The sequence below is a fragment of the Harpia harpyja genome, chromosome 5, assembly GCF_026419915.1.
Source record: "Harpia harpyja isolate bHarHar1 chromosome 5, bHarHar1 primary haplotype, whole genome shotgun sequence".
Classification (NCBI taxonomy): domain Eukaryota; kingdom Metazoa; phylum Chordata; class Aves; order Accipitriformes; family Accipitridae; genus Harpia; species Harpia harpyja.
The window spans coordinates 16,003,993-16,076,081 of NC_068944.1; the positions used below are offsets into that span (position 1 = coordinate 16,003,993).

At 36.1% G+C, this 72,089-nt stretch overlaps 1 long non-coding RNA gene across 1 annotated transcript; it reads right to left on the bottom strand.

Annotated features, from left to right (window-relative positions):
* Positions 1–21,537: 21,537 nt before the first annotated feature.
* LOC128142495 (uncharacterized) lies at positions 21,538–47,097 on the bottom strand. The gene is made up of 5 exons (XR_008235420.1): positions 46,989–47,097; positions 36,314–36,440; positions 23,456–23,584; positions 23,116–23,154; positions 21,538–22,601 (listed from the first exon to the last, which is right to left on the bottom strand). It is a non-coding gene; the product is annotated as an uncharacterized LOC128142495 (long non-coding RNA).
* Positions 47,098–72,089: the final 24,992 nt, after the last annotated feature.

Here is a 72,089-nt window from a genome sequence, read left to right on the forward strand (position 1 = left end):
CTAGAGACAGAACAGGGAGAAAGGGCAATGTAGAAGGCTGTGGGATAGGCTGAATGTTGATCACTGCAGAAAATTCACCTGCAAAACCCAGAACTGAATGCAAGACTGCTTATATCTACACTTTGCTGCTGCTGGCACATATTTGTGAAATCTGATGATGAAATTTATGTCCCACTCCATTTTACGGGAGACTTCATGCAAAGGCAAAGGCTTTTAAAATTGCTTTTAAAAGATAGCCTGTGAATTTAATTTGATCTGCTCAAGCCTCTCTGTAAGATACTTTTCTTGATAAATGCGATCCAACTTTTTTTTGAACAAATATCTTTGTGTAGTTCAGTACTCAAAATGAAATATTTAGTCCCAGAATTCAGGCATGTTGGGAAGGAGGCTGTTTTATGACCTATGCTCGGTTGTGGTAGAAGTATACATTATGTAATATATTATGTATTATTAAGTGTATTTTATACAACTGAAGAAACAGAAAGTCTGGTCTCATGGTTAAACTTTGATATTGTTTCTTCTTTTGGTGCAGGTTTCCTGTAGGTGGCTGCTCAGTTCACGTGAAACAAACTTTTTGGGATTGGCCAGTGCCCATTTTCTGGGTTTTCAACAGGAGATGCCTATGCACATTTTGTGAAACTGTTACATTAATGCAGCTGCATAGCAAATAATGTACAAGTGCCAAGTTCTCTAAAATACCAAGTCCTGGGTGTTTCCAACTGAGTACCGTGAATTCTTGGATATTTTAAATTATTTTGTTCTTAATTTCTTTTTGACTCAGTTTCTTTATAAAGTCAGGTTTAATCTTACATATACTGTAAAGAGAAATATATTAATGCTTGTAAAATGGTTAGTTCCTATGGTGAGAATGCAGGAGAAATATGTGTGAAGAAATTAGTAGTTTAGTGTTCAGCTCAGGGTTTAAATACTACATTTAATTAGTCTGAAGCTACATATTAAACTAGGGCAAAAATAATACTGAGTGGTGGAACAAAAATAACAAGTGTGAAAAATAGCATCTCAGGCTACAGATGCAAATGATATCAAAACACATGAATGTAAGAACACTAGACATGTCAGTTCTGACAAGTCTTAACTAAGGTCTGAATTTTGGACCTTACAGTATTTTTTACCTTTTTTAGCTATTGGTCTTAGTATTACTGTAAAATACAGATTCCTATTTTGGCCATTCAGAATCATGGAGTGTGAGATTTCTGTTTCTTGCAGTTCCTATGACAACACATCCAGCTCACTGTTTCTGTCATTTTCTAATCTAGTCAGCAGGTCCTTTCTCTTCCTTTTCTGGTTTACCTATTTCACGGTAAAATCAGTCGACATGTACAGATAACCAGCAGAGATTGCTCACTTCTTAAACCTAGAACTCACAGCATCAACTAGAAATATCAAATGATGTAGCTGCAACTGCTCATTTCAGTGCCGTGGATGTACGAGGATATCAGTACCAAACCGTTGCTGTATAGCAAGTACGCCGCCTGGGTCACTTCTGACCAGTGGAGCAGTAGATGCATTGACTCAGTGGATATTAGGTTATTTTTTGCTGCTCTAAAAAAATGAAGTAGCGTTACTCAGTTGTGGACAGCTGATATTTCAGAGTTGAAATCTGGGCTGAATTTATTATTCTCAATTTGAGACCTTAGGAATGATAACACCTGTCATGAGAAAACAGTTATTAATTAAATAACATCAGAATGACATAGTCTCTTAGCAACAAAGAAATATATTATTAAAAAAATCTCACATATCAATAGAGCCTCTGTAATTGATTTTTCTGGGGAAGGGATAGAGATAGTTCACCTATAATCTTTTTACAGCAAAACAATGTTTTCTTTGCAATAAAAAATAGCTTTACTGCAAAAACTGACATTATAGCATCCTGGCATGCAGTTTTGAAATTTCTCTCTCTCTTACTCCCTGGGTTTGAGGACTATTTCTATGGTGGAATAAGCTGCATAACATAATTAACGGATGCTGGCATTTTATTTTGCAATAGAAAATATAATGAAAAATGTAAGTGGTGCTACTTTGACTGTGCTGAATTTTTGGGAATACAGGCCAGAAGAAAGGAATAGCTCTCTGATCACAACACTTCATATTTAGCCATGAGGATCTTTTCTGTACAAGATTTACATGAAGCAATCATATCTCACTCCGACCTTGTAGATAATTTACGTCTCCTAGACATGTCATTGATTTGCAGGTGAATACCATTTAGTGGATGCACAAAACTTTGCACAGTCAGGACCTCAGTTTTAAGAGCTTCACCTTCTCTTTTCTTTTTCAGGAACTATGCAGGTTTTCCTCAAAAGCTAGGGTGACCAAAGGCCCCTTTCTAGCTTGGTCTCTTAAAGTAAAAATTTTGCTACAATGCTGTATAAAGAACACTTTCTGATGAGCACTGAATGGATCTAATCCTGTAGGTCGTGATCCTGAATGCTCTATTCAGTGACAGATCATTTTTTGAATGCAGTAAGTTGCTTCAGGTCCATGAAGCTTCTCTTTGCTTCCTACCCCATCTGTATCAGTACCTTGCCACACTCAGACTTTTTCCCATCCTCTTGCTGCTGCCAATCCTTTAGTCTTTTTCCTCCTTTGCATTTTTGTCAATTTGTCTTCCACCAGAAACTAGATGAAATCTCTAAAAAAACCCCCAACATAAAAAACTCAGGACTTAGAGATATATTACCATTACCCTTTTCCTTCCTTTTCTTTTGTTTTCCTGTAGTGAACATATTACAAATTTGTCTTCTTACCTAGCTCACAACATAACTCTGGTGTCTCATAACTAGTTTTTACTTGATGCATCAAGCTTTTGTTTTCATTTTTGCTACTGAATTCTGAGTTACCTGGTTTGGGGAGAAAATTAAAACTGAGTAGGTATTTGCCATCTCCCAAATGGCATCACTGTAAGAAGTATTGCTCTCTGATTGACAAAAGATTAATTACCAGTGTGCAGAGAAATGGCAGTTGCCTTCTAATCTGAGCTATCTTTTCTGATGTTGTATTAATGATGTAGTACAGTGTACTACCTCCCACCTAAAACATATTATGGGAGTATCCCTATTTCTCAGTTTTAAAAATACTACAACAGTTATCATGTTATATCTTATCTAGGCTGGAGACTACCTGTATTACTTTTTCATTTGTAGGAATTTCCTTTCTCTCTTACAAATTACTTCTATGTCTCTGTTGGTTACCTGTAAGATGCTGCTACAGTATCTCTAAAAAATCTCTGAGTGCTGGTTTGACAAAATATCTTAATTCAGTCATAGAATCACAGAATAGTTTGGGTGGAAGGGACCTTAAACATCATCTCGTTCCAACCCCCTGCCATGGGCAGGGACACCTTCCACTAGACCAGGTTGCTCAAAGCCCCATCCAACCTGGCCTTGAACACTTCCAGGGATGGGGCATCCACAGCCTCTCTGGGCAACCTCTCCCAGCGCCTCACCACCCTCACAGTGAAGAACTTCTTCCTTACATCTAATCTAAACCTGCCTTCTTTCCGTTTAAAGCCATTACCCCTTGTCCTATCACTACATGCCCTTGTAAAAAGTCCCTCCCCAGCTTTCTTGTAGGCCCCCTTCAGGTACTGGAAGGCTGCTATAAGGTCTCCCTGGAGCCTTCTCTTCTCCAGGCTGAACAACCCCAACTCTCACAACCTGTCTTCACAGGAGAGGTGCTCCATCCTTGTAATTTACATATCACACATCCCCTTGTTATCTGTTACTGTTTCATCCTGGGTAATTGTTAGGTTCTACCACTCTTGCCTTAGTCGTAGAATAATAGGCTGCAAATGTATGTTGACATTATGTGAGCTTTTGAGAAAGAAAAACATCACTTGAAACTGTTTGGTTTTACTAAATGAAAAAGAGCCACAACTAAGTTTTGACTAACATTCTTTCCATATCTGTCTTAATTTCAAAGCTATTACTAACAGAATAATGACTGTAGTTGGATATATCAGGGTAATTTTCCCCTGCTTTGGCATATTCAGTTTTCCATTGTTTTAATTGAACAGTATATAGAGGTATTTAATGTGTGCTAGAGAATGCATCATAAAAGAGCCATCACATGTTCTAACATCTGTTGATATCTAAAAACCTCATTATTTTACAGCCTTCAGAGTGATTCCATTTCACTCTTTCTAATTCTAATATCGCCTAGAAATATTGTTTGGCTGAGCTCTTTAGCTTGTTGTTTTATTCTCTTAAATCTTCTTTAGGCACTTGAGGTTGTTACCTTTAGACATACTGCAAACAAAGCAAACTCAGCCTACTTTTAGGCACAGTTACAACCGATTTTATAGCCTGCGTTGGGTTCATCTCATGATATCTATGCTTTAGAGGTACCAGTCCTAGTCTTTGATACAGTCTTTGCATCCACGTTGCTCTAGGGAAGCACCAACCAACATGCGTTCCACAGGGAACACACCAAATGATACCTATTTCATTACTGTTTCAGGTTTAACACATAATATTGTAATGAAGTGGTTAATATATGAGCTATACGGAATGGAATTGCCATCTGCAATGTTTATGAACCAATTACAGGCCTTTCCAGCCTCCTCCTTGTGTGATTACAAAACAGCAGGCTCCATGTGAGACCACATCTGATATAACGCTGGCAACTCTAGTGCTCCTGACTTGTTTTGTCTGTTGTGCTCAGGAAGCCATAATACAATTTTAGTTGTGTCTCATTCTTTAAGACTGAATTAGATGAGCCACTGCTGCATGACCAGATCCCTCATTCTGATTGAAATAGGAACCTAGAACTTTCAGAATACGGAAATTAATTCCACAGATACAAACCAGTATGTCTGCAGGTCACAATGGATTGCATTTGCAACCATGTCTATAGGGAAAACATTTTGGATCTTGAAAAAGTAGTGATTTAAAATTTGATCACATTGGTTCATATACTTGCTATGGCCATCGGGAGATCTGGATATCTAGATGAAGGGAGAAACATTTAAGATCTTTCAGCATGCATTATTCAACACAGGTGTACCCTATCATTGAAGAGTCTTGCAGGTCATGTGTCCTAGTAGCTGGAGTGTAGCTTGGGACAAGCAAGTCCACTATAGGCGTGATTGTGGCTTCCCCATGTATAGTTTATGGCTCCTGGATTGAGGATATCAGATACAAGTAGCTGGGCCCCCAAAATGGGAATTTGTGATACTATTACAGTGGAAAAATAACTATTAAAAAAAAAGCGGGGGGGGGGGGCAAAAAAAAAGCTGCAAGACATGGCATCATCTCTGGCTTGTAGATATTTATGCCATTATACTTCCTTATGAGAACTTGCACTTTCTTCCTTCAACAGCACAACAGACAATTATGATATTTCTCAAAGTGAAAAGAGGGGATTCAGATCTCAGAGGACATTTACTCTATTTTAAAGTAAATCTGTCGTTTAATAGTTCCAGATGCTTTATTGTTCTGTACACTTGGTTTCCCAAATACATAGTTACCCATGATCTTTCTATCTTCTGTTCTCATGGCACCAGGTTTGGTCAACAAATACTTACTCTTTCCTTGGATTTTCTATTAAGTGCATCCAACAGTAAGATGATAAAGAATGACTGAGTATCATCACTGATGTGAGATTATATGAAATTTAGATGGAATCCAACATTAGTCTAGTAATTTGTATTTTCATTAAAATACTTGCTAACACAAATGTATATTCAATAGAATATATTAAAGAGAAAAAGATTCATACCTTCATAAATAATATTGCAAATAATATCGCCAGATGAAAAGTAAATATGCATACAAAAATTAAGTATGCAGAAACTAGATGGTTTCCAAGGCAAAAACTGAAAGATCCTCATATGATCAGAATGTGGATATTGAAACAAAGCACAAGGAAGAAAGGCTCATATTCTGTTTAAGTAGAAAACTCACAGCACAGCTGCAAACAATCATTGTAAGTGACAATAAAATTGCTGTATATCAGAAGGCTGAGAGGGATATATCAAGAAACTGTTGAACATACAGAATGCTTTTCATGATGTTTCCTTAACAGTAACCATTTCCTTTGCAGACGTGTCTTGAAAAATGAAGTTTCTAAAAACAAATGGATTCAGTTTTTATTTATGATCATATTTTTTAGTAATTTGTGATTTTCACATTTATATTTTTCTTGATTAACAAGCAGACCTAGTATGTAGAAATACAGGCTTTCAAAATACATACAATGTAGTTCAGAGGAAATTTTTCCAAGCTTTAGTCTGTTTATGAACTGCTTACTCCAGTATTGTGTAGTTGCTATTCATGCTGTATGTTTGGTCACCTCAGGCATTGTGCCTGTTCTTTGCCTGGATGAGTCAGTACCTTCAAATATGACCATAACAAATGGTGTTTATGTGATTCGTAATTTCTGAAACCTGAAGCTTTGCTGACTTGCTAACATTTTCTTAAATGCTAAGAAATCACCCTGAGAAGAATTGTCGCCACTATAGGGAAGAGAAATTTCCTTAATTATAAGAACGTTCTGAGGTGAGAGAAATGACAAAGTAATTGTACGAGAACCAGCAAATCCAGGAGACAAATGGTAGATCTAGAAAAAGCAAATTATAAGCTATTGCCATTTTATAACTTTTTTTTCCTAGACTGAAAAACTTTTTATACTTTTGGTTTGGGCACTAGATTAAAAAGAATAATTAATAACATTTTTTCAGGATAAGTGAACCTTAATTATGGTTCACAACTTGTACCTTGATGGACCAACTCTTCACAAAATGACAGCAATCTGAGACTTCTGAAAGAATATACGGTAAGAAGCCAGAAAATATGATCATCGTAATAACTTGCCGTGTTATTTGACTTTTGCTGTTGCACTGATTTGTTATTGTTCTCTGATTATACCAGTGCAGATATTTTTTCCTTCTTAAATATCAGTCTACTGCAGGGAATTCTGGAGAATCAATGTATGTGTTAACAGATGAAGTTAAACCCAATTGCAGCAGACAGTGTATTGTCAAATGTGTTCTTGTGATAAGACAAACTTTTAACAGCAGAGTTCCCTTTCCATAGATCTGAATTTAGCGCTATCAAAAAGAAAACATATGCTTAAATTTAGATGAAACTATAGAATAGAAAATAAGCTATATTATGACATATAATACACAGTAGTGAATAATTTGTATTTTATTTAACTAAAAAATATTAAGCATTCGGATTCTGCTGGTTTTCTCTCTTAAGTCAACTTAGTATCAGATGTAATCCAGCCTAACCACTTCTCGTGTATAGATACTACTGAGGGGAACCCTTCTTCTCCTTGGAAGTATATTTTCTTTTTTTTTGTTGTTTTTTGGTTTTTGTTTTTTGTCTGTATGCACTTGTCTATATTTGTCTGTGATGAATTCTATAGATTTTAAATTATGGGCATTAACTGTTGAATACTTAGTAAGAGAATTAAATCTAGACTACATACCAGAACCATCCTTTCCCTTTTCCCTGGTAAAAAAGCAATCTTTCACTTTAATGATGAGGAAAACAAATGTTTCTGACCATGGATAAGAACAGAACATGAATAGGGTATGGAAACACACGAGTCACATTATAATCTGACCACCAGTGTACACTACTGAACTATGACCACCAAGCCCTTGGACAGCCATTAACCATTAACACACAGCCACACTGTTTTACCTAAGGTAAAATACAGCACACTTTGTTGAAGATCATCTCTTTAATCACTATATTGTGTATCAAGACCACTTTGAATTCTGATGCTGTCCTAGTTTGGTCCACAGACACTTTATTCCATTGTTAATAAGTAATTCCATTTTATTCCATTATTCTTAAGTTGTTAATAAGGCACTAAATAGAACTGGTCTAAGGCAGATTGTATATGAAAGTTCTTAGTCTAAGGCATTAAAGGTCAGTTGAGGTTCTTCCTCCAAGTGAGTAAAATAATTAGTACTTCGAAATAAAAGCTCCAAGTATCTTTGGTTTGGTCTTGTTTGTAATGAAAAACCAGAGCCTTATATTGGAGTCAGTACTGGCCTTTTCTGCTTTATGATGAAATTAAAAATAAGACTGAAAATTTTCATCTCAGATGGACTTAATCTTAAAACATACCATCAGTGCAACCGTGAAGTATAAATTCAAAGGCATGATAGTTGTTCCAAAGTGATTCATTACAATGGACATTGGATTTACCTGTGAACAGTATTGGAACAAATATGGAAACAGAAGTTCTATTTTTGCTCAGTGTGTGCAGAAATCAGTATGTCAGGGGCTGAATATGGATGCACTGTTTGATTCCTCCACTGAAATGGTTGACTAAGAAGCATATTTCTATTGCACTGGACCCAGAACATAATTTTCCAACTGAACAGCTTGGGAAAGAGATTGTTTACATCAACATCATATTTATAGTAAAATGCCTGGTGCAGAATTTGTATCTGACATCATAGCCTTCTAGGACTTATTTTTCTTTCCACTTTGGTCTTAGTGGTCCACACTTTAAACAGATTACTTTGATTTTATTTTGCCTTTAATGAGATTTAATGTCATCCCCTAAAGATGAGCAGTGGTAATAAAACACCAAATCAATTTATTGTTTTCTTAGGCGTTTGGAACATAAAATGCCAAAGGTGTTGATGTGTTTCACCACTGACAAAGTGCAACAATTCCTGTTTCAGTTTTTTATTGCAAATACTCAATCTCTCCTATTAATGTGGTGGTCTTCTCCAATGTCAGACCTTTTTTTAACTCTTTCAAGTGCTCTGAAGATCCTGGCGTGTTGCAGTAGATATTTACCTATCCAACAGAAATTAAGTCTTTTTTAGTGTTTTAGCATTTGTACAAAACCTCTTAGTAACAGTGGAATAAGAAATAAAACCACCCAGGTTGCACAAAATCAGTTTATATACTCACGCAGAAAAATTCTGACAGTAAAATCTGACAACTATAGTGAGTAGTAGACTCATCTTGTTACTGAAATTAAGAAAATCTGTGCTTTTCTGATCTGTGTTACCTCTTACGAAGTCTTCTATAAAATTTAGACACGTACTTCCACGTTTCTCTGTGCAGTTTTCTTCCCATTCATATCTTGCATTACCAAAGGATTTTAAGTGTCGAAATGAGTGATAGATAGATACCAGGGTGCTTGTAAAGTCTGCCTTTAAACACTTTGCAGTAGCAAAGCCTCTATTATACAGCAACAAGTGCAGATCACCTTAGCCACTACTGTCTTTCAGAGTGTTAGCACTGTAAAGTCACAAATCAGAAATCTCGGATGAGAGTGATATAAATATAGTTCTTTTGTGTCAGTAACCAGGAGCTGAAGATGTAAGTCAAATTTTGGTGGGTACCCTGATCAGCAGCAGAGTAGGATTACAGCCGCCGCCTTAGCAAAAGAAAACAGATGGTTTTGTCAATGACACAAGCAGGTACTTCACACTGAAGTTATTGCTGTCAGGTGATGGTAATGAGGTGTCTGCTCTTCTGTCCGAGGAGGTAAATGCTTCTATGTGACAAACACAAGGGTATCAAGTATGGAGATGATGGGTCTAAGACTAGGCATGAATTTCCCACGAGAAATAGGGAGATACTGAATTATACTGGCATACTTCATGGACCGGTGACTTTATTTTCACAATTTCCAAGTATTTGGTTTTACATCACCATTTTTACAAATGACAAATAAAAAAGAGACCAAAATCAAAAGTATCCATTAACTTGGGCTAATTTAAATAATCTGAAATCTGTTTTTCAAAATTAAAAATTTAGAGCATTTTTCTTCTCAGTGCATGAACATTTCAGGGGCTCAGGTTCAGAAGCACGCAATTACCAAGCATCCAGGGAAATTTTAATTTAATGTGATTTTTTTTTCCAATAACACACTGTAGCTCAGTGGCAGATTTAGAGAAAACCATGCAATTTTCCAGGGCAGCACTTAACTTACTAATGTGTAAGTTGGCTGCTTTTCTTGTAATCCCTGCTTCATTTTATATGCTCTTGCCACCTTTGATGACAAATTATTCCACCCCAAAGCACAGTCCAATCTGTGTGTTGAATGAAACATTGATCATGGCTTCTGGAGAATTAGTATGTGAGCACATAAAAGCTGGAGGAGTATCAGACAGTACACTCGATTTTAATTGCATAGGAAATACACTGGGCATACATTTCAAATTCTCAATTCATTTAAATAGATGATTTTTAAAAATTTCCTCTGAAACATTGTGGCTGGAATGAAGAAACATGCCTGTTCTTTGTCTTTGGTTGTTATGTACAGGAGCTCTCAAATTCAAGTTCACACGTTTTCATACTCTCCTCAGCACACATGCAGCCAAACACAATTTCTTTGATGAAAGCATTTAAAAAGAAAGTTTCTTGCCATTTTCCCCCACCTGGTTTCCTTATAGGGTAATTCTGCTGCTAGGCAATACTTTAAATCAGCTTGATTTGCAAAGCAATAGATTTTTACACACCATTCCAAACTAATTGCATAGTCACAAAAGAATGAGTCACACCAAACCAAGGGTCTAAGAGGACTGTTGATGAACTCACCATAACCTTATGTTCCTTTCACTGATTTCCTGGAGCATGTCTAAAATGACAGTAGCAGCACACCAGGTGCTGTTGAGCACCATCAGTGATGCAATTAAACAGAACAAATCACATTAATTGATTAAAAATTAATTTTTAATTGCCTAGTATCTCAAGATAATGTTAGACTACCTCAATCTGAAACTGTTAACTATATATAAAAGTTATAAGCAATTTTTATTTTTCCTCCCATTTGTGGATGGGGCAGTGTTTTGGCATACAATAATCAAATCTGATTTCAAAGAATATTGATTAATCTGCAATTTCTTGGTAAAAACTAAGGAATTTGAATGACCAATTTAATATTTGTTTTTTAGTTCGCATGACTTGTTTGAAGAAAATTTTATCTAAACATTGTCTCTGTTTTGAAAATCAGAAGTTTAGAAATTTATTAAGAATGTATTTCAGTGTGGAGTGTATTTACACATGTACTGACTGTCTGATCTACAGAAGATTCCCTGTTAAGATTTTGCCTGAATATTTTAACCCAAATGAAAATTCAGTTTCCCTCCAGCTGATGAGTGTCACAATGTGGCATCAAAGTAACCGTATTGGGTTTATGTGGCAAGGCTTTGGTAGAGGGGGGCTGCAGGGGTGGCTTGTGTGAGAACACACCAGGAGCTGCCCCCATGTCGATCAGAGCCTGTTCTAGTCGGCTCTGGCTCCAAGTCGGACCCGCTGCTGGCCAAAGCGGAGCCCATCAGTGACAGTGGTAATACCTCTGGGAGAACAGATTTAAGAAGGGGTAAAAACTGCTGTGCAACAGCAGCTGGGAGCAAGGAGTGAGAACAAGTGAGAGAAACAGCCCTGCAGACCCCCAGGTGAGTGAAGAAGGAGGGGAGGAGATGCTCCAGGCACCTGAGCAGAGATTCCCCTGCAGCCCGTGGGGAAGACCGTGGTGAGGCAGGCTGTCCCCCTGCAGCCCAGGGAGGTCCATGGTGGAGCAGATATCCACCTGCAGCCCGGGGAGGACCCCATGCCAGAGCAGGGGGATGTGCTCTTAGCTGCAGCCTGTGGAGAGCCGACACTGGAGCAGGCTCCCTGCAGGAACTGCAGCCCATGGAGAGGAGCCTGGGCAGAAGCAGGTTTTCTGGCAGGACTTGTGACCCTGCAGGGAAGCCACGCTGGAGCAGTCTGTGCCTGAAGGACTGAAGCCCACAGAGAGGATCCACATTGGAGCAGTTTGTGAAGGACTGTCTCCCATGGGTGGGACCCTACGCTGGAGCAGGGGAAGAGTGTGAGGAGAAAGGAGTGGCAGAGAAAGTGTTATGAACTGACCACATCTCCCATTTCCCACCCCTCTGCACCGCTCAGGGGGAGGAGGTAGAGGAGTTGAGAGTGAAGTTGAGCCTGGGAAGAAGGGAATAGTGGGGAGAAGGGTTTTTAGGTTTATTCTTAGTTCTCATTATCATACTCTGTTTAATTGGCAATAAATTAAATTAATTTTTAGAATCATATAATAATTTGAGTTAGAAAGAACTTAAAGGTCATCTAGCACCCCACCCTGCAATGAGCAGGGACATCTTAAACTAGATCAGGTTGCTCAGAGCCCTATCCAGCCTGACCTGGAATGTTTCCAGGGATGGAGCATCTACCACCTCTCAGGGCAATCTGTGCCAGGGTTTCATCAAGTCTTCCCAAGTCCAGTCTGTTTTGCCATGACAGTCACTTGTAAGTGATCTCTCCCTGTCTTTATCTCGACCCACGAGCTTTTCACAGTATTTTCTCCCCCTGTCCTGTAAAGAAGGGGGAGTGATAGAGTGGCTTGGCGGGCATCTGGCAGCCAGCAAAGGTCAACGCACCACATAACAAATGTTTCATTAGAATTATTTTTATTTCTGCAATATAAAAAGTAAGAAGTAGAGAAAAGAAATGGGGATCTATGACCTAAAATGCAGAAGACTGGACATTTCTTCTGTCTGGTGAAATCTATCAAATGTGCTGATTATTCTGTATTTTCTTTTTTTGCCATTTATTAAATATCTTTTCATCACAATTATTATCATAAGGAAACAAATAATTGCTTTGTAAGTGCACCCATTGCAAAGAATCATTGAAAACATGTTGAAACTAACCGAGACAATTCCACTAAAACTTGCATTAGGAAGAGACAATCACATTCTTCCACTGGACTTCACATTGGATTGTGAACTGGACCATAAAGAGTAACTCCTGCAGCGTGTATCCCAGAATCTTTACTGAAAATTTCAGTATTACAGGTACCACTTGCAAGAGAATTTCCAAGCCCTTGATGTTATCCAATCCATTCAGGACAAGCTTTTCCACTTTCTTTTCATTCATATTTAATAGCCCTAAGCTTAAGAAAGAAAGTCTTCCTTGGTTTCAGCAAATGGATTTTGCCCACTAAGGTAACAGAAGGGGACATTAGCATACTCAGCACATAAAATGCTAATGGCTAACACTTATTGTTAGGCCTTTTGTCTTACATTTCTTTGCTAAGGCTATGTGGACTATCTGACAAAACTCACAAAAGCAATAGAACTTAGAGGAGATACTTTAATTCTATTTTAATTAAATCATTCTACAAAATGTTTTGTAGTCCATATGGTGACCCCCTGCTCTTTTCCATACGCTATGGGGAGAGACTTGTGTCTTCATCTCCCTATCGTGCAGGTTTAAATTAGCCCCACAGTGTTATATTTGTTTTCTCCATTTGCTGTGAGTTTCCTTAAGTATGCAAGAGAGGACCAACCTCCTGCTGTTGTAGATTCATCCAATCCAGCAAGAGCAGAAGGAAATCTGCCCACAGTGAACATTCACTTCATTCTGGTTTGCATCCTGATTTCAACTGGGAAAGATATTACATAAGAAAACAGCTGCTTTTTAAGTAGAAAATAAGTGCATAGCACATTCACTTTACATACTGATTGTGTCATTGGGTCCTTTTGTACAATATCATAGAACTTAGAGTCATATACACTGTTTATTTTCTCTTCTAGTCACTTTAACTCAAACCCAATCCCTCCTTATTTTCATTTTTTTAAAAATTAAAAACAGCAATAAAAGTCACCACATCCCTTCTACTGAGGTTTGTTGAAGTCTGTTTCATGTGTCGTTATATTTGTCAGTGTATTTTTGAAGACTGTGAAAAATCACTTGACAAAAGCCCTCAGAATCTGATGGGTAAGAATACTATGTCTCAGAATAAGTGTCCTGGAGTAACATATACTGATGGTGATGTACTTTAAATTTTGTGTCTCAACTCATAGCTCTACGTGGTGAGAATTCATGACAGGTATCATGATACCTAATTGTCTTTCAATAGTATTCTGCATTACAGACATTAGCTTAGCTTATGTCATTACTTCATAGGTGATAGAATAGCTGCTACATTTCTAATTAACTCCTGGACTCTGAACTGCAGTTATTACCTGAGCAGCAGAATGGAAACGACTGGTGACAGACAAGATTCATTCCCTGCCCAGGTTCTGGCGCTCTGTTGCACTTCTGTTGTCATGCTCTGCTGGAGCAAGGAGATGGGAGCAGTGTCAATAGTGATGGCCTGTTCAAGTTAATTGCAGCTGCTGCAGAACAGAGTAAGGATTGAAGAGTTCAGGAAGCACTTTGGGTTTCCACTGTCTTCTGTTTAGAACATTTTTGGAACATAGTTTTGGAATATTCTCTTAGAAAGAGACACAAATAGAAGTTGAAAATCTCAGTAAGTATGAAAGTTGGAAACGGAAACTGGCTGCCAACTCCTAAATTGTTATGTGGCTGGAATTTTATCCTACAAAATGTATGGATTTTTCTGTAAGGTTGGATGAGTACCTTCTGCTCCATGACTTTTTGAATAGAACAGATAAGACAAAGCATTTACAGCAGGGCTTAAAGGCTGTTCCCAACATTCTTAGGATTCTGCAAATGGGTAACTTACTAGGGAGAGCTGGGGAAAGGAAGATCCCTTTAAATTGCTAGTTGAATAAGGTATGTTTCACACACTTAATACCATGACAATATTTTCTAAAAGACAGTTAAACTTTAAAAAATAGCTTTATATTTGTGCTTACTTAATCTTTACATTGATCTCAGTGAGAGGTTTTGAATGCTCAGCAGGAATGTAGCTCTGAATCTAGTGGTCTGACTTTCAGTGTAAATGTGACATTTTTGTCCTTTATTTTTATCTCAGATTTTGCTCCACTTGACTCCAATTTTAACACTTTTGTCCTTTTCTTTCATCCATTTATGATCAGTAGCAGCTTTCAAGTCCCCAGCTTTAATGACGAACTTTTAAGACTTGGTATATGATATTCATAAACATTTCTTCATCTTGTTCCATTTTTCACTCACAATACGCAGCATGAGCATACAAAAATCTACAAGGTAGAAAGAGTCAATAATATCTAGCTGCAAAAGTGACTTTTGTTTGACAATTTTCCTGAAGACTGGAGGGATATATAAATATACAGCAGACAAATGGGATCCACAGGGACCCCTTTGAGATCTTTATGAATATTTGAAAGGGCATCTGGATCCATGGCTACACAGGGCAATCAATTGCTATGAATTTTTATTTCCCCAAGCACTCAAAGGGAACGGCATGACAGGTATGTATTATCAGCAAGCTTCATTTAAAGAAACATGGGGCTTATTTTGGTAGGACCAAGGGGGAGAAAAAAACTCATCCATAAGTAATCTCATTTAAATTGAGGCTGGCAAAGCTGGTTATTTAATTACTGCAATTATTGTAAAACTGAATGCTTCCTATTATTTTTAGATGCTGTATAGTCTTTTTTGAATTCCAGCACTGTTTCTCTGGAAGTTTGAAAAGCAGTCTCAGGAGCCTACAGAAATGAATAATGAAAAGAAACCTTTTTATGAGAATTGAAAATCAAATTAGAAATTGGGATTTTGAAGGTGTCCTTCCTTCCTTCCTTCTATAGAGACTACTTTTCAAAAAACAATGAGGGAGAAGAGTTCAGACCTTTAAGCTCATCTTGACAGTCACCAAGCATTTTAAAATCAGAGATTTTGTCAAAGGCAATTACAAATGTTATTGTGTCACTGAAAATCCCATTGTCACTGTCATTTATGTATATTTTTTGTGGTTTATATTTGTAATAAGCTAAAACACATAAACAGTAACTCATACTTGTAATAAACCTGTAAAAGGAGGCAATATTATGTCTATTTAAATTAAACAATAGCACAAGGTACCTTCTATTTGTTTTTACCTTTTTTTTAGAAGTCCGGTCAGGTCCAAAATGTTGTTCTTAACAAAGCCCAAGTTCAAATGGTGTAGAATTAACAACAGTCAGGAGATCAAAAAGGAGTACGTATACTGCAGAGATACAATATACTATATACGTAGTATAGAAATGAAGACTGGGGTTTGCCTGTGTGGGTACTCAACCACATTTATAACCATAAATATGGTGTGTATGCAGCTTGCTTTTCTGAGATCTTAAATTCACTCCCACAAATCCAGCTATTTAGTCAGCCATGACATTACTGGCTCCAGAAATTATCTGTAGAAGACACAAGTTGAAGGACTTGATGCAGAAGGTGTCACAGTTATTTTAAGCTACCCTATGACACGTGCTCCTTAGTTTTGCCATTTTTCAGTCAGCTCAAATTTTTAGGAAGACTATAATCCAAAACACATTGCCAGTGTGTAAGTAAGTTGCAAATAGTATAAAACAGTTGGTAAATTCTAAGCAGCTAGTAGGCAGGGATTAATATATGGAATAAAATGTTTTCTTAGTGACTATTCAGGGTCCTCAGGGCATAAACTTTGTTACCCCAAAATCCATTCCCTTGGACCTTAGTCTTAGAGAGAACTGTTTTTTCTTTACAGTATTTCTTATACAGAGGCCACTGGCCATAAAAGGTATTGAATCCATTATAATCTTGCAGAATTTCTCAAAATCATGTCACAGTTTAGTCTTGCCATTTCCACAGATCAATTCCAGAAGCACTATTTCTATAAAAATAATCTTGGTGGTTTTGTTTTTTTTTTTTTTAAATGCCTAAAGCTAAAATATGGAACATACAGATCATTGTAGCTGATAGCTACACTGATAGCTTGGTAGCTATTGTTTCTGAATATCATGTACTGAGGTTTCACCTCAAGCTATTTTTGATCTACAGATAGCCATTAAAAGACTGTTGACTTATGTACACATGAAAACCTAGTTCAATACTCAAATATATGACTGACTCAGAGGTCCTCCTGGTTACATAACAAATGAACTAAAAAAACCCAATACCAACTACAGACATCACCTTTTATTTTCCCAATTTATTTTAATTAATTCATGTATTGGATTTTTAGCTTCACCTTTATTGTTAAAAAAAAAAAGATTAAAATACAGAGTACAAGCTTCCTTGCATCGGCATAGCATAAATGTTGTTCAGTTAAATGCTAGGGGTTTGTTGTTTGTGGATACTGACTTTAGGATTTCAATATTGATACTGGCTCATGTGTGCACTGCATAAGAAACATCTTGCTGTTTATTTCTGTTTGCTGATGGACTGGATACTTTGCCTCAGTTTGTTTGTAGTGTCCCATTGATTTTAAGGTCTCTTGTTTTGAGTAGATGACTGCAAAAATGGATTGAATACTCAGAATAGCTTGTGTATGTTCATTATTCTCACATCTCACTTCACCTATCAAATTTCCCTTTGAGGAAATGACATAAGTAAGATTATGTATGTATGTGTGATATTTGTAGTGTTGAGTATTAAGCCATGCCAATCTACTGAAGTCACTGGGATTCTAGCCTGAGAAAACTGTACAGGATCAGACTTACTTCCAAGGTAAGAATAACAGAATTTCTTCCAGAATTTCTTGCATCAATTTTAGAAATCACTTTGCATTCTTCAAACAATTACTAGGTCAAATGAGGTATTTTTCTTTTCTAAACTATGTTGCAATACAATTCTGTCTGGATGGCTCTAATCTCGAACAACAATTATAGGTCAGATTCTACTTCGCTACCTCTGGAAAAAAAATTAAATTATCTGTCTCAGGACAGAGGACACAAGATAATCTTTCTGCTTGCCTGTTGTCTTAAAATAAGACAAAAATCTGCAAGAAAACTCCAAAAAGCAGGACACCTATAAGACTTTTATCAATGAAATTTGGGGGTGGAGGTTCAGATGAAAACCTCTGCTAACACCCTATCTAAGACAGTGATACATTTCCATTCATCACCACAGACTTGAGCTCCTCACACAGAACGCTTCCAGCATAACAAAGGAAGTGGCCAAATATCTCCTAAGTCCAGGCTAGCATCCCGTCTCTTAGTTCACTTTTTTTTTTTTTTCCAATTCTGGTGTGGGATATAGTTATTCAACTACCTCATTGTATGAGAATGTGCAGAGACAGAGATAGTCCTTTTGTGAGAAGATTTCCGACTACGTTCAAAAATCCATTTCAACGGTGGAAGTAGGAATCTGCTCACACACAGACATAAATGTAGGCTTGATTTTCAGAAGATCTGAGCAGTAAACAGTAGATTCCGAAACTAGGTGGTAACACTGAAAAAAAATCAACTCTATCAGCACCTGAATTCAGGTACATACATGTGAACATTTATAGCCTCTAAATATGTATTTTAAAATTGATAGTTGTCTGTCTTCTGCTTGTACTTGTCGAAAACCAGAAGATGTGTAAACCCATGGAAATATTTCTACTTGTTACTTACACTCTCTTCTGCCAGTTCATTAAATATTGGTTCAGTTCATATTTGTTATAACATGACTTTTTTTCACTGCAGTGACTTTTGTTGTCTATAAAAAATATTTTGGTACCAGTTCAGACAAAGCAAGGAAATTATACTGGATTTTTGTTCAGTTCCCCTGCCTCCCCCCCCAGTATTTCTTTAATTCTGAGAAGGGGTTTGGTTCACCATTAACCATCTTCTCTGCCTGAAAGCACTTTAAGAAGAGTGCTGTGAAAGCTCTGATCTACGTTCCCAAGGGAGTATGACACATTAAATTGGAGCTGGGACTGCTTTAATCACCTTTATTTTCATTGTAGGCCAGCATAGTCATTTAAACAGGAACTGGGCTACTAACCTTGTTATTTGAATCTCTCTTTACTCTTTACTGTAGTTGGCAACTCTGTGTCTCTTACACACTCTGTCATTTTCAGATCCTTGCTTTCTGCTTCCTATTCTGTATTTAGCCTGTTATTAGAAACATGTTTAACCCCTCATTTTCAATGATATTGAAAATCCTTGCCAATAATTTAAATTCCCATATTGCAAATACTCTGCATGGGCAGAATCGGCCTTCGTGGCTTCAATGAAATCTTATGCTATAGAGCTGAATAGTGAATTGTGTTCATTTCAGTGTATGTAGGGGAAAACTACAGCTACAATGATTTGTGCATCTTATTCTCTGGAGGCTACATGTGTCTAAGATTCAGGCCTTAGGACACTGTTATCAGTTAAGGTCACAGAAGAAGAGTGTTAAGATAATTGACACAAATAGAACTAGTAAAAACAGTGCTAAAGTGTCAAACTTTTAGAAAGTTTAAACATTGAAGAAAAAGATGGTCATGGTGGTCCCATCACTCAAGTATCCAGTCAGAGGTAAGCTATAGACCCATAGACCATGGGCAGGCATAAGAAGAGTTTTCTCCCACGTAGCCAAGATAGCAAGACTAGAGATGCCTTTCCAGTCTCCTGTCTCTCACTGATATTGCTGTAGGCCCTTTGCTCACCCTAGCTTCATGCGAGATGCGACTGATTTGTCCCGCTTTCAGTATTCTCAACATTTAGTCGCTTTATTGATCCCTTCATTGTGCAGTCTTTTCTCATAGAAATTTCCTTAATCCTCTCTTCCAAATGAGAACATTAACAATAAAATACTGCTCTAGTCTGGAGGATTGGGCTTGAAGGCACCCTGTGATAAAATATACTTGAATATAGGAGGGTTTTTTAATATAAAATGCCAATAGAATACAAAACAATACGGTAAAGGCATTCTGATTAGTGACTTCTTCATTACAGAGAAACAAATGCACTAACACTTTAGAGACCAGCAGTAGCTAAAGTAAACGTATCTGAAGTTTTCCTGGCTCATACTAAAAACTGCAATTTGCAGTTTTCAATAGTTTCTACACAAATCTGTAACAGACTGAGAAACTCAGATGAAAGAAGGGCCACAAGGATAAAAGAAACCATAGTGATAGCCAGCTCAGGTGAGTGATCAGTCCTCTTTATAAGTATGATGTTCTGGCTACAAGTAAACATGCAGAGAAGTTATGAATTGAATTCTCATACCTAGGTACACATATACTAATACAAAATTACTACATTGTCTGGTTCTTCTTTAAGAAAATCCTTTTGTAGAATTATGATACAACTTCATTTGGTGAAGGCAGTTATCTGAAAACCATGATAAAATCCTTGTTGTGGGACTATCATTGTACTGCTTCTCTATTTATGTAAGACAAAGGATCTGTGTTATCCCCTTGTGTAATTAAGGACATTAGTAAATAGGACCCACCTGTCTTAATAACAGGCATTCTAGAAGAAGCTAGTTGAGGAGCTACAAAACAGCCAAGGAGCTCAAAGGAAGGCTGATAAACTTAAATAGATTTGCAATCCAGAAAGGAGGAAGAAGAATAAATTCAGTCTTATTTTCAGGGAGAAGTTCCTCAAAAATGGGTAGGAACGCAGCATACTTACTAGGTGTACAAGTGGGTTGTTTCTTAAGCCCATGGGTGGATAATATTGCATGCCTGGCTGTGATACAGAGGGTTTTTTCATTAGTTTTTCCCTTGTTCATCAGGTGGACATGTCCTGTCTTTTCATTAGACTAAGCCCAGAGAAATGTTGTACCAATGTGGCTGTGACACTGAGTAGTCCTGGCTGGCAGGAAGACAAAGAGACTCACGTTTCTATGCTTGTTTTCAGTCTGGATTTCTTTGCCGCGTTTGAATGTCCCTTAAGAGTTAGGCTGGCCTTTCAAGGCCTTGAAAATCCCACTCCTGCAAATGACCTTTTTTTTTTTTTCATATCATGAAGTTTCATGCTCAGCTTCAAGACAGTTTTCATTGTCCTCTTTTTCTCTAAAATAGTTAATCAGAACCTATGCTGTAGGTGATCTGACTGTTAGTAATCTCCTTGGAATACACAGCGAAGAAAGAATTGGTTTGCTCTGCCTGGCACCCATCTTTTTCTCTGAGCCTGCTCTGGTAAAGTGGACAAGTGTCAAAGCTGAGCAATCCTCTTCTGTCAGCTCTGTGCTTTCCTTGTCATTCCCTCCTGATTTTTGTATTAAAAGAGGAGCACGATGCAGCAGAGAAGAAACATACAAAGTGCTGCTCTAGTCAGGTACAAACGGACAGGAAAAATCTGTGCCAAACCTTATGTGTAACCTCTACAGAGACAAATACTGCAGACCTGGGGTGTGTATGTTACTGTATATATATACACACACATGTCACTCATAGGTATATAAAAAGAGAAGATGGTGGAAATGAAGAGCAAGAGACAGGGAAAATCCCTTAGGATCTACACACAATAAAGACAATATATCATTAACTACTTTACTTTACATATCCCAGTAATAGCAGCCATGTTACTACAATGATACTATGATACTACCCAAGCTAGTGAAATTTTAGATAATCCTTTCCACCAGCTATGCTTTTATGTTTTTTGTGATCCACAAAAGAATGTTATACTTTGGTGTATTTATTATACTTGTAATTGTATCAGAGTTACTGTTTGTTTATAATTGGTCTATAATAAATGATGTAATCTAAAAGGAAATAACTAGCTCTGTTACAAACCATTAATTTCCACAGAACAAAGTTGACACCCTACAGACATAATTTGCAAGTCTAATGCAAGCTTTTTTTTTTCTTTCTCCATCCCCCTGCCCTGGTGCTGTCTTATTTACAAGCATCTTGGTTGAATTAATAAATAAACAATAGCTGAAATCTTTCATTTTAATTAGCATAAAGTGGCATTTGTATAGCAATGTTTAGCAAAGAGATCTGAGGTGCTGTCAGATGGAGGATTAACACTGAAACAAAGATCTGAATAAATACATGGTATTTCAAACCAAATTCACTAACCACACATGGGATCGCATTTTTAGATAAGGCTCTTGCATTTAATATGAGATAGTACAACCCTGCTGTTTGGACTGTGATAAATTGCTCAGTGCATGTCTGCTGGGACGTAAGACGACAACATATTATTCTTAACCCCAGAACTGTCAAGCCCGATTGTTTCCTAAGAAGCTTGACAGCTTTGGGAGTGATAAAAGGAAACCTCTGGAGGAAAGAGGGGAGCAAGGAGAGAACGTTCTGCAGGTGTTTTTCATATTCCTAATGGAAACAATGTGGAGCCTGTGTAATTAGAGTGGTTTGGTTTGTTTTTTTCCTCATGCAAAAGAAAGCTAGGAAAATGGCACTGGCCAGAGAAAGGTGTGGCTTTTACTGTTAACATCCTACATCTACAGAAGTGAGCCATCAAGAAAGGAGTAGTTAATTTAGCAGAGCTAATACAAGAAGCCCGTAGATATAGACCACCTGTGATCTCAATCAATTTGCCACTGCCTGGACTCCAGGTTGGTGAGGTCCCTGTGGCAGAGCTTGGCTTACAGTGGCTGTGGTTGTTCATGTGCAAGCAGGGTGGGCTGCTTTGCTCTCAGGCTTTGAAGGTCAGGCAGGCTTCTCAGGAGCTTTCTGCCTAAGCTGGCAAAGGGGTGCGTGTGGGGTGCTGGAGGAACAGAGAGGGCAGGTGCCAGGCTTCTGGGGGTGGATGGAGGAGGTGGCAGTCCCGGCTCAGATCCAGTGGCTACAGCAAGGTTAGACCTTGCAGGACTTCGACTTTGTTGCTGTGTCACGTGAGGCGAGAACGTACAAAATGTTATGGGAACAGCGTGCACAGGCCATGTCTTTGCTAGTAGGCTGGCTCAGCATGTTTTTACATAATTTTGGAGGGTGTGTGCTTGAAACCTTGATTATTTCTTTTTTTTTTTCTCCTGAAGCAAACATGAGATTGCTGGTTCCTCAAATATCCAGCCGCCCTGAAAAGAGAATGCCAACATTTTTCCTTGGGTTGTTCTGGTCTGAATTCTTATTTGTGTTTCCATTAAGAGAGCTAGCTTCTCCACTGCTCTTTGCTTCTTGTTGATTTTTTGTGGCCTGTTATAGTTTTCAGGAAAATGAAAGGTCACTGAGGACATTGTGCTGTGCGCGAAAGTATACCAGAAATTTAAGTTCGCAACTGAATAGAGAGTTTAACAGAGGAGCAAGTGGCAAAAGGACCTTCAGAAGTGCATAGAGCAGCAGGGAAAGGGATGTTAAGTAGGGTTTTATCAAGAAGGAAAGAAATAAGGGTATATGAGTATGAATATTGGCAACACTCTTTGAACCTAATTGCAGATCAGCAAAAGGGAAGTGAGGTACATGTAGGATGCCTGTCCCAGCTCTACTGTCACACTGGGAGAGGAAGTATCCAAGTCTACTTTTAATCCTGAGAAGCATTAGGAGTTGGTGAAAATTTTGGCCAAATTTCTTTGCTTTTCAGAAGCAACTCACCTGCACCAATTCATTTCTTGATTCTCTCATTGCAGTTACCTGTCATAACATAAAAATGTTCCAGTAAAGATTTTTGTTGTCAAAGAATTAAATTTCAGACTAATCAAACTTTCTAAAGAAATTTAATTGGATTATAGTTGCTAGACATTGGAGAAAAGACTTCTCATCTCTGATGTAGCTAAGCAAACATTTCTTCTTTTTTTTTTTAAATCTGCAAGAATTGCAATAAAATTAAGCTCTGTCATTCTCTTTTCTCTAGGGCTTCTGAGAAGAAAGAACAATCCAAATACTGTTGTAAAATAATATTAAGAACAAATGAAATAAAATTAATAAAACCAACATGATTTACAGGAAAACCTGTGGCAGAAAAGTAAAGATGCAGTGGAAATGTTATGACTCTCGGTTGGTGAAGGAGGTCCCAGGTAACATCTCTTGTACTGCATCACTGCTCTGGTCCAGGAAAGGATGTCTGTACAGGAAAAAAAGTAGAGTCTGAGCAGTGATAGATACCAATAAAGGAGAAAAGGAGCATGAAGAATACAGCCACATTAATACATCAGGAAACATTTTTTAATAGTAATATTTCATTTTATGACAAACATTCATTTAAACTTTGCGAGGGAAATACATATATTATTCTTATGCATTTGTATGTTAGTGTTTTCCATGAAGAGAGCAATATAACACCTGCTCCTCCCCTGTTCCTTTTGTACTGAGTTGGCCAGGCTAATCATGTGCCTTTAGCTTTGGATAGAGGTATTCAGCCTGAAGAGATCATCCGCCCTTGCCTCCTACAGCATTCATAACTTTACTAGCTAATTTTAAGCTTTGAATTTTTGCTGCAGCAATAGGATATTTATGAGCAAGATGCACTGTTCTGAATTTAAGAGTTCAAGCAACAAGGAATCCATTAGATACCTAAATAGGTTTCTTCATTGCAAAAACAAAAGCCAGCAAAAAGTCATGCTCTATTTCCTAGCTTTGATGGAATCAGGTTTAATGAATGTCTAGCTTTAGTTTTTCATCCACTTGTAAAACTATGCTTGTGTGGTGCTTGTACAAGGTGACTTAGGCCCCTTCAAGAGTAGATAATCACTAAATACAGTCCTATTCCTTTCACTTGGTGGGAAGTCTAGCAGTCTGATTACCCTCCCAAGAATATAAGTATTTTTTCAACATTGTTTTACACAGTTCTACAACTGAAAAGCTGGGAAGCAGAAAAATAAAATTTGACATTACACTGTCAGCTTTTTTCTGGAGGAAAGGCACCTTTTGAATTTTCTTATGAGAACTGATATATGAGATAAGGAATCTCAATGATTCCTTAACTAATATATATAGTGTATACACACAGTTATTTAAGGAATCTTTGAGAACCACGAATATTATAGTTAGCATGATGTTTAAAACACTCTTTAGCAATGTTCAGAACAAACATACGTAAATATATATGTGCCTGCAGGCTAATTTAGATGCAGAAAATATTTATGATGATTAAGATAGGAATCTCTGTGAATCTCATCTTTATTTGTGGTGTATTTTACAGTGAATGGAGCAAATGATTCTGTACATCCTTTTTTTGTTGTGCATTTTTTAACATCACAGTAATTGCTGAAGTATTTATCTTCCAGATTTCAGAGAGCAGAACTGATTGAGATGGCCCTAATGCTTTGCAAAATACTTCCACCTCATCATATTTTGTTATTTCCAAATGTCATACTTTAACACTACATTATAGCAACATAACCAGGAGGATATTTTGATACTTCTTGGGATTTACAGTCCACCAAGCCCATAGAACAAAATGCAGGGATAAAAGGACAACTGTCATTCCTGTGAAATTTTGCAGTAGTTTGGGTCAGCTGATGTGTGATTGAACAAAAATGAAAAGTATCACAAATACCGAGAAATTGAGTGCTTACCCTGAAATTCAATTAGTTTCACTTTTTCATTTAAAAATTGGAATATTATTTCATTAAAGCTAGCTATCCTGCTCTTAAAAAAAAAAAAAGACAGAAATCTCTCAAGCACCTTCATTTATGCCATAATGATACACTGGTTCAAGATGGCTGCTCTTATTGCAGCTTTCTATTTTATAGCTTAAATTCCTCATTGCTCTGGAATTGATTGCAATATAAATCCTAAGAAGGTTGGAAGCAAATAGAAATCTGGATTGCCAGATTTAGAGTTGCGTGTATGGATTACACACTTCAGATTCATTTTGACTTGAAGAATTAACAATAGTGAGAAAGATATTATAGTCCTTAAAAGTTCAGGACTGGGGAACGCAAGAGAACTGTTAACAAAGTTTCTGGGTTCTTTGGACTCTGAAAGCTGAGGGCTGTTTAGAACCAGATTTTTCTTCTAGATTTTTTGAGGGAAGCCAGAAGCTCAGGCCCAGATCTGAAGAAGCCTTTGACCATTGTCTGAAGCTAATCTCAGTTTCTCTATCTTTCTTTCACTCACTTGTTCTTTTGGTTGTTCACCCTTTTGCTCACTTGCTCTTTCCTGCTCAGGCTTACACCTTGTAAGCATTTCTGCGTTAAAATGGAAGAGTGTGACTAAAAACTGCTGGTAATGTGTGTACTATGTCAGAAATTCCTATATTGTACTGTCATTTACAGTGGATCTAAAAACATTTAAAACTAAACAAAATAAATTTTTATGTAGGTCGGAGAGGTGTTTGGTTTCTTGGGGGGGGGGGGGGGAGGGTGATTTTCATTCTTTGGTAGTTTTGTGGTTGGTTGTTTTGTTTTGTTTTGTTTTTTATTTTGCTTTAATTAAAGCTCTACCATATCTATTCCTTAGTGCACTGGGCATATAGAGCAGTGGCATTAGTTTCACTCTCATTGTGGACTATGTTGAAAGCACAGACATTCAGTATTATACTATTAAATTTGTTATTAACGGGAAAAATGGACATATCAAAATAATTGTCTTCAAAACCAATATAAGATGTGCTTCAGTAAAGGAATAAAACTGAAAAAGGAAAAGCAGGATTTTCAGTTTGCTTAAGAGAACAGTTATTTAAAGTCCATTGGCACCTACCTTGAATGTATATCTGACTGAACAGAAAATGGAGAAAGATATAGAAGACATCTGATTCATGCAGTGTAATAAATCTATGACAGTTATGAGTGGTGAAAAACATTAAATTATAATGGAAATGCCCAGCACAAAATCAAGATGCCAGGAACTATTAATCAAGACCATAAGGAATGCAAAGAGAAGAAATTAAATGCAACGGGCAGTTGAGTAATAAACAGGAAGGACTATCTACCAGGTAGGAAAATTCATACCATCTGCATGTTAAAATAATTGTTCATAATCTACTTAGATTGAGTGGGCAAAAAGTTTGCGGGGAGTCAACTGGAGTGAAAAATTACGTTGTGTGCTTCAGAACACTGAGAGCTCAGAAATAAATTATTTTATTTTATTATGGGTCTACATCTTAGAGAATGAAACACAAGACACTTCTCTAATCTGATAGACGCTACATCTACTGCAGATCATCATATCCTGCTAAAGAAGGTAAGTTATACCCCTAAGCACTGATTTATAAAATGTAGTGGTGAGGAAAAACTACATTATTATTGAGACTTCAGTCTGGGTTGCTTGCTTAACACCTCTTACTTACAAGGCCTGTATCACCTGCTGAACTTAGAGATGGCATTTTCCTAACTTTAGAAAGAGCCGCATACATCACAGTAAAATTTGTTTTAGTCTGTATTTTAGAAAAATAAAGGTGAGTTCATCACAGAACTATAAAACTTGCAGTTTCTGTCTCAGGTGACAATGACTTGATTACATATATTATGTGCATAGAGAGCAAAGTCTGAAATAGAAATGTAAATTTTTGGCACTTCAGCAGCTAAATTATTTTGATGCAAATCAACTAGGAGAAAAAGTCCCACAGAGTCACATACATGCTTAATGAACTGAAAACTGTTAAAAACAGTTTGTTTGGATATGTTCTGGAAAAGATATACTTCAATTAAACCATGTCCATTGGAATTGCAGAAGGAACTAGTTCAGGAATTTCCTATGGTTTGTGTTACGCGGGTGGTGATCAAGAGTGATGGTGACAGGGCCTCCTGGCTGCATAATTTATTGAATCTATTAATTTTGACAATGTTTCATATCACCTAAATTTCACGTTTATAAAGGGCCAAAGGGAGTTAGATTTTGGCTTCCATTAACTTCTAGTAAGAAGATGGTCCTATACCCCTTCTTCCACTTTGAAAATTGTAGCTGTCCTTTATATACAGATGTCACACATTCACTTCCTAATATTGGCTTCTACAGCTAGAATGTGATTTTGAATACAGCCCAAATGGCAATAACATGCAAGTACCTGAATCACTTAGGTGCTTTGGAAAAAACTGCCTCATATAATTTGATCTAATTATTTCTGGTATTCCTTCCTTGTATTTACTACATAGGACTTCAGTTAGGGACTTATAACTTCATTAACATAAAATGACAGAATTACTTGTTGTAAAATGTGAAATGTATTGTAAATAATATTGTATGTTCATGTGTGTACAGCATTATAAATTACACATTTTACAATTATTTAGGAAATGGTTTTAAAATCTGAGAATTTTCCATTTTGATCAGCTGTCATGCTGTAGAAGTTTCCATTTTAAAAAATATCTTTTGAAGAGTTGGAGGGTTTTATCTTCAGATAACCTTTTGATGTCTCATCATCATCTATCTTTCTAAGTGAATGTAGTATTTGCTTGATGTCATTGATTCTTATGAAATTGGAATAATCCCTTCCTTTGAGCTTCCCAATGACAATATTTTTAATGATTTTGCTCCTGCTATCTTCCATTACAAATTTCAAAAGTGGGCTGCCTTCTTTCTCTCTAAAAGTTTCAAAACTTTGAAGGGAAAGGTAATCCTAAGGTTGACTTAATAAAAAGTATGAAAGCACCTGCCAAAGTGTTCAAGATCAAGGAGACAGCTGCAATTTCAAAAGTGAAGCTTTAAAGCTTCAGTGGATGTTAAGGGGAAAAAGCTTCCCTTAATCTGTCATAAAACATCTTTTGTAGTAGCAAGTAACAAGAACAACAAGACTGAGAACTAAGCATTACCATAGAGTATACTACTTTTGAGTCACTGAAAATTAGCTGCAATTCAACCGAAAAAACTTGTGTTTGGGCAGCCAGACTGTCCAATAGAGAGTTAAAAAAAAGCAACAAACCAACGAAAACACATACATACATCAAGAAACAAACAAATTTTGTCAAATACAAATTGTATTTGGGGCTAGATTTTTCATTCTACTCCATGAAAAATAAAATGTATCAGCTATCCTGCTCATGAAATAAGCTAATATAGTTCAACATTAAGTAAAGGAAACAAAATTTGAGTTTATTCTCTGAACATCCAATCAGACTGAGTATCCAGTATACTTGGTGATAAAAAGACTACTTAAAAATTTACCAGATTTTAGAAGAAATAACAATTATTTGGAAGAAAATGGAGAAAGAGAATTTCAAAAGCTAGCACAAAACTGGAGTAACTGGAGTAAGTCTGAACAATGTTATCAAGTTTGAAGTCTTTTCTAAAAGCTATAAAGAAGTAAAACTAATAAATATGTTAGTGAACACTTGATCACCTAATAAATTTGTTAAATTTCAAGTCTGCTTTCAAGTAATTCCTGTATCATGGGTAATTCCACTATTAATTCAAGTAAATTAATTTTTGAAGCAAAGCCCAGCCTGTGGTTTGTGTCTAACTGGTTGTTTTGCATTGTTTTTCCCTTGTTGTGAAATAAGGACATAGCACTCACAATGAACATCTCAGTCTACATAGAATATTCTGCTGAATGTTATTGTATGTATTGGTACCATTGTATCTCACTGTATGCTTAATTTTTTAAATAAGAAATTAGAATAATTTTGTGTTTATAAAACGAACCTATTTTCCACTTGTACTAAAGTTTTTCCATTAAACTCATGCTCTCTTAGTGCTTTTTCTGTAACCTTCTAGCAATCTTACTTGCATTTTTTGGCAGAGCCCTTTATGTATATCCTGAGACTTAGTGCATTAATTAATAATTCATGTCATGAAGCCATGACTGAATATCAAAATGTGAAGCCAAATGGTAAATTGAGTTCTTTATACCTGGCCTAGAGACAAGTGGGTGAATGCTTTATTAGTTAATGCAGGTACAAGTTCTTGCTTTGCAGAGGTACTTATGGACATTCACGACAGATTTTTTTCTTCTCCTAGCAGATGTACAGATAGCCACAAAACCACAAAGTAGTGCACAGGCAGGACTTTGGTGACTTTGCAAAATTAATTTTGTAAGGAGCCACATGCTCAGAGTCCCCAAGAAAGAGTCCAAAGTGAATAACTGCTTAAACCTGACTGCATACAGCTTAAGTAAGACCTTTTTTTTTTTTTTTTTAAATTAACCCGCTTATAAACAGGTTAATGTACAATTTAAGTGTAGCCAGGAAAAGTCAAATGCACAAGTGATTACAAAATTTAAATAGCATTGTTGTAGTACCAAATGAGGAGATAATCTATTCTGAAGATGTGTTTTCAAGTTTTACTGAGTATTTTTGGTTAATGGCTTGATAATGGAAAAGGGTGTAGCCTCATAAAATTAGTTGATGATTCCATTGTGGGATGGGTTGCACTTTGAAGGGCAGTGTCAGAACAGTGTGGAACAAAACAAGATTCTCACTTCCATACCTAATTCCCTGATTCATGTAAGTATCCTACTCCAGATGGTTTACTGCCCTTGGATGACAGAAGATACAAGTTCCTGTGATTTCTTTAATTTATCTAACTGTAAAGGTAAGCAAAATATTCTCCAGCTCTCGTGTGTAGAAATATTTGTAATATAGCATACTTCAGCTAAGGCATGAGCAAGCTTGTAAAGACCTATATTTTCTATGGAATTATAATAATTTTATTAATGATAATTTTAGATATATGTTTAGGTTTCTCCTCCATCATTAATAATGAATGTTACAGGTACTTGAGTTTAGTAAATCTATGCCTGCTGAGTTCTCTTTCTTCCTTGTCTCCTTAGCTTTGTTACCATAATGAATTCTTTTCTTTTTAATATTGTAAATTTGACTATAGTAAAGCAAATGTTACATTATAGTCACACCTTCAGCAGAAACCTCTCTTAAAAATTAATGGGAGACAATGTTTCTGAGTAGGGAACATAATCTGGTATTTTAGGAAACCTTTTAGTATAAATCATTTGAATGTATATTCATGCACATTGTTGTGGCAAACTGAGGAAAGGGTGTAGTCTGAAATAATTTTCTATAGTCCATAAATTTTAATAATGCTGAGACCAAGTGCCATAGAGAAGATGGAGAATCTAGGCAAAAGATGCAAGAAAAGGAGTAGTCAGGATGCACATATTAGGGAGACAGAGATAAATGAGTGGAAATTGATCACAGAGAATTATTATCCACATAAAAAGTGATTGGAACACTCTGCTCCATTTATCACGTGCTACACCCGCAGGCAGAATTTTGCTAAAAAGCTTGTACTTCTCCTCTGATGAAAGGCTTTAAATTTAAATTCTCAAGTCAATAATTTTGCAGCATTAAATTTACCTTCAGCTAAATTAAACAAGTTTTATTTTACATTTTTTTTAAGAAGGTAAGGATGGAAAGGCTATATAGATACAAATGTCAAGAATATATCTAAAGGCTCTGAGGGCCAATTCAAATAGGTTAGCCCAAAAGTGGGCTTTTTATTACATTACTCCCAAGAGACGCTGCAGTAAAAGCCACTTCTCTAGTATATGTCAGGAAAGCGAACAGCACTTCATTTCGTTTTTTGCCTGTAAGTAACACAAATGTATAATACCATCAGTCTACAAAGAAGGAAGATACCTGAAAGTGACAAGGGCCAGCAAGAAATGTTTTTGATCTCCTTGCAGAGTATTCATGTTATTAATGTACTTGTTAAGAACAGTTGAATGATCTAGTGAAGCTCTGAGACAGGATCTGAATATAGAGGACCAAACTGAAGAAGAAAGCAGATGAATTTTTAAGCTATGGCTTACGTATAGGGAATCTAGAGAGCAATCTATCATAACACCCTCTCCTTCTTACACGGTGGTGTTCAGATACGCAGATAAGAGAAAAATCTCTAACTGGGATTTACAGCCAGTGTCAAGTCTTCATCTTTTCCAGGAGCCTTAAGCCTTTCAGAGTGTGTAGACCAAAGCATAGGACCAGGTATGATACTTTCTGAAATATCATCTAGCACTTCTTTTATGGACAGTGATGATATCGACTTAGCCTGAAAAAAACCATGATCTGTACATTTCAGCAAAAGTCATCAAAGCTCTAAGCATCTTCTTCACCTAATTCATGTGTATATGACTTACCATTTAGATAATGGAATCAGCCATTCAAAGCCCTCAAAACGGTTTGCATGTTTTGTCAGGACACTAGGTGTTTATGTTAGTTTTCCTGCACAAAGACCTATTGCTTATTACTCTGATGCTTGATCATGATGGTAGGGTGAGACTGCCCTAACAAAGAGATTTAGTTAATTGGGCAGTATAACCAATACACAAATGGCATTCAAGTGCTGTTGTGTTAAGCAGTTGTACTTAAAATGTGAGCTTTAAGTTTTAGCAATAGACTAATTTAGGAATGGACAAAAGGAAATAGTTAAGCATTTTCAGGCCAAAACAGTTTTCTGAATCCAAACAAGCCAATACTATAAAGGGCTTTTTACTGCTTTTTTTTTTTTTTTTTTACAGTTTTCAGCATTAGATGGTGAAAGGCTACTGCCTCTCATGATACAGTTGGCCTGGGATTAGTGCGGTAAATACTGCTTTTGACTAGAGGATAGTGCAGCAAAGGTGTCTAGATGGCTGTTAGAGAAAAGAAAGATTACTGTCTATGGTGCTAAGAGTCTGAAACGGGTACATAACATTTCAGGTATTTTTTCTTCAGCATACTTACTTTCAGTGGATTTCAATGCAAGCTGTGGAAATGACAAAATGAACAGGTGGTTCTTAAACCCTATGCTGTCTTGAATAAGACATGCTCTTCAAAGGTTGTTTGTTGCTGCTTAGTTTAGGAGGAGAATGGCAATATTTGTAGGAGTATCAGACACAAATAAAATGTTGTTGTTGAGTGCTTCATAATAACAATTTCCATGAAACAGCCATAACATAACTCCCTGCTGAGTTACAGAAGCTTAATAGTTACCTTAAATTATCTGCAAACACATAAATGATGCTGAAGTTACTACATTTTTAATCTGGAAAAGGAAGTCTCTTGGCAACTGCTTAGTTTTTTTCTAAATATGGCACATCAGGGATTTATTTTTTTTGTTACCCTTTAGGAGTGAGGACCTGCCTGCAGAGCACAGATTATTACCTTGACTTGTAAAATCAATTAAGAACTTTCTCTTCTTGTCAATAGCTATACTGTACACAATAGATTCAGAAAAACTCTCTGTTTTCTACTTCCTTATTTCTAAGTATAATTACAAACATTCTAAATAATCAAACAATGTTACTGTCTTCAGAAGTCATGGTTTACATGCATCAATATTTCTGAAATTAACTCCTTCCTGAAATTTTAGAGTAAACAAGGCAAAAGCATGCTACAGACTTAAGAAATACTAACTAGTATGAGGAATGAGGTGGAAAGTGGAACAAAAATATTCAGTTATACCTACACATACATGTTTTGACCCCTGCCATGATTTGTTTGATGTCTACTAAATTTTGCAGTATACAGAGCACAAGAAAAGTTTTAACTGATTTGTTAAGGACAATTCTCCAAACAGTACAAAACTTTTTAGTGCTGTATTGCAGCAACAGCTTTATGTTGTATAAACCTTAGCATAACTGTCTAAGTTCCGGGGATGGTGTCAGACACGGGAAGCAGTTTTCACTTGCTGCTGGTGTCAGTTCATTTCCTACTACCCTGGCTTGAAATTGCTCCTCAGCAGGAAACAATTTGCTGGTATTTCCTCTAATTGACACTGGTGGTGGAAAAGTAATGTTGTAAAGCATCATGTGGCCAGACAATGCTGCTTTGGAAGATCTCGCTGAACACACGCAGCCCTTTCAGAGATCTTTTGTCCTTTTCCCATTTATATTGTGTCTGGCATCATGGTTTTGTCACAAAATCTACATTATTTTTTCTTCCCTGTAGTCATCCACACTGTACAGGAAAATAGTTTATTGGTAACAGGAAGAACAAGGATTTTTTTCCACAGCTTTAATCCTTTTTTACCTCCTTTAGGCCAAATAAAATGTGAAATGAAATAAAAATTTAAATACTGAGGTACAGATGCATGGTGATAGTATTTGGAGAACATTTTTCCTATGCCCCATTTAAAGTAAGCAGGGTACTGACAATTGCTATTCAGATATCCTGTTATTTTCAAAAGTGTATTTCTACAATTGGTGTAAATGGAGCATACAAATATACTGGTATACTAGACAACAGTTATTTGACAGTGTAGCAATATATTTAAATAACATGGAAGGTTATTTAAACTGTAGACCCTATCAGCCGTGTGGTATTCAGTTTACATATATTGTAGTAAAAGTATTGTGTTCTTAACATAGTTTTTGGAGCATGGGTGGGCTTCCTTCTTGAACGAGTAATACTTAGTTGCACCTCAAAAGTAATGTGCAGATTAATGTCAAATGTAGACCATTGGACCTCCAGTCAAAAAAAGGCAGAAGCGGAGGTGGTTTGAAGGTTGGGCAATTTGTAAATTAGTTTAGTTCATTTTATAATTTAGATTAAGTTGAATTGAGTTTGCAGAAATTAATATATATCTTGCAAAGACTGAACAGTCATAAAAAAGTTTTTTGCCATGAACCTTTTTCAAGCTACAGGGTAAACTGAAGGGACAACACACAGAATGATACAATCTGTCATTGAATTTCTGGTTGGCTGGACACATCAGCATCAGATATAAGGAGTATGGTAGGTTCATAAATAAATTTTATAGGCTAGGTTTATTTTATTAATGGAAAAGCTGGTTTTGTTCATTTTGGAGCTTTCATATCTCTTTTTTATATATCCTTTGTTTATGTGAATAAAACACATTGCTACAACTTTACCTTCAGAGACAGAAGGGAAAAAGAAGTAATGCTTATTTATGTTTAAAATATCTTCAAACATAAAGTGGATATCTGTGTGCAATAGACATATGTTATGGAACAATAATTTTAGTAAAAATTTCAAAGTACAAATGTATCTTTTACAGATATACATACATATATAAAACCTTATTATTAATTTAGACCTTGTGATTATTCATTGTATTCAGGAATATTTCAGGAATAAACTCATTACCCTTTTGTTTTTAGGTAACTCTGTCCTGACAGCAACCAACTTCACTAGTTCAAATCAATGTGCTGAGGAGCCTTGTTGTGCCAAAAAGCCACATAAAAGAAGCTCAGAGGATTTTTTTTTTTTCATTCTTGCCCTTGTAAACAAACAATACAGTCATAGAAAACGTTATGAATACCAGCTTCTTTTCACCTAGAAAGACTGAGGCACAGGGATATTAAGTATTTTTTCCAGGGACTCATTATGAGGGTTAAGACTCAAATACATACACACAAATGTACCTTTCCATACAAAAGAAATGCATGTATGTGCTGTGTGAATATTATATACGTGACTAAGCCTTAATTTTAAAAAGTAACTATGGTTTCACTTCTCACTGGAGTAAAGCAGATGCTTATAAAGATGGGATGCTACCGCTGTTCATAAAATTTGGGCAAGAAATTTAATAGAAATGGATGTTCAGTTACAATAATAGTATAGAGAAATAACTCCAAGGAATAGAATATATTATCTAATAAAAGATTAATTTAAATAGAAAGACCTCATCTTACAAAATTGTGTATGTATATTTTGAAAAAAAAAATCAATTTTTCCATCCAGAAATTTTCATTCTTATTTTAAATAGCCTGATATTAATTCTCTTTCTATATTTCTATGGATACTTTAAAAAGTCCTGTGTTTTCTAAGTGTAAACGCTTTCAGAGGTAATATAGCAAACCAGGAAAAGCACTGTATGAGGATACACTCTGTTAGCAAATCTAGAAAAGATGTTTAGATAGTATTAGGTGATGGAAGGGCAATAAAGTTGGTCCAGAAGGAGGACACTGGCACATTGGAGAGAAGGTTCAAGTACACCAACATATTGTATTACATAAAGTAAGGCAAAGCAAAACAGTGAACAAACAAAAAAAGTATTTGCTGATTCTGGCATCTTCAGAGTTCTGAATTCTCATTTTCGTTATCCATTTATTTGTTCACTATAAATTCTTCATTCTGTACATAATTGTGTATTTGTCTACTCCTAAATTACCTATAAAAGATAATGATTTATAAATCTAGGGGTGAAAACTGGATTTATACACATATTTTAACTATAGTACCTTTAAACTCAAAGAGAGATTTCTCATATGAGCAAAACGAGAGCAATTAATGTGGCCAAAAATAACTGGAGTGCATTCTGGTTTTGCACTTTAATGCTGTGTTTATAAAGATGAAAGGGCTTATACCTTTAGGGAGAAAATCCTTTTATCTGTAGCAGGGTGCAGTCTGTTTAAATTTTTATGCAGTAAATGTTTCCACTGGCTCCTTTATGTTTTCTTATATTTGAAATTAGCACACATTTATATACCTTTATGAAAGAGGGTCTTAATCTGTAAATTGCCACTTCCTATGGTTGATTTGCCCCCTACAGATGTCTCTGCTTCTTATCAGCCTATGAGTAACTCTTAAATTAAATTACAAATAAGTTCTGCATAACAGGCATTTTACATTTCTTAACAGTATGCTTGTCTCACATCTTATTAGCAGTCACGAGGATAAGTGAGACATCTCCACTTTTAACTGAAATTTTCTTTTTTGTCCTAAGATTCTTGAGCTGAATAGCGTTTACTGGTGGATGAGAATTTGTATAGATTATTTTGGACTGATTGGTGTGATATCATAAAGTACAATATGGTATACGTGAGTTTTACTTGCACAGTTTTTTGCAATTTGTTTGAACCAACGTCGTACATCTAGATTTATGATAGCATTGCAGTCTCTTATTGTGTATAGTTTTGATTTTATTTTATTTTACCTGGTTTCATAAACTGGCCAGCTCTTGAAATACTAAGCTTTACTTTCATATGTAATTTGTGAAGAGATTGGAAGCTTACTAAATAAAATAGTGAGTAGATTTCAATGTTGCTGAAGGAAGAGTTCTTATAAGTGTCTTGCTGGCAAGTCCTTCCATCTGTCAGTACTTCTGTTTCTTAAGTAGTCATGTGTTTGCTAACACAATACCTCAGTTAAGAATAAAACAACAAAGCAAGCAGAGAGCTTTTGAATCACAAAGAAAAACTATAGTCTTTTAAAAATGTTCATAGAAAACCAGAAAATGGCTTGTCAGTCAGTCAACAGTTGTCAACTCAGTCAATTCAGTCAACAACCTTCTTTTCCTTAGATCAAAGAAAATATTTTGAGGGAGGGAAATCTAATTTAGGAGCCCATAAAAATATTTCTGGTGGTATATATAATAATGTGGTAGCTGTGTTATCAGTAGTTCATTTATATAGCGTACTTTGTTTTTTCCAAGGGCCTTTCAGACCTAGTTAACATTAACACTTTTCTCATGAGACAGAACATTTACTAGAGAAGCAAAAGTTTATGGGCAGAATATTTGTACCTTGGCCACACTTGAGCCCGCAGAATGCTAGACTGATTATGTGCAAAAAGCCATAAATGCCTATAACAGAGTGGAAGGCTGAGACACACTTTTTTGGGTTCCTGAACATCAGTGAACATCTTTAGTGTAACCTCTTGCTTCAGTCCTTGGCACAGCCAACTTGGGAAGAGCTACTGTTGTTGAATGTAGAAACTCCTTTACAATAGACACTTCCTTCTAATATGTCTTATTATGGAGGATCAGTTGTGCATGCATTTCACCTATCACATCTCCCATCATTCCTAAAAATGTTTCACACAATATGCTTCTTAGAATCCACAGTGACTCTTCTGAGTGATAAATTGCCCCTTAACAACCTTAACAAAGTAGTAAGTATTTTCAGTACAAAATTATGCAACACATCAAAAGTGAGAGTTTGGGGACAGTCTATAGTAAGCAGAATTTAATAAGAAATTAAATCAAGCACTGTACTGATTATGTTACTCATTTGCATATATAATTCAATAAGCCTCCTTCATTCTCAATGTACTGGAACTCATGAAGAGTTTTCATCCTCCTTCAGTGACATACAGCACAGTAGCTTATGGCTTACTCCAGACACCTACCAGTCAAACTCATAAACTACACCATCATGTAGTCCAGTTATGACACATTTTGCAAAGAAAGCAAACAAATGACTTGGAAAATATTTAATAGATGGAAAAAATATTACCGTTTAGGGGAGGAGTTAGTTTTTTTTCTTTTAGTCTATTTATTTGTAAACTTCAGTTTTTGAAACACTGCACAGGCTGACTGGAGAAATACAGTTCTTCATTTGAGACACTATTCTGATGGCTTTGCCAGCCAAACTAATGTCTCAGGACTCTTGATCTTGTGTTCAACAAGACTTAAAGATCAAAAAATGTATTTATGAGTTTCTGTAAGCTTTGTTGCCAATTATTTACTGGAGTTTGGAGCTGGAAACGCAATGTTTGAATTATAAAGATGGATTAAAATGTTCTTTAAGACTATATTCACAAAATTGTTGGAATGTATGTTGATACATGTTTTTTATCTACTAACTCCAGGAGGTGGTGAGAGTCCTCATCTAGAAAAAAGGAAATTTAAATATACCATCTTCTGTTAAAGAATAGTTAAACTATATCTTCAAAATTATTTTACTGACCTGTAGAACCATTCTAGCTATTCCAATGACTATTTATCTATTTTATATATGAAGGATTTTACCAAACAAAAAGGTCTGTCTGTGAAGGCATTTATTATGTTCAGTGAATATACTTTTCTATTGCACATATGATAGGGATAGCCCTGGAGAAAATTACATTTATCATGTATTTATTTTCATTTTCATTCTGCACACTAATCCATCTCCCGTAGTGTTCGTAGTTGAGATGCTCACCTGAGCATCCTTGATTTTAATTCTCTCTTTGGCATAGTCTTGGGTGATTATCTTAACTAATGGTTTATAAGAATTTTTACTCCTGTACAATTTATCACTAAGAGGAGGACTGGTATGTTATTGGATGAGGGAGATATTGCTCGTCCTCCAAAAATCTGTGTTGGTTTTTTTTCTCACAGAAGCCCCAAGTATATTCGTCTTTGTTTAGATTTTTCATAGCATACAAAATGTTTCTTTCAGACAAAGTCTAGTAAAGGAAGAAGTGTTTCAGCCAGAAAAAGCCACATGCAATTGGATTTAGGTCACTTTTCTGTGTTTGGTTGTGTAGTTTGGGGATTTTTTTTAAGTATGTGTCCTTTGGTTTAGTGTGGTTTCAGAAGCTAGACTGAAAATCACTTAAATTCTGTCTATTCACTGTTCTCCTCACATAAGGCTGTGGAGAGCAAGTTTTTGTGCCCAGGAATACCTCTCCAAAAGACTTTTATGAGACTTGTTAGAAAGTTCACATAAACTAGACCTATCTCTAAGGGAGATGGATTAGTGGGCAGAGTGAAGGTTAGGAGACATACATGATGAACACAATTTGTCTCATGGCTATCCTTATCATAGATGCATACAAGAAAATGTATTCACTGAGCATAATAAAATGCAGTCACCTTTGCAACATTACGTATGCAACAGCTGTTTAATTGTGCACAACAACATAGCAGTAATACACAACCACTTTAGTGGCAAAATATTCCCTTCGCTATTAGAAAATTATGCAGAGAGATAATAATAAGGGGCACAATGCAATTAGGAACATTCTATTTGAGTACATGAAGTACAGAGCATCCAGCTGAAAATATGCTATGGGGCATATAACAACCATAATGGCCAGGACATCAATTTGTCTGAAAGAGCAGCCCTGATTGTGGTTTTCTAAAGTAGTGTGAAGAGCTCTTAAAAAGGGTGGAATCCAGAGCACACAAACACCCGCACATTAAAAAAGATGGGCAAAATGTTGCATTGTGGAAATGTGGATCTGTCCTGTATTTTTGTAGGTGTGTAATTAGAAAAATAGTTTTCCATCATTTACTTTTATATGACATTTTGTTTATATAAGAAGAACTAGAAGCTCCAAGTCCCAGTGTAAAGCAGCTAAAAAAGATCAAAGTATTTGAGGTTATGCAATAGTGAGGTTTGCAAAATTAAGTAGGAGTTTGAACTTTGACAGCTTAAATTTTCAAATCAGCCTAAACTTCAAAGGATTTATTATCTTCTTTCAGAAATACATTTGAAAAAAAAGGCATAGGTTGACATCTACTTATTGTCCCCATACTGGAAATTCCTTTCCTTTGACATGCCTTGTCTCTGAGACTTGGATTTACAAGCAAGGAGACACTGCTACACAGCAATTTTCAAAGCCATAAAACTTCCTTTGAGGAGAAACTAATATGTTAGCCTAAGGTTTGTGCTTTCAAATGGACTTTCATCCTCAGCTGTTTCTTCTCATTATTTGAGGGTTAGTGCTTGACCTTGCTTTTCTGGAATGTGAATCAGGACTATATTGATACAAATTGTTCAGGAGGTAATTGTCCAATTCATCATTAGGAACACAATTATAAAATAAAATTAAATTGCTGTCCTAGAGTGTAAAATAAGTAGGTGTTATCAGTGTTAAATGTCAATCAGGATGGAAATGGCTTTGCATTTGTATCACTGTAACAAAGCAGGCTTCAGGAAAAACAGTATTCTCTTGTAATTCCAGAGAGCATCCTGTAAGCACAATTGCTTAAGGGGAAAAAGTTACTTTTGGCAAATGTTAAATAAGAAAGGCTTTCAAGCATGCAGAAGGCACTTAATAAAACTGAAATTTGAGCTATTATTTACATTTATTCACAAAAAGTAAACTGAAATGTTCTACTTATAGTGTCACCAGTTTTTATGGCTCTGCTACCTCTTTACTCAGATACCACTTCATCATGATCTTTAAATTCTTTAGCTTCCTGAAAGCATTATCTTTTGCTGGGTTTCTTTTTTTTTTTTTTTTCTTTTTTAAAGCTTAGCTAGAAGTAAGTAGCAAAAAATGTGTTGATTAAGCTTTAAAAAGGAAAAGTAATTGAAAGACTGAAGTTTTCCTAGCTGTGGAAAAGCTGGTAATCACTTAAGCTTAATGCCAACAACAAAATTTTGTGTGTATGAGGTGTCAGTGGACATAGATTTTTGTTTGCTACTATGTGTAAGCTGTAAACTTGGCTTTTTGAATTTAATGTTAATTAGAAACTAAAAGCCTCAAGTAAATCTGATAGCAAATGGGAGAGATGAGTCCTTGTTTTTAAAATGAAAGAAAGGGATATTTGTGACTCTGGCTGCATCCTTATTAATAAATATTCTGGAGTAATAGGAGCAAAGCTGTAGAGCAAAGCAGTTGATGTTAAGGATCCAAAATCCACACTGCCTATTGGGGATTTTACTTCAGAATAGATCTAGTCTAATCTAGTCTGGTCTGCTGGATTTACCAGCTGCTGAAGCACATGAAGTTCATTTCTATAATGTATCTTCCAGTTTAGTTTCCTCTGAAAGGAAACCAGTTTATACGCCTCAAGATTGTTCTCTGATGTGAACCACAGAGCCGGAGTGGGAAAAATCAGGATTCAGTTCAAGAGTGCATTCCTGATCTGAACTAAAATGCTCAGGCAGTCATATGCACAGAGTAGCATTTGATTTCTAATCAGCTGTTGCAGCAGCCTACCTTCCTACTGTGGGGACTGGCAGGATTGTGGGATACCCAACAGTAACCCAAGTGAAGTTCCTTTGGGTGTCCACTGGTGGGAGAACTGAACTCAATTTCTACTTATTTGTTAGGAGATTTTAATATGTCCTTTCTAATGGCGTCTCATGATCATTGAGCAAAAGACTACTCTCAGTCCCATGTTTGAAATGTTTCCACTTTATATGAGTAAATATTCAGCAGAACAGGGATCAGAACCCAGTTGTTTCTTGGTTTTTGGATAAAAGTACAAAGCCTCAAGGTAGAAAGTCACGCTCTTTTTACCCCTTTATTCTTCCTCCTTTACAAAGACTCTGAATAATGTTTGATTTACTTGATCTTCCATGAAATATTAATTTTTTTCATGGAAAAAAGTTCTAATTTGAACTGGACATTGTCATTCTCTTCATTCTTCCTGCATTAGTTAAGTACTGTTCCTTGAATTTGTAACATACACATTTCAGGGTTTTTTGCTTTGGATTAGTCTTAGTCTAAATGCCTTTTGCATTTACACTGCATTAAGTGAACTCCTGTAGTGCATCTTCCAGTTTTATTTTATCCATAAGGAATCCAGTTCACATCACAAATCAATGGATAGCAAGTCAGAGATGATTGCAAAATATGATTCAAAAGTTCAGTCCGAACTAGAACACTGATGGGGTTGCACCTCTTATGTACAAATCTCTACAAATGAAAACCAAACATAATCCCTGCTTGAAAACAAATTTCATGTCTATATAGAATCAGTACAACTAGCTGCATTAGATGAATAATCGAGTCTTGCACATATGGTTCCTTGGCATTTGTTTCCCACAGATATTGCTGTATTTTCCAAAATACGGTATTGAAAAGATTGGCTAATAGGCCTATGCTGTTTGTAAAATGATAACAGTTACAGTGTCCTTAATATGATTACTTCATCAGATAAAATGAAGGCAGAAACTGTTGGTTTAAAGTTGAGAGGAATGTTGGAAAAATCAGAATGTTTTTAAAGGTGCCTGCTCTCAACATAAGCTTTTATTCAGTAGATTTCTCTTATTGTGCAAGCAATTTTTATGGCTTTCATACTCTGTGACTTTTGTAATCTGTATAAATTTTCAATTCCGTAATTTCATCATGCATGATTTAGCACTGTATAAATTCCAATTTGAATTAAAAAGTAGCTTTCTTATATCAATACAGAAGTAGGATTTCAGTAAGATTGTGCAGAATTATTGTACGGTACCACTAACCCAGCTTCAAAACATGTATATATATCTTTCCATTAATTAGCCTCTAAATTGAATCTGATTTTTTAATCTTGTTTTAATCAAGGAAAAAAAAAGTTTGTTAATGAAATTAAACCCCTATCTTTTATTATTTTCTCTCATCAGGTAAAGAAGAAAAGAGGTTTGCCTTATCAATGAAGATATTAAATGTGTTCTTTGCCTTGTAAATTGGTTGTATGGAAGTATTTTTAGCTTACATTTCCAGCGCCTCTCATCTAAGGAACAGGATGGTCATTTTTTTCAAGTGATCAGCCCGGTCTTACTTGCTTTCCACTTCAGCTCTCAGGTAATATGTAGGATCTGAGCATAAATGTTCAGTAGATGATATTTCCAGACATTAGCTGGAAATTCTTTTCACTCCAAGTAAGGTTTCATGTCAGCCTTGCCTGAGGATTTTGATATGGTAATACTAAAGACAGATTTCTAAATAAGGCATCTTTATAATGTTGAAAGGATCTTATATCTGGTTTGTATGATAAACTTAGTCTTTAGTCAGCTTCTACTATTCACAAATAATTTTAGATTGATTCAAAGTATGTCTCAGATAAGAAACTAAACCCCAAAATTTTAATCCAGAATATACTGAGATGATGATAATCAGCATGATGGCTTTCTAAAATAAAGTATCCATGCTGGAAAGACAGATAACACTAAAATCCAAACTCTTTTCTTTTGATAATCAACAGACAGGGGTTTGATAACTTTTACCGTGCAGTTTCATGTTTTCATTATGTACGAAAAAAGAACATTCTAGACATAAAAGTTAAGGCAGTATTAAAATGTAATACATGCTTATTTACAATCCCCAAAGACTTGATTTCAGATGGCTTTTTTGTCATCCTCCTTCTTTATTCTTATCACTTTGGAAGACTAAAATTCTCTCTTGGAAGTCTCAAGAGCTTTACTGAAGACTTTTTTCCCCTTCATTATGATTTTTCCACAATTTTTAAAGCCACCTTGTCAGATTAGGACTGACACAAGAAAGTCCAGATTAATTTAAGATAATGTTTATTTGGGGCTTGCAATAAATTAATCAAAGATAAAAAAATGAAACAGTTTTTTTTTTACTTGCAGATATAGACTTGAGGCAATCATTTTAGTGTTAATACTGTTTTAGTCTAGCCTTCTAGAAAAAAAAAAAAAGAAGCTGCAAATGTTTTTATCAACAAGATTGAAGGAGATGTGTAGGCTAAACAAGAAGCATAACTTCTCTTTATCACTGATATGAGATAATTTTTATCTTTTAGTTTTCTTTCTTCTTCCTTTGTTCAGGGCCCTTCTTCACAATTATTTCGCTTTCCCTGCACACCTCTGGGCCTGTTTGCCTGCTTCTCTCTCTCCACTTCAGTGATAGCCCATCTTCAGAAACAAGTGCAAAATGCCTGTCTGGTGCTGCTGTTGTTTAAAGGCAATAATTTCTATTTCTAAGAGGTGTTGGGTAACACATTGCATAAGAAACTTGATTTGAGTTTGAGAGATGCAGCTTTCTGTTGCAGATTTCACTGTTGGCTGGAATATGGACTCGCATAAATTGTATCATGCCTTGTGTATAACCTATCAGAATTTGCCTGCAGTCTCTTCTAGCAAGTACTAGGGCTAGTATGTGATTATAAACTTGCATGAACATTTAGACAGCACTGTAGTGTGAACAAATACTGGAAGGGAAGTGTTGGAACAACAATAATATTAAAGTGTGTTATTCTGCGCTGAATATTTTAAGACCCCTTCTTGTTTCAGAAAGTGCCTACTGATGGAATTACTCAGAAAGGGTAGCAGTACAATTCCAACTTACTTATATTATCAGATAGGCTACTTAAACATAGCAAGATTTTTTTCTCTTTCCTAAATTTATTTGATGCCTTAATCAGTGGTTTTCCTCTGGATGAAAACAGAAAAAGCAAAAGAAGATCAAAAAAAAAAAATCCAGAAAGAAAAAAGAGGTCATTCACCATAATCAGAACTACTGATTAGTTGGCATTCAAGTATCTGAAAGTAAAGAAGTGAGAATCTTTAGAACATTTTATCATAAATACTGCTTTTTAAGGAGCAACAGTCAAAAACCCCACAATCTCACCTAATTATGGGAAACCTTATTTAATCATTCATAGTGAGACATACCCCTTATTAATCACACTGTAGGTGACACTGCTGATCATGTTAATGTGTATCAGTTCTACTCTCTCACGCTGCCTGAAACTTAGCCAATCCACATGATACTGTCAGTCAACCTGATAGTGATATTTCTGCTTGCAGATGTTGACCATTATTCATTAAATAATTTGTACCATCAGCAACCATCCTATCTCTCTTTTGACTATAATTTGATATCTAATGATGATGAGAGATGATGGATTCACAGCTTCATGGTGCAGTTTCTTGCTCTGGTACTGAATGACCAAAATAAAATCTTTTAAATTCTGATCTTTTTATATGCTTATCACAAAAATTATATATCATTATTTACACTCCTCATCAGGATAGCAGGAATAATAATTTTCTCTCAGTAAAAACTTTATACAATTAATATTAAATAGTTTCTTCTTTGAATAAGTGAGTTAGATGAACCAATCCACCTCATACTCAATCATTATTTTTAAATTCAGTCTCAGATTGCAGTTTGAAGGTTAGGTCTTGTCTTGTCCAAATGTTCTTTAAATTTGACAATTAGATATCTTCTTTAGAATAGCTATTCTTTAACACCGCCCCTGAGAAATGTCAGTACATGGCCCTGAAGAAATGCAAATAAAATACATTATTGCTCTCAATTCAGAGACATCATGAATAGATACTACAGTTTTATCATTCAAACTTTGTTAATTGATTCAGAAAAGTATACTCTGTATTAAGAAAACCCTCTCTTTCTTCTTAAATAATATATATTATTTTCTAGCACAAAAATTTGTTTGACCTATGTCATATGGAAGGAAGAAATGTAAAAGTATAAACTAGTTGCAGGAAGATCTAAGTATGTTTCCAACACTACCTCATGCTGACACACTTATCCATATACAGCATCTTACTCTGAAATTGAAGATGCCTGTAGGCATGGGGCATTATCTGTGAGCAGTGAGCAGTTAAATCTCATTTCTTCTGTCAGATGATATTAAAACTAATGCTATGTTTTTGTGTATTTATACTTAAAGTCCATTATGTAATCAAGGAAAAATAGCCCATAGGGATGTTAAATTTGTCAGAGATGTTATTGTAAGGCTGGCTTAGTTAATGTTTTTTCAGACCATATTTTTGTTGTAAGAAAGATTCATCTGCAGTTTTGCTGTCATTAGTGTAGTGTGTATTTATTTTTTTGAGGTGAATTGACTTCATATAGTACCTAAAAAGATAGCATCAGAGACATGCAGTCATTCTGGTCTTCCTTTCAAGTACATATTGTATTTAGACATTAACCTTCCCTAATTTTACATTTATGTTCAGTCTTTTTTGGCCAAACTGTGGATATTAAATATAACTGAAATGATAAAGCTATTGTAAATATTTTTGCAGTCTTAGAATCATCCCTGTCTACTCAGTTAATGAATAAGTTAATTTCCTTAACGGAGTTGTATTTGAATAGCTTCTCCAGCATTACTAAAACATGAATTTATAATGTTGTTGTTTTCTTATGAAATATTTTCATTCTTTTAAAGTACTGAATTGTCTCAAGCTTTAAATTATTCCCAGGCATGAGATGATGATGAACTGGAAGACTTGACCTCTAGAGGATGTAGATTTCTAGGCTCTTAGCCAATGTAAAGTACTTTTCCAATATACTAATATACTTCCTGAATACTTTTGAGTGTCTTATACGTTGGGTGGGAAATGGGAAATCAGAATGTATTTCAGCCCTGAAACTGATTGACTGCAGCAGCTTATTTTTCTTCCATAACATAGGTTCCATAATAAGCTTGCTTCTAATTTTGTTAAAATAACTAAAGGAGCTTAAGGTGCTCTTTGCATGGCATAACTATATCATCAGAATTCGCACATGAGCCTTGGAAAAAATTGCTACTGCCAGCAGACAGAAGTAATGTGCAGAGTTGCTGCTTCCCATGTATTTTCCATCACAGAGGGAAAAGAAGCTAACAGAGAAACTAAGATACTGCTTGTGTGATGAAAACCTGTATTGTTGTTTTAGCCAGGTTTTGAAATATCTTAACTTTAAAAAAAAAATATTTTGAACATACTTTATATTTGAATCTCTAAAGCTTTGAGAAAAGACAATTTTCCCAATATTCTACTGCTATTATTTAAAAATGTGGGAAAAATTTGTGTAGTTTTGCATCAGTAATACTATTTTATTTCCCGAGTAATACTACTATTTTCCTTTCCCCAAATCCATCTTTGTCTTTCAAGTTGACATTATGGAATGAAGTAAGATTTCAGGAGAGGGATTGTCTAGTTTAAAATGAATATTTCAATCAAGGAATTACCATTCCATAATTAGTAAAAAATTGTATGTTTAAAAATCTACTTAATGAAGTTATTTTGCCACCTTGCTTTAAGGAAACCAAACCAAAATTAACTAGAAAGCAATATCATTAGCTTTAAATGAACACTGACTTAATCAAGAGTTCTTAATGCTATTTGAAACCATTGCATGCTGCAATGGGAGGCTAGGCACTCTTTATTTACACAAGTGATGATAATCTGAAATAGTCATTGTCAGCCCTGTAAGTCTCTCTTTGGAATCAGTTTCCAGAACGTGAGCAGTTACATCAAGAAATCTATAATATAAAGAACAAATAAGTACATACTGTACAGGAGTCTTCAGGCTTTTGGATTTGAATCACTCGTGAATACAGGAGCATTTAAGAATTTACAAAACATAGGCTCTTCATATTTTACCTCTTAACCATACACTACCGAGTTAAATCTCCACTTCTAGCATTCCATGCATTATTGTGGTGGGTTGACCCTGGCTGGGCACCAGGTGCCCACCAAAACCGCTCTATCACTCTCCCTCCTCAGCTGGACAGGGGGGAGGAAATATGACAAAGGGCTCATGGGTCAAGATAAGGACAGTTTAATAAAGTGAAAGCAAAGGTCGTGGGCGAAAGCAGAGAAAAACAAATGATGTTATTCTCTACTTCCCATCAGCAGGCGATGTCTAGCCACTTGCTGGGAAGCAGGGCTTCAGTACGCGTAGTGGTTGCTCCGGAAGACAAAAATGCCCCCCTTCCATCTCCCTTTACTTAGCTTTTATATCTGAGCTGACGTCATATGGTATGGAATATCTGTTTGGTTAGTTTAGGTCAGCTGTCCTGGTTATGTCCCCTCCCAAGATCTTGCCCTGCCCCAGCCTGCCGGGGGGGGGGGGGGGGGGGGGGGGGGCAAAAATGTTGGAGAGACAGCCTTGATGCTGTGCCAGCACTGCTCAGCAGTAGCCAAAACACTGGTGTGTTATCAACACCTTTCTAGCTACTGATGCAGAGCACAGCACTAGGAGGGCTGCTATGGGGAGTATTAACTCCATCTCAGCCAGACCCAATACAATTATGTAATTATTTATTAAAATGAAGAACTGTAAAATGAAAACTGTCTCCTGAAGACATGAAGACAGGTGGGTTACTAAGTCAGCAGATTTCATATGTGTAATAAGACTCAGTGGCAAAACTATTATAAAGTCGAGGAAGAGATGTGTCTGAAGAAACAAGCAGCTGGAATGATAGGAGGTGCTCAGATTAGCTTTTGGCTGATGCTCACTTACAGCGTGACTCTGGCTTCAGTCTGTCATTAGAGAAATGAAATTTAATTACATTTTCAAATTCATTTTTTCTAAATTATCGTTAAAAAAAAATTGGATTCAAAACCAGCACTGTCTTACTCATACTTACGATTTAGACTTTATACATGGACAGCTGTTAATATTTTGTGTGTGCAAGTGTACAGGATGCAGGTGCCCAGGCGCAGGCAGCGGGTTCTGCAGGGCGGCCTCTGTGAGGAGAGGCCGGGGCTGCCCCGTGCCGGACACAGCCGGTTCCAGCCGGTTCCAGCCAACCCACCGCAGGGCACGGCTGAGCCCCTCAGACAAGATGGTGGCCTCTGGAAAACATATTTAAAGAAAGGGCAAAATGCTACACAGGCCAGTGAGGAGTGAGGAAAAATAAGTGTGAGAAACAGCCCTGCAGACCCCCAGGTGAGTGAAGGAGGAGGTGGTTTTGGAGAGACCCCAGTGGAGCAGGTATTTTCCTGAAGCCCGTAGAAAGGACCCAAGCTGGAGCAGGGGAAAAGTGTGAGGAGGGGCAGACAGTAATTGTTATGAACTGAGTGCAACCCCCCGTTCCCCACCCTCCTCTGCGCTGCTCAGGGTAGGGGCGGGTAGAGGAGTCAGGAACGAAGGGGTGAAGCTGGGCCTGGGAAGAAGAGGGTGGCTGGAGGGAAGGTGTTTTAGGTTTTGTCTTTGTTTCTCACCATCCTACTCTATTTTTATTTGGCAATAAATTAAATTATTTTTTCCCAAGTTGAGACTGTTTTGCTCATGCTAGTAACAGATGACTGATCTCCCCGTCTCCATCTCATCCCATGAGGTTTTCTGTGTTATTTTCTCCCCTGTCCTGTATTAGGAGGGGGAGTGAGAGAACATCTGGGTGGGCATCCGGTAGCCAGCCAAGGTCAACCCACCACAGCAAGTAAGAATAAGCATATTTAGAGAAAATCCACTTTCACTTTCAATGACTTTTCTTAGTTATACCAAGTTAAACCTTTTCATATTTACCAGCGATGAAAGATACTTGATGGAAATTATGTAGGTGCTTTCTGCATTGCACAAATTCTCAGAGTGATCTTTGAATGCAGATGCTATTTTGTGCCATCATTTTACGCATGTCATATCAGTATCGGGACTGTAAAATCTGAATGGGGCTTTGTTAAAAAAAAAAAAAAATCCAGATAAAATAACAGTCTCTTCACAAAGCTGATTCTAGAGCTTTTTTTTTCCTGATGGACCATCTTAAATAAATTCTTCTAACCATGTGGAGTACCTAAAGGGAGGAAGAGATAGATGGAAAGGTGGTTTGTTTACTCAAGAGCAAATTTTTTTTTCTGGCTTTCAGGAGCTAGTAAGGTGTATGCAGTCAGAGAGGAGTGAAATGCATAGTTATTCCTTTGGAGTCATGGATTCATATTTTCAAGGTCACACAGTGAATCTTAGAAGAGTGCTTGACAGACTGAATCAAGATCCCCAATATGCAGTTTTTTAAAAATGCAGAATTTGTCTGCCTCTAAAGGGATGTTTGAGGAAAATATCATCTGCTGTAACTGGATTTTTAGGCAATAAGGACAAAAGGGACAGCTAGCATTGTTTGATCTTGTACACAGTGCTGTCAGAGCATTTCAGTCCACAATTTCTATTTTGACCTATGTCTTTAAAAAGGCATTCAGACTTGATTAAAAAGCTGCTTGCTGCATTAACACTCAGCTGACATGCTGTGGTACTTTATTAGCAAAAAACTTATACTGAAATGAAAAAACGAGCTAAGCCTAGATCAAATAAAGGTGTCTGATGCCTAGGAGGTAAGTACTGCAGCAAATAACTTTTGGGTATTTTGACTTTGAAGCCATGTGCAGAATTCTGCGTAGTGTACCTCAGCTCTTTAAGTAGTTTGGTTGACTCAGAGTGGTGAGCTAAATAGTGCCCTGCACTATGTATTGGGAGTCATGCAAAACCGTTCAACAGAAAATATGGAGAGCAGGCTTATACCAGAAGATTCCTCCTTCTCCGAATTTTAGATGCTCAACGGATTTCAGAAAATGCTTTCATCTATTCGAGATCTTGACCTGAACGCAGCAAGTTACATCATTTGAAAGGGTGAGCAAATGCCACCCTTCCCAAAGGGGATGAAAAAATGGAACTCTGAGGCAGGAAATAAAATCTTTTAAAATCCTTCTTCATCCTGAGGAGGTTCACACTGACATCTGCTACCTGCCAGGGTTCAGATGAAGACAGGAGAAAACATAACTGTAGCTGATGAGATTCTCACTATTTTGAGTAAGAGGTCCCGAAATAGTGACAGAGTTGATATTTCCCTTTTCTAACAGAATATTGTAATCACTGGTCTGCAGAATCACACTATTTCCTGTATTGCTTTAGTCTCTTAATTTCTGGATGAGGTCTCTGGCTGAAAAAGAATTATAAAGTCTCAGTTCATCTTGGTAGATGTGGTCTCCTTCCTACACTTCCAAGATTTCTACATTTCTAGTATTTCTACAAATATTAACCATCAGAAGATTTGAGGTATTTCCTCAGGAAGTTGCAACAATACACAAACAGCATTTTTCAGGTATACAGCAAATCTTGAGAATTTATAATGTTGGAATTATTTTAATAGAGAAAGAGGAGAAGAGAGACACCTACTTTTAATGAAAGCTTTCAAAACCTAGTGTTGATTTCATCTCTTGAAACATGAGAAAACTTTCAAATCTCAAATTGACAAGGCAATACGTATCCCAGATTTCCTTAATTAACTCCTTAGGAGGACAGGGAAGATTTAACATTTGATAACAGTGCTGTAAACACTTAAGCTTATTTTTCCCTGAAAAGATGAGAAAGCTGTAAGAAAAAGAACAGATACTTATTTCATCATTCCTGATGGGGCTTACGTGTGACTTTTTGTTATCCTTCCCCCCCTCCCCCCCAAGAATAAATTATTGAGAATAATTTTTCTATTATAAGACAGGTGAGAAGCAGGTGGTTTGATATGCCAAACCTGTGTAGCCCTTCATTATCTCTCTTTATCCTTTTTTTGTCTAGCAAGAAACTATGGCTTCTGGATGAGTGTTTTTTTGCTGTTGGCTCTTGGATATAACTATGTAATAAGATTTCATTGTGCTGGTTCTACTGTCAGCATCCTTATGAACAAGCTTTGCAGTATGAAAAATATTTTTTGTTGTTATTACTGGTTAAAAATCAGATTGATGAAAATAATGTAATCTGAATGCTATTCTATATATATAAAAAAAAATTAAAGCTTTTAGCATACATTTTTTATGACCTACTTTTCAAGAGTATAGCTCTGTTGCTACCAATATGTACATACAGGTATATACAATGCACACATATATAGAGCTAGAAATCTGTCTCTAAGAAAGGATTTGACCTTTTGGCTGGAATCTGTATCCTTCTGATGGGCTGTTCAGCTTCTGAGTAGTTATATAGGAACTGCTTATCTTTCAGAATATGGTCTGAAAGGGCCATCAAACAGGAATGACAGCCTTAAATTTTCCTGTAGATATACTTCCTTTCTCTAAAATGCTGATCAGGTCTCATTTCTTTATTATTGTGTTCGGTTTAGTGTGTTGCTTTAAGAAAAAAAAAAAGGTGCGGTTTTGATTGCTTTGTTTTCTCACAGTTTTTACTGCCTAGACTGGTACTAGGGGACCTTCATTTTCCTGCTCTGGAGAATTGACCATATATCTCATCTCTTCAAATTGTGCCCAAGCTACAGGATTAGAAACTTGCAAATGAGGATATTCACTAACCCTTCTGCTTCAACTGTGTGTCTGTAAGGAGAATTGAGTGGTCAGTGGGCAAGGTGGGTAGCTGACATTTGTTTAAGGGTTAGACTGGTTGCTTAGGCCAAACAAACTTGGCTCCTGTTTGCTCTGTCAGCTTCCTGATCTTTCACCTGGGTTTCATTTGAATGGGCCGCAGAAATACTTTAACTGCAGTTGTGCCCACTTCCCCTGACTTTGGTGTCTTTCCCAGCCTTTCCCTTGGCAGTAGAAAGAGAGAACTCCTTCCCCTGAGAGACTCGGAGCTTTCCTGAGCCTGTGTGATAGGGCAGCTTGATCCATAGTTTCTAAAGCATTCTCTAGAAGGTAAGTGTGGCAGTCATTGAGTTGTGAAAAAAGCTGGTTGGGGCACTTGGGGACCCTTGCAACTAGAGCGTGACTGATCAGATGACATCTACGTACTACTTGTATGTATCTTTGTAAGGCTATGTGCTTAACTTCATCATACCATGCTTTTCTTTAGTATCTTTTCATGATGTTATAATTCTTAAGATTTCAGTATTGTAATATTTGATTTTCTTCCCTGAAAGGAAAATCAGGCCATGATGTTCCTGCTACACAGCCATATGTTAAGCTTAGTATAACATTGAAGTTAGGAGGAGGCTCAAAGAAACAGCTAAATTGTAGGTACCCTAATCACGAAAGAACTTTCTAACTCATGATCATGCCATTTTTTGCTGTACTGTTTTAGGAAATTCACAGTATTGTACAAGGTCAGTGTAATACTGCCTATTTTATATAATGAAGCAGTAGCAATCGTTTCAGGCCATTTTTGGTTTTTTGTGACTATTTAGGGAGCAAGACCACCTTAGAATATGAGGAGTGGGCATTATAATGTAAAGAGAAAAAATAATGACAATAAACAAATGCTCAAAAATTTCCAGGTGAAAACTGTTTGATGCATCAATTGGTGTAGAGTTTTTGTTTAGGAGCCATATCTCTCCAACATCTAATACATGTACATGACAAGTGGTTTGTTGTTTGGTTTTTTCTCTTCTTTTTTTCATAGGAACAATTTCAATATTTAGTTATGTAAGTTAGAAAAAGGTTATACTTCTTCCCGATGATTTTTCATATTCTAATGTTGTTTTAGTTTCAAGTCTGTAAAGTACTCTTGTAACTTGTGACTCTCATGTGCAAAAGTTCTATGCTACATTGGCAAATTTCTGCTATAAATCACTTTGATCTGAATGGATAGTCCCCAAAGTAATTTTGCTTAGATTTGCTTAGAGTTATCTGACTGGAATGATTTTCAGTTTTCATAAAAACAGCAATAAATCGCCACTATTGCCATTACTTGCTGTACAGATATCCAACACAAACACACTGATGGTACAAAGGGCTCCAGAGACCTTTCTGAAGATTGAACAGTTTGAACAAAAAATAACTTTATTTATTTTTTTTACCTCTGTGACTATTGTTAAAGGCTAATTTGAATACTTTGGAAAACAATGTTTTATTGTCTGCTCTCATTCAAAAATATAAATCCAATCCTATCACAAACCCTAAACCGAAGGTGTAACATAATCCTTCAGATATCATATATAGTCTTTACGTAGTTATTACACAGGTTTTAATAAAAGCTGCAAAAGTTTGGAGCTGCAAAGTTAAGATACTTTAGGAATGCATCAACAGAGAACTATGGAAGCTTAAAATTTTAAATTTGATAGGATAATTATATTAAGTATATTAAAGCTTTCTGCAAAAAATTTGAAGAATTTTCCACCAACAGCTAAGCTGATACAAAAATGACATGCTTAACAAAATTGTTTAGATTTTGCTAAGGTATCTGTTTGGAGAAATTGTATAACTTGATTTTAAATAAAATGTTTTAATTTTCCATTTGAAATTATTTTTGGCAGCTACAAAAAAGATCACCTTATGAGTATGTAAAATGAAATGTTTTAATCAGTGAAGATATTTTTAAATATCTTCCTTCATAAAGAGTTTAATTTTTTTTTTTCCAAAATTAGAACAAAGCAACAACTTTGATTCATGAAGTTCTTTGCAAAACTGGACTTTTGATCTCCTTAGTTTGCTTAGGAGTTCTTAGCTATTCTAAAGTTTTATGAAAAGAATTAAGAAATATCACTTTCAGAGATAAGGAAAACAAAATCTAAAAAAATGTCCCTGAATGGTCTGCTTAAGTCTTCTTTTACATAAGAATCAGAAGAAACTAGAGTTCATTCAGATTTGCATTGTATTCAAACAAAAAGAGAGATTAATAGAAATGTAGAAATCCATACAGCATAAATTTCACAGCTGAAAAATAAGTTTGTGATAATTGCAGTGATTTCAAAGGGTGGGTTGCATAAAGCATCACCTAACACCATCCAGCAATTTTTTGTCATAATTAACATGATTGTGGTTAGTTTCCTTATAATTGCAGGGTCCTAGAACTTTTAACTCTGTTAAACATCATTCACATGCATAATGAAAAGATCACCTTTGCATCAAATGGCATAACATAGTCATATAACACAACAATTATTGAAGAAGCATGGTGGAGATGCACTACAGAGAAGCAGAGGGGCCATCTTGGTCAGCACAGTCATCAGTATTGTCTTGGGGTAACCACAGTTAAACAGTATGATAACCTTTTAAAGCGCTGCTTCAACAAGAGGAGCAATGAATGTAGGAGAAAACAAAACTTTTTTAACTGGCATATCTTGGTTAAAGTCAATGGTGAGCTGACAACAGACATTTGGTGATAAATTCTATGGCATGGTAGAATTCACTGTGTATGAACTGCCTATGATTTCTTATAATTTTTAATCATCTTATAATAAAACTAATAATTTTCTGTAGCATTTCAGTACAGTAAAATTAAAAATAAATGCATACAAAGTAGTATAACACTAGACTTACTTTCAAGTATTATCCAAGTATTACTTTTTTTATCATTTGTCAGTATAAAAATAAATTTCAGGGAGTTCACTTTGAGTATAGAAAACAGGAGATTTTCTAGGCAGTGGTTTTACTGCTGTAAAACCTATAAGTTTCCTGGAGGACTGAAATAGTATATGGTAGGTTTTCTTGGACATGTAACTTCTACTATACTAGAGTTAGTTATTTCTTTGACATACATGGCAAACAAGAGTTCTACTCTTGCTATTTAATTTACTTAAGATGCTTACAAATATAAGCAGGCATAGAGAAATTTAACAGAAGAATTTAGGTATGCAGGTGTTGTGGCTTGACCCCAGCTGGCAACTAAACACCACCCAGCCTCTTGCTTACTCCCCACTGGTGGGATGGCAGAGAGAATCAGAAGGGTAAAAGTGAGAAAACTTGTGGGCTGAGATAAAGACAGTTTAATAGGTAAAGAAAAAGCCATGCATGCAAGCAAAGCAAAACAAGGAATTCCTTCCCCACTTCCCACGGGCAGGCAGGTGTTCAGCCATCTCCAGGAAAGCAGGGCTCCATCATGCCTAACGGTGACTTGGGAAGAAAAACGCCATCACTCTGAACATCCCCGCCCTTCCTTCTTCTTCCCCCAGCTCTATATGCTGAGCATGATGCCATATGTTCTGGGATATCCCTTGGGTCAGTTGGGTTCAGCTGTCCCGGCTGTGTCCCCTCCCAACTCCTTGTGCCCCCCCAGCCTCCTTGCTGGTGGGGTGGGGTGAGAAGCAGAACAGCCCTTGGCTCTGGGTAAGCACTGCTCAGCAGTAACAAAAACATCCCTGTGTTATCAGCACTGTTCTCAGCACAAATCCAAAACACAGCCCCATACCAGCTACTAGGAAGAAAATTAACTCTATCTCAGCCAAAACCAGCACACCAGGGAATTTTTAATGATTAAAAATGTCAGTGTTTGCAAGTTTTTGAGCGTCTGAAGCATAAGAATAACTATATTTTGAAACTAAACATCCAAGTCTCACCTAACTTCTGCTCCACAATTTAGTCCTTTTTAAGTCTGGGCCTATTTGCTGTCTGAGAACTGTAAGGTTTCCTCTCATCCCTTAAATCTTGGTAAAACTACAGACTGCTTTTATCACATGATTGTTGATTTAATTGATCAGCAGGGAGTTGGCTGGGCCATGTTCCACATAACTGTTATTCAAAGTTAGATATGAGACAGGAGAGAGATGATTTAAAAGTTTATTCCTGACTCTGTTGTCACGTGAATGACCCTTACAACCAGGAGTATTTTGATGATTCAGTTTAAAGTGAAGCCACCTAAATAGTTGCACTGGCACAGCTGAGAAGTGATAAGCTCAAGGCAAGAAAAGCAATGGAAGTGAGTGTTTGCCAAACCAGCTTTATCATAGAACAAAGCGTTCATGTAACAGCTTGAGTTATTCAGTACTCCCAGGACTTGAATATTTTTCTTTCACACATGTACTTTATGAAAAATAGATCTTACAGCTAGAATTTAGGCCTTGGACTTCTAAGTAAGGAAGTTACTAGCATGTGAATTAATCTGAATACTTAGCAATGAACAGAAAAGAAATTTAATATTTCCAATGATGAGAAATTGGCATAGTTTAGTGGGTTCTGATGCTTTGGACTTTCTAGATAGGTTTCTGTGCATTTTTAAATTTTTTTTTTCACAGAGTTTGGGTTTTTTTGTTGGGGGTTTTTTTGTTTGGTTGGGTTTTTTTGTCTGAAATGGTCTGAGCTCTACCAGTTGTTAAAGCCACTCTCTAACCTCCGTTTTTATCAAGACCAAAAAAATGCCCACCATATACTTTTTTTCCCTTTGCTATTTTCCAGAATAGAGAACAACTGTAAGCCAATCCCCCCACTACCACCAACCATCTTAAGTCACATGTTGCTATTTCTGTTAGCTTTATGATGGGGAACCATTAGAAACAGGTAGACTGTGACTCTTTTGGTGCTGTATCTCAAATGCTGTGTATCAAAAAAGCCAGCCTGTTGTTAGTTGTAAGAAAATTGTTACAGAATGAGTTCTTATGGTGAGCAAGATCTCATTCTTCTCAAGCAAATGACAATTTTCTTTGAAAAAAGGAATGCACCATTTGTGCTTGGGTTTTGTTTTGGATTTTTATATAGTATAGTATTTATATATCTTTCCTGTGTCTCTAAACCCTTAAATAAATATTGGGCAATTAAAATTAGAAAAAACAACTTTGTAAGGAAAGGTAGGTATGACCTAACTGAAAACTGATATACTGATATAACTGCAAGCAAATTCAAGACTGGGGGGGGGGGGGAATCTAAGTGGAAAGTTATGTTCTGAGGGTCAGAGTTTCTCATCTGAAGTCAATGGGCATCATTTAAAAAAGAAGATACTTCCCTGTGTAAACAGGGCTAGGTTAGTAAATTATTTTTCTGTTTTGACTATGCCTGAAACCAGACTGCACATACCATATGCTAGTTGTGAAATTATGTGTGCTGTATACTGATTGTGAAAAGGCTTTATTCCACACCAATTAGCCATGCCTGGTTAAAGTTATGCATGCAGTAAAAATAATAATGATTTTACAATAAAGACCCCTGTGTTCATGCAAATCAGACACCTGAAGTTCAAGGAGCTACTTATAGAAGAGGGGGAAAAAAATCAAGTAAAAACTATGTTATAGTGGGTCAATAATTATATCACATCTCTCTGATCTGGCTGCGATGTTGTTTCAGGATAAGGTAACAAAATGTCATATGTGCTATGGAGTGGAATATGCAGCTGAAAATTAATAGGAGAAAAGATATATGCACTGAATGTTTGACCTGGAAATGTATGAAAGCGGAGGGTTTAAAGAGAAACAAATTCTGAAACATCTGCTGTCTTTGTAATTTAGTAGATACTTTTGTTTTGTAGATCATTCAATTCTTTCTGATTATTGTAGTCTTCTCTAATGTATACCAGTAGCTGAAATAATAGTGAATAAGTATTTGTAAAATGTCAGCTTGTTTTCTATTTAAAAGAAGAATCTTTTTATGTTTCCTCAGCTGCTGCTAGATTTAATAACTCTACCAGATGTCATATTTAAATTGTATTTTGCTTTTAAGGCTTTGAAAGGCAACAGAGACAGCCTTTAGAATTTCAGTGGCTATGCCACAGTTTCTTAGAGTTATCCAGCTTCATAATTATTAAAAATCCTTAATGGTTAAAAAATATGGGGCTTAAATAAAATGTAAATATGCAACAGTATACTAGATAAAACTGTGAGACATTATTTGTTACAGATATGCAAAGGAGTTTATGTAGTTGAATCTAGTTTTCTGAACAACAGAATTGCCACTTTCTCTGGCATCTTGGTAATGGCAGCACAGCTAAACACCATTATAAAAAAAAAAAAAAAATGTATCTAATTTAAGGCATTGGTAGTATCCAGAGTGTTCTGCACTTCCTATGGAAAGACATCACTCTCAAGTCGTTAGCAGCTGACTACCGCTCAATACAACGGGAAGTGGATCAGGACACCACCTTATCCCACAGAACTTTACTGAAGAAAAGTCCCTGAATGTCAAATTCATTAACAAATACCTGGCAAAACTAGACTTCTTGATCTTGATTTGAGAAATTTTGTATTGACTTTCTTTTTATCTGGCTAATTGTATACATACATGTGTATGAAAAATGTACATATGCTCCTGAAATATATTACCTGTTTTTATTGCATACCTGATCAACATATTGTTGAAATCTTTTCTGTTTGTTTGTGGTTTGTGGTTTTGGGGTGGTTTTTTACTACTCATTTGGTTTCTAATGCACCACTTACCAATGTCGGGTTTTGAAACCTCTTCAGGGATGGCAATAGGCCTGCACTCTTGGTGTTAGCATTCTAAATAGTAATAAGCTGCAATTTCTTCCCCTGGTGTCAAGCAATAAGCTCAAAGTAGCAAGTTCTTATCTGCTAGGGAGTGACTGAATCCTAAAATGTCTCTGTTATTGTTATGCATATATGACTATGTTTTAGTTTTCTCATTGTAACAACCTGGCAAGCAACACCATGAGGTAAAAAGATAACTTGTTCAACTTCCCAGGATACTGATTTTAAAGCAGTGAAGGAAATATTTTTGCTTGCTGTTAAAATATTTCTAATTAAAGAAAAGCATTTTTGGTGACACAGGCTACTTCTTGCTGGGAGAAAATGAAAACTATATCTAAGATTATAACAGGAATTCAGTATCAAGCTGAAACTATTTGTTAGTTATTGCACTTTTAACTTTAGTTTTAGTTGCATGTGTCCCAGCAGGGAACATTGTAGGAAAGACTTTAAAGAGGTAGGAGAAAAATAGTATGAAATCAAGTATGTTTAATTTGTCTCCTGAGTTTTGATTTCTTCTGTTCTTTGCTTATGCATTCTATTTTGCTTCAAAGTAGCTGTGCTTTACGGTTGGTGATGGGAACACTTTTCCAAGGGTGAAAGAAAGGTAGCCCAGTACAAAGTGGGATGTTTACTATTTATTGTATGTGTTGCAATGTTTCTTGGTTTCAATTTGATGTTAAGCTTTGGGTGAGATCTCACTGTGGCAGAAAGATGAGGTTCATTTCTCCCAGCCTGGCTGTCTCTTATCTCCTCTCACACTCTGTTTATTGGATGAATGAACAAGTTGAGCCTACTCAAAATTTTATATACATAAAAATGTTTTAAATATATAAGTATGCATATTTTACGTGTCTCTGTGTGTTGGTTTTCTCATTTACACAGTGACATCACAGTCCCCAGAGCTGAAGCAAGGGAGGGTGAACTGTCCTTCAGGTCTTAAGTGATCTGGAATCAGTGCTGTTCAACAGCAAGACCGCACCATAGGGGGAAAGAACATGGCTCAATCAACAGAAGTGAGAAAAAGACTCTCTTTCTTTCTGTCCTGGTTTCAGCTGGGATGGAGTTAATTGTCTTCCTAGTAGCTGGTACAGTGCTATGTTTTGAGTTCAGTATGCGAAGAATGTTGATAACACTGATGTTTTCAGTTGTTGCAAAGTAGTGTTTATAGACTAAAGTCAAGGATTTTTCAGCTTCTCGTGCCCAGCCAGCAAGAAAGCTGGAGGGGCACAAGAAGTTGGCACAGGACACAGCCAGGGCACCTGACCCAAACTGGCCAACGGTGTATTCCATACCATGTGACGTCCCATCTAGTATAGGAACTGGGAAGTGGGGGCAGGGATTCGCCGCTCGGGGACTGGCTGGGTGTCAATCGGCGGGTAGTGAGCAATTGCACTGCGCATCATTTGTACATTCCAATCCTTTCATTATTACTGTTGTCATTTTATTAGTGTTATCATTATCATTATTAGTTTCTTCTTTTCTGTTCTATTAAACCGTTCTTATCTCAACCCACGGGTTTTGCTGCTTTTTCCTGATTTTCTCCCCCATCCCACTGGGTGGGGGGGGAGTGAGTGAGCGGCTGCGTGGTGTTTAGTTGCTGGCTGGGGTTAAACCATGACACTTTCTCAGCACTATAAATGCTGTCTGTGCCAGAGGAGAGATACTGATGAATGTTAAGTTCTTTAATCCTTGTTCTGGATAACCTGGCTGAAAGACCTCTTCGTGGTCTATGGAAGTCCATTAAACTGACAAAGCTCTAAATAGATGTCTAGTTTTCTCTAAGCAGTTCTCAGTGCTTCTCAGAATTGAAGTTTACTCTTTAAAATACAGCAAATGGTACACCCAAAGCGTGAAATTCTGATTACATTTGAATTGAACTTTACCACTGCCATCGGCAAAGAGAGGATATCATCCTGTCCCTCTGTTTTTCAACTCTCTCTTGTTTGATGGTAGAAACAATATCTACACATGAAACAATATCTGTTTATATGGTGGGGCAGAGAGGACAAGACTATCTCTGGTTGTTTTGAAAACCAGAACCTTTTGAATTTCCCACTGAATTCCAAATTTGGGAAAGAATTATTAAGTTGTGGGGTTTTTTCTCTGCTTAAGTTGGATGTCTGCCTTGTAAAGGTACAGCTCTGGATATGATCATGCAAAAGTACTTTTATGAGCCAGAGGAGCCTAGTCCACAGTTTGTGTCATCCTAAAGCAAAACATCAAGACAAGCCAAAACAGTTATGCTCCGAAAGTGATTGGATACAGGAACCTAGGGAAATTACCTCATACAAACATCTGTGCTTTATATATCTAAAGTTAGATGAGATTAATCCACTCAATAAAAATAAGAGGTTTCATGTCATGCAGTATGAAATGTTTGCCATGTTCATAATTTTCAAAGCATTGTAATTAATTTAAATTTAGGAAATCCTTTCAAATGCATATCTTGGGGGGGGACACATGACCCAAACCAACTTTATTTTGACATTTTCATTTTCTCCCCAGTAGTAACAAATGTAATATTCATTCACAAATCAGATCAATTTGAATGGTTTTTAGAGAATGTGCTTTTACTCTTGTGGAAAAGAAATACATACACATTTTTCTCCAGCTATAGTTCATGGCTTTTAACACTTCTATGGTGGCAAGAAAGAACTTGTTTTAGGATTACTACTGCTAATTTTTCACTTCTACTGTCAAGATGCTAGTTTGCTCTTATGTAAGAAGTTGTACATTTATGCCACAAACATGCTAGAAGCTTTACAAGAATCAAGTGGATATGGAAAAATTCACTTAATTGGATTTTGAAGTTACTCTGGTGTATGAGCTTCTGAATACCTAGCTAGTCAGGTTCTGGCAGCTACGGCAGTTTTGCAATATGTTAGACTATATGGAATCTCACATACCTTGTGACTTCACAACATTGTTCAAGTGTTTAGGTTATAATACAGTATTGAGAAAAGTAGTTTTCTTTCATGTACTTTACCTTATTCTTTAATTTCAGGATCATATCTGAAAACAAATAATAAAAGTATCACTCTATGCATTTAGATTTTTTTTTTTTTAATTCTAACATTTGTTGGATGAGCACTTTAAATATTCCATTTGTGATGAGCAAGTAGGTAATGTATTGCATTTAGTAGTATGTAAGGAAAATACTAGTTTAAATTTGTTTACTGCAAGTGGAAGAGTTACCATTGAACTTTTGGGTTTTTTTCCCCACAAAGGAGGCAGTATATCTTTCTAATCTATACTAATTTCAATAGAAAAGTGATAGAAAGAAGTCACTGACCATAGGGAATTTTGTCTTTTTCTTTTTTAAAAGCTTATACTGTCATGCTTGACCTGTACCTTATGCTGCATAATTGTCTGTAATAGAAATTCTGCTTTGCTAAAACTGTGATTTTCCCTAGCTATGTTTCTGCTGGTTAAAAGATAGATACTACTTTCTATATATGCCAAAGACTTTATGACAAATCATGAAAAATACTTTGTACTTAAAGTACAAGCCAAGACACGGTGATTCCATCTGTGTTCTGCCTGTGTGCATGGAAAAAGTACAAGTCATTGGAAGATGCGTTATTGGAGGAAAAGCTGGGAAACTGAATTCTTCCAAAGTGTACAGCATAGAAGGCATGTCAGACTGGGGCCCTACTGTGTTTCTGCATGTTCTGCTGTCTTTACTGCCTAGGCCTTACATTGTAAGGCCCCACCAGAAGAGTCCTTATTCTTCTGTTGCTCTTGTTACTAGAGAAAACTATGTAGTCAAACTTGTCAGGGTTTTTTGAAAGAGTTCTAGTGATGATTTTGGTGTCTAGATTCACTGTTAGGTTTTGGCCATTTGGTTTGGCTTATCTGTAACAAGAAAAAGTAAGACATATGAACACCAATAATTGTTTATAGAGATAACTAAGTAAATAAATACATGTAAGTTGAAGGGAGGAAACAAATATTTGTTAGGTATTCATAGCCACATATACTCACAATATACTTCAGTCATGCACATGTCAGCAGTGCTGCAGTACTCTTAGAAACACAGACCTCATGCTACACAAGCCACAGTATCTAGAAAGAAATCACATAATCTGTTCCCAATAGCAAACCACTTGCTAATATTCTTAGGATTTTCCTTGTTTTTATAATAATAATGGGAAATATCCTATGTATCTGAGTTATGCTGTCTCTGAAACTGAAGATCATTAGAAGTCTATCAAGAACTTCTGAGCCACCAGATAATATAATACTGTTTGACAGGTCTGGTGGGGTTTGCAATCCAACAAGGTGCTCGGACAGGAAATGAAGAATTGTGTCTGGGGAATTATAATCATAGCAACCATGCAGTAGCTGCACCATTACACCCATCTACTCAACATATCCATAGAATATAGGTGATAAATTTGTATGGAATATAAGGAATGAAGGATGTATTTTGGTAGGTAGCTTGGAAAAGAACCAATTTTAAAGTTGTTAGCCGTATGTTACAACTGCATAGATAACAAGGCTGATACCATATTCTATATATGCACTTATTTGGATTTAACTGGCTCAATATACTTTATTTGCCAGCTTGGATTTAATGCTGTTTGGCTTTCAGTAAGTATACATTTTTTTTTTTCCCACACATATGAGCAAAGTTAGTGAATTTTTTTTCTCCTTGGTTGTTTATAATTCCGTGCATTTAATTGCTCTTATAGTGTGCATAAAATTAAAAGCATCTAGAACACATTGCATAGAGTTTATACAAATTGATCAGGATAGCTGAATAAGCTTCTAATATTCACTTCCTAGATACTAGTACATATGATGAGAGAAACACCAGAAAACTCAAAAATACTGGAGAGAGAATAACTGGAGAGCTGAGGTTTTAGAAGAAAATAAATGAAAGATATATTAGTAATAAGCAGAAAACAGTTCAATATCTCATCTTTTTTGTGATGTCCTCTGCCTAAATGTCCCCATGTGTTTGTTCCCTTTTGGTTTATAGCTGAGTGATAAGCTTTCTGGAGAGGAACTATATTCTGTGCTTTGACAGTGCATATCACAACAGACTTTGCCTTCATGAAGGGAACTGCTGCTACTGCTGCCAAGAAATGAGTATAACTTTAATAGTTGAATAGTACAATAGATCAACAAATCTTTATTGCCACTAAAAACTGGAGGTCATAAGGGTTAGTGAAAAACAGCATAGGACTTAACATCCCTTTTTGCACTGGTAGCTGGTAAAGGAAGGGGAAATCCATGAAAGGAAACATTTTGAAAGTTGCCTCCAGCAAATCTGAGGTATATGAGGTTCTTTCTACTCAGCTTCCAAATGTCTAGTAGGAAAAATGGTGCAAACTGCCCGCCTCCCGTGCTATTCCATGCAGTGACCATCCTATCGTGGTGTTAGCTTTTTCCCTTCAGTCATTGTCATTATTGTGTTGTCTGGAAAGAAGATCATGTAAGTTTTTTGTGCAATATTTTAGCCACTTGGGCTTTTTTTTCCATACCTGGGGACATCACAGCAAAAGACAAGCAAAATTGTGAAAATTGTGAACTATAATCTTTAATCTTAAGGTGAGGGGGGACTACAAAATTAAAAAAAAAAGTTTTAAAATATGTACATTATTTTCAGAATTAAGCAAAACAGGTTATAGATGCATAATTAAATTTTAGTGAATGATATATATGTGAAAAAATATAAATAACCTTAACCACGGTTCCTTTAAAACTTTTATGAAGTTATTCATAAAAATGTATTCAAAATATCATCTCAAGAGAAGCTATTCTGCAAGAATCAGGAACCTTAAAACTTAAATGCTTTTGTCTCATATAAGGTCTGTATAGGTTTGCACTTAATGATGGAAGCTGTTTGTAATGTAAATTACGACAGCATTTTAGTATCCCATTTATAAAATATGAGAAAAAAAATCCTGTGTGTGTGTGTGTATCTTGTCTGTGGCAAGGTCACACAGATATCTATCTTCCCTCATGACAATGATTTTTAGTGATGGCATATTTTATAGAAACCGCCCTGAAAACTCACTGATTCTTTGTGTTGCATTTTGTTCTCTGTATATATATCTGTCTGGCTGCTACTAATATGTACAAATAAAATGAATTTTAAAGCTGAATAGAAGCAGAGGGAGACTGTTCAATTTAGAAACCTTTCAAAAACTTTTCATAATACCCATCTCACGTTCAATGTATTTGATATTTGCCAACATAACTCCATACTGAGCTAGTCTGTGTAACATTTTCATAAATATATTGTCTGCTTGGTGTGTATTCAGCTACTTGTAACTGTTTATTCTGTGGCTGAGCATTCCCAGAGAGTCTCTGCTGTTAAAGTTCTTTAATTTTTCACTTTTCTAATCCATTTTCTGAAATTTGCTTCATGTTTCATCTGGCATTAATAGCAATTGAAATTCTGCTGCAAGGAAGTACAAATGTTGTTTATTAAGTGATATTCTGATTCTTATTACTGTCTTTATATTTGATTTTTAAAAACAAATTTTAAATTCGAGTAATATTTTAAAAAACATCATCTCCCCTTTGGATAAACCATTTTTGAGTTTTGGTAAGTAAACCACTTGGCTATTCCCAGTGCCTATTGAGATAGATATTCTGTATTGCAGCTGTATTGTTGTTTTTAATTAGTAACTAATCTAGCAGCATCACTGTAATTTTACATTGTAATGTTAACTGTTCACATTAGAGAGTTCTTATATTGCACGTTTTCATTTAGATAAAATATGTACAATTACATCTTTACCAGTTGAGAGATATTCTGTGGTTTGTATTCCTGAAATGTAAAACAAATTGCATATGCTATAGTATCTGTAGCTTAATTAAAGCTTTTAGTAGTAATGGTGCTGTAGGCATAGCAATGAAATACAATTAGGCTTTTGAGAAGCCTAGCTAAAATCTCTGTTTCTTCATCTCTACTTTAACAAGTAATGAATGGCATCAGCATTTAAGTTGTTATGCAAACCTTCCCCCCCCAATTTGATAGTCTTATTTCTGTATCAATAAAAGATGTATTGATTTACATGTTTTACACTTACCATGTTTTACATTTAATGCTGTGCATTTTGGGGGCAGGGCTTGGGGAGGGTTGTTTGGTTTTTTGGGGGGGTTGGTTTTTTTTCCTGACTGGACCATCTTCAGTGAGAAGCTTCTTCAGAGATTGTTTGGGAATCTGCATGGAAGAATAAGAAACTTTAATGTAGTAGTCACAGCTAATATTAGAATTCAATATATTAATATATTTGGTTCTTGACTCAAGTGAAGATTTTTCTTTTTGTTCTTTCCCCTGTGAAGCTTTTAGCAGATTTTTAGTATTCAAGTACTACTAATAATGAACAAATGCCCTTGTCCGTATTTTGAAGACACCCAAGGTGCAAATCACCCTTCCAGCCTCTTCCTCACTCTGTGATAGTGAAATAGTGGTTAATGCCTGCCATTCATCTCTCACAAGCTTCATTACAAGGTATAAAACACCTTGACAGCTTAATGGATGTTTAAAAAAATGTTAAGATAAAGGTGAAATATCCCAAGTGTTTAACACTGTTGCCTCGTTATGACTGATCAAAAAAAGGACATAACAACACTTCCTGACTGGATTTACTTACTATTTCCTGTCCATATGCATTCAAATTTGATTGTAAACTCAGCTGTAAATTCAAATTCACCTTTAAAGCACCCTTCCACAAATCTTTCTCTCAAAAAACTTGGTTACTTGACTGATGATGCTCTGAATTACCCAGTTACTTTATGCTGTGAATTAGTTTGTTTAATTTGGGTTCATTTCTCTTTGTTTTGTTGCCACTTCAATTTCCTCCCCTTACTTTTCCCAGCTACTGACTGTTATATTCACTTTATTCCAGTGCTCTCCAAACCTCAGAACAAATGCACAATACTGAATGTGCTACAAATTGAATAAGTAAGCTCATTCATTGTTTTCATGTATGCTCAAATACAAAGAAAAGAAATTATTGATTATTGAGATAGGTGCTGGAAGTTTTAAATTGTAGACTGAAGTGATGTAAATCAAGCAATAAACTAACAGATTATCTCTTTTTACTAGAGGAAGAAATATGTTGTCAACTGTAGGAAATATCTGGTTCTCCTAATATAGAATTATTAGTAAAAAAACCCAAACCAAAGCAAAAAAACCACCCAAACCACAACAAAAAACACCCCAATAAATAATAAACTGAAATTTTTATCATATTGAAGTTACATAAATGTCAAAACAAGATTACTGCTGCATGTGTGTCCTATGGTGCAACACAGTTAGTCATAGTTAAATAAGGACCTGAACAAAGGCGAAGCAGATGAAAGAATCAAACCACTGTGTGCTTTTCCAGATGGTATCTAGTATCTTGACTTAATCATATATTTAGGAGGTGTTTCCCATAAATGCCTAAGAAATCTGTATTTGCCCATCTCTCTTTCAGACACACATACAAAAGAATGATGAAACTAGGAGCACTTTTGTTGGTTTCTCACACAGACATTACAGCTGTTTCTGTGCTATGAGCAAAGAAAGTAATTTAGCAAACTTCTGCATCTGCATTGCCTTTGAGCAATGTGAACAACCTGTAGGAAACTGATGAAGAGAGAAAGGCTCCCTGTTGCACTTATTGTAGTGATGGCAAGGAATGACAGTTGAAAGTAGTTGTGCTGCAGTATTTTCAAGGCAGTAGTATGGTTTGGGGTTTTTTTTTGCTGTACTTATAAGATTATTTTTTTTTTAATTGGAATGTCTTTCTGACGTACAAGTTAGAGATATATGTTAGTGGAATGCTCACAAAGCTAAGTTTCTTAAATAAGAATTAAAAATGTACCTAGAATACAGTTCTCATGTTCAAATTATTTATCCTAGCATTAGCTGGTTTAGAGTAATGTTGCCTCTTGGCGTCACAGCAATAGTTGCTTTTCAGAATACACCACACGTTCTGTAAACTATGAATTTCTTACAAAAGGTGCACGTTCTGACAGGATTAATTTACAATCAGTGCTGATTATTCAAACCCACAGTTATCCATCTCAATATCAGAAGTTTAAAACTACTGATATTGTACTCAGGTTTTGACCCATGTTTTTACTGCCTCCTTGGATAGCATCTGAGACAACTTTTATGCTATAGATATTTTTATTTTCTTTTGGCCACACATGGCTCCCTTAATCTTCTTCAACTCAGATAGCAAATATCCTGCTCTGTCCTGAAGATTTTCAGCTTAGAGTCCAGCAGGGGAAGATTTCTCTCATTGCAACCAAATTGGAGGTTTCAACCTGCTCTGAGCTGAGTTTGGTAGAGTTTAGCAGCTAGAGTACCTGCTGAAGAGACAGACGTGCCAAGCATTCACTAAATTGGAAAATGTGCCTTGCTGTTTGTAAAGGAGTGGGGAATGGCATACTGGTATTATTACCCTCAAAATTAAGAATTGGAAAGAGGAATATAGTCCTGGCAGCTCACCTAGGCTTTCTTAAAGTGTCAGTGTCGCTCTTTGGAGACAGAGATCTCATCTGGAACCAATTTTCTGACACAAGTGCAGAAAACAGTCCTGCCCTTCTAATGCAGGCTGCTTCACATTTCCCTGTCCTCATCAACATTTCTGGAGAGCAGGCGGTGTTAGCAAAGCTACTGTTTGTGACCAAAGGCTTTGTATTCACAAGCCTGAAATAAAATTTTAAGAACATATTTATATAACATTGCCTGACTTATGCTGGGATGCTTCTGTTCCTAGTGCTCATCTGCAAACTACTGCTTCTGACCATGCTTGTCTTGTGTTTCACAAGTTGGATGATCTCTCGGGTAACTTCAATGATAATAAAATCATTAGGGTGTTACATTAAGGATGAATTTGACCCAGCATTTCACCCAGCAGAGCACAGAGCAGTCTGTGCTCAAACTACATTCTCTAATTGTGTTTTGCTTTCCTCATATGTGCCTTGCTCAGTAAGTACTGTTTGTAAGCTAATATGATCTTGCAGCTCTATATTTCACAATCCTTTCCATTTGCCCATCATAAATGAACATGCAGTCAAAATGTTGTATGAACATTGAAAATAAAAAAATTAATTTTCTTTGAATATTATTCTAAAACCCACAAAACATATGCAAATATACATATTTTACTAGAAGGAAACACAGTGTAGTTACTAAGTATTTGTCTAATGATTATATTTGAATCAATCCAAATGTGACAGTACATTATAAGGCTAATCTAATTTAACACTGCTGTATGCTGTAGGTAATTGGGATATTGCTAACTGCATTGACTAATTCCCCAATTTGTTTTTTAGAGGGGAAGGGCATTGGCTTTGTTTGTTTTATGTTCTCTGCACAAAAATAAACATAAACATCAGGAGAAAAAAAAATATAAGTATAAGCACTTAAAGCTTTCTAAGATCCCACATTCAATCCATCCTGAAAGGTGATACAGTAGAGGTGTGTGTATATGTATATATTTTATTGTAATATTCTTTAATAAGGCTATTAATCCAGTCCTTTCACTAGTTAGATCTCCCTCCATCTCTGCTGGTAGGGCTCTGTCAGTGTAGATGTCAACAACGTGGAAGGATGGGACCGCTGATGTGTGTGAAATGACACTTCTTTGACTAGTCCTGTACTATCACTCTGCTTGTGGCTTCAGCTGACATACCTGATTGATCCGTCTCCTGATTGTACTCCCTAAGTGGGGGCTTATGCTACGGATTCAGTCTGAAGGAAGTGGGTCTGGAGTAAGCAATTTGATCAACACACATACATGTGGTAGGACCTGTTCATATGTGTGTCTCTTTCTTCAGACAGCATATACAGAATTGGCTTCAGCAGCTTGAGACCTGACCAAGTGATTACTTAAAGGTATTATACACACAACTTCAATGCAGCTTCATGGAGGCTGAGTAAATTATCCCAGTCATCCTTACTCTTCCTCTTAAAGCTCAGTCAGCTCAGTAAATTCCTGGGAATGGATTGTCTTATCCATTGGATCTTTTCTTTTTGTCTCTGTTCTTTGCATTTTGCTTCACTGATGATTCGATACCCCAACTCTACTTAAGAGTGCTCTGCTACCTAGAATTAGTAGGGCAGGTCCTTCAGCATTTCTGCTAGTCTTTCAAATCGCTGTTTCTGTTTCACAACCTACGTCAGGTGATTCTCTTAGATGTTACAGTTCTTTGTCCTTGCATGCAGTGTTTTTATAGCAATTAATCTTTACTTGACCATTGTACAATCCTGTATTTAAAATAATTGCTTTCCTTAATCTTTGCATTATTTTCTCTTAGTTTTATAAACTGAATACACTGTGTTTTCAGTCTTTTTTTTGTGTCATTAAATGAACTACAATATTTCATTTGCAATCACACAGATTGGATCCAGAGATATATTTGCAATGTCTTTGATAATCTGTTTCTGCCTATTTTAGCAGCTGCTGCTTCCTTTTCTGGTAAATTCCGTGTTTGATTCCCTCATCTCTAGGAGTATTGTAAGCTTTCATTGTCACACTTTGCTCAAGAATTACAACTTCATATCAACATATAGAATTGGCTTGTTAACATTTTATCCCAGGATTCTTCAAACACCAATCTTCACAGTTCTTTTTAGGTGTCTCATGACTGTTTCTTAGCTCTGCTCTGGACAGGTCAGACAGACTGTTGGCTGTATCCTGATGGCTTGAATCAAGTTTGGATTTAGTTTAGTGGTAAATTCAGTTATGGAGATCGGTGTTAGAAGGCACCCATTCTTCTTATTTTCCTAGTTTTTCATGCCAGCAACATGATTGACTTGGGATTAATGTGCTTTCTCTTTGGAGCTCTGGCTTGAAAAATAAAGGTATTTATCCTGAATGAGGAACTATCATCATTCACCAGCATCCATAAGACTTCATTAAACATTTGCCTACTTGCTTATCAAACTGAAAAAAAAAAAGTAGTAAAATATCAACCATTTTATAGTCAGTGTTTTATCTTTCTTCTTAGAGAGGCAGGCAATATGTTGTTCCTTAAAATATGTACTATATTAATTCCATTTTCATGTAAATATCTGCAGCCTACCTCTTGCTGGCATGCTTTACCTAGCAGAAGAGTTTTATTTATTCCTATCTAGTCAAGGAAATATATTTTTTTATTACTCTGAGAGGAAGATATTTGATCTGTTGGTGGAACAGGTGATATAAATTACTTTGGAAGTTTTCATAACCGGTGTTCCTGATGCCCCTTTTTTTGCCACCTTTCTTTTCCCAATATTTAAAGTCACTGAAGGCTAAGAAGATGCACAGAAAACAATTTTTATGTACCATGTATCATTCAAATTTAAATATGTTTTTATATATCCAACACTGAGTGTTAGATATATAAATTGGATTCTGAGTAGTGCAGATCATTGTGGGTTTTACTACAATATCATATAAAGAGGAAATGCTGCACGTATAATCTTCTTAACCAAGTTCCTTGACTGTGGTGTTCATGCAGTTTATAGTGTTCAAGTAAATAATTTGTCTGGTCAAACATAAAGTCAGCTAATAACATGTTTAAAACTACTGTCTCAGCAGATGATTCTGTTTATATGTTTTCTAGCATTTGGTCAATGGCTAGAGCCTTACATAAAATATGAACTTTTATGAACTCTACTTACGAGTTAGTTTACCCAGTTAAGTAACCAAAGTATACGTAATATATTATTATATAAAAGATAAATTATTTATATAAAATGATGGATTATTATAACGTAGCACGTAGTTCTGTGGTTACAATGCCCTGTGAACCTGTGAATGCCTGTCATTTAATATTTTAAGCCATCTGAAACATTAAAACCTCTATGCAAATATAACCTTACTTTAAAGTGTGACCTAGATTTATGTTTGCATAAAGAAACTGAACACCTTGTTTATTCAGACATTCTTTCCCAGGGTTTGTTTTGACTTTGTGGTTTGTTTTTTTTTTTTTCTTCTTCCACCCAACTTGGATGATGCTGGAAATACATGCAGATTTTATGACAATTTAAAGGGAGTGATGACCTGTTGATACCGATTGGTTTTTAAGTTACTTTCTATGACAGCATTTAGTAATGTAGCATACAGAACTGAAGAGCAAAGCAACACTTGGCTAACAGCATATGTGGCTATTTGCATAGTGATTGGCATTTGTGCTAGTGTCTCTATCTCTGATTGTAAATGTATCAAAGATTTCAATCAAAGTAGGGAGCAAAGTCTAACACTCCCTAGCTTTATGCGAAAGAAATAGAGATTGACGGGAACTGGAAGAAGTGAGTATTAGAATGGCTGGGCTTTATGCTGCAGCACAAAATGTGCCTTTGTTTTGCTTTCATACTCATCACACATCTGACCTCTTTTTCTATTTTGAATATTTTATGTCACAGTTTTCAGAATAGCAAATGCTTAGTCCTTAACTTGAATGGGAATGTTTTGTTTTTTGGTAGCATAAATGGGAAGCGTAACAGAAAACACAGGCTTTCCTTTCTGCTTTTAAAATAGGGAAGCTTAACCTAATTTCTTATATTGCTTATGTTTCCACCTTCATGTGAGGTTTTAAAGGAATCTTAGCATTTTTTCTTTTATTGAAACAAATTAGCTTATGCTCTTCCAGATTTGACA